The following is a 72,089-nucleotide window of genomic DNA, read 5'->3' as shown; positions in this document are numbered from 1 at the left end:
TAAGAAGAAGTTTAATTTCCACGAAAACCTGATGAGTGCGCATATAAAGGCATCATCACTAACTTTAAAGCTAAAAAATAAAACTCACTGACAATTTAGACAGCTTTAAGTAAAAAACGTTATTTTGTATCGTTTATTTTTCATACCAGCAAAAAAAAAAACTTTACGATTAGTTTAAAACTGTTTTATGTATTTAACTTACATGTATTTTTTGTTGTTGGAGTTCAAGTGTTTAATTAATTGTTAGTATGTACCTACATATGATGAATTATTTTGTTTCAGCCTTTGCAAATATTATTCTTAGAAAATTTCACCATAGTTTACTGTTCACATTTAATTTTCGCAACATTTTCAAGTTTATTCCTAAAAAATCTCTTGTCGGATAGTCTAATTGGAACTCGAATAGTTTAAATTGAAAAATGTTCGTAGAAAGCAGTGTTTATGTAAAAAGTAAATCTGTCCCCAGAGAAATGTACCGAGTTTATAACAACTAAAAGGAAAGACCAATATAAAATATGTAGAATAGTTTATACTTGAAACCAAAGAATAGAAAATATAATAGACAATAGTATAGTAGAGACTATAGAATAGACTACATATACCTAGTCTAGACTATGAAATAGACTATAGTTGAGAGAGATTATTGAGAATATATAACATACTATAGTCGAGACTATAAAATATACTATAGAAAAAACTCTTCGAGGCCATAGTCAAGACTATAGTCGAGACTATGGATTATACTATATAAATCTATCTATAGAATAGAGTATAGTCAATAATTTAGAGTATACTGTAGTCGGATTCTATACTTGAGGTTATAGAATCAAATTAAAACTTTATAATTGACTTTAATCGAAACCTTAGAATAGACTATAATCTAGACTTTAGAATTGACTATGACGAGGCCATAAAATAGACTATAATCGAGACTATAAAATAGATTATAGTTGAGACTATAATCGAGACTATGGAATATATTATAGTCGAAACTAAAGTATAGACTAGATTCGAGGCTAAAGAAAATACTATAAGTATAAAATGGGCTATAGTCGAGTCTTCAGAATAGTCTTATAGAATAGACTATAAAATATTCCATATAATGGACCTTAGTTAAGACTACAGTATAGGCTTATAATATACAATACAGCGAAATCTAATTAACAATTTCTCATGAATTTAAGGCGAAACTTATTCTCTTCAACGTAAAATGGACAAAATTTTTACTGTTATGCAAAACAATTTAATTAGGTTCAAACTTTAAATCATTTAAATTTCTTAGAAAAACAATATATTTTATTGTAGTTTACAGAAAAAGTTTTTTCGTTATAGTAAAATAGAAATATTTTTTTGTCCACTACAGCCTGTCATCGGCATGCTTTTGTTTTTAACATTTATTATTAAAAATATATTTAATTATAATTTCTTTACATACTTTTTTGTTTAAATGCTTATTATAAAACTATAAAAATGTTTATGTATTAAAAAAAGGTTCTGATTTTTAATCAAACCGCTAATGGTCCTGTTAATTATGTACTTCTTTTAAACGGTACATATTTTTTAATTAATTAAGCTAAAACAACAATTACGTACAAGTTATTGAAATAAAACAGTTTTTTTTAGTTAAATTCATTGCATGTTAAATGGAAATAATAACAACTTAACATACTTTATTGTTATAGTCAGTCTTAGAAAAAAAAAATAATTGTATTCATACATTTATTACTTTGATTTTTATTATAGTGTGTATATACTTATATGTATAGTGACTAAAAAAGTGTAAATACCCTATATTGATTTGCAACACAATAAAATTAAAGAAACAGGCTTTTAATTTTACTTCAAACAAACTTACTAAAATAAAGAATCTGTTTTTGCTCATCACTGTACAAATAGTATAAAAAATCGTTTCCCTATTACTAAATACATATTTCCTTTAACGTTATAAATTAGCATAAAAAATCATCTAAATATTAACTACAGATTTTAAACTACACCATTATCTACTCAATATAAAATTTTGAATAAATTTTTCTTATAAACCCCCTTTCATTTAAGTTCTACTTCCTCATTTCACTGTATGTATTTGCAACAAACTAACAATGTTTTCGTAACGTAGAAAAAAGTACATAATAAGAAATTAAGAAAAAAAAGTCACCTTATTAACTATGAAGCATGAAGCAAGACAAAACTAAAACCATCATATTATAATGTTGCATTATGAATTAATATTTATGCATTTAAACACACGTAACTGTAGCGGCAGTAGAATGTTTGAAACATCTATAAAATAATTGAAAAATGTTAAAGTAAAATAAGTTTTTGTACAAATTTATTTTTCTTCTGAATACCTTCTTTGGTTTGCCCTACAAGTTAATCCCCAGGCTGACTCAAAAAAGGTTTTTTATGTGTATTTTTCCTTAGAATAGCAGATTTTATTTTTGTTTTAAATAAATATTTTTTCAGAATTTGTCTGAGTATACATATAATTCTTATAAGTGTATCTTAAGATTTAGATTTTAAAGAGAAACAATCTTTTGTTTATTTCCAAAGCGAGACAAATATTGAAATAATTAATAATTATTACATAACGAACAAATTCATGATTTAGGATCCACAAGTCACTTTTGGACGATAAATTAAAACATCGATGAATAATTGAAATAAATAATTTTGGTTCTGTTCTAGTTCAGTTCTAGTTGAGTTCTAATTAGTTCAGTTCTAGTTCAGTTCTAGTTCAGTTCTAGTTCAGTTCAGTTCTAGTTCAGTTCTAGTTCAGTTCTAGTTCAGTTCTAGTTCAGTTCTAGTTGAGTTCTAGTTCATTTCTAGTTGAGTTCTAGTTCAGTTCTAGTTCATTTCTAGTTCAGTTCTAGTTCAGTTCTAGTTCAGTTCTAGTTCAGTTCTAGTTCAGTTCTAGTTCAGTTCTAGTTCAGTTCTAGTTCAGTTCTAGTTCAGTTCTAGTTCAGTTCTAGTTCAGTTCTAGTTCAGTTCTAGTTCAGTTCTAGTTCAGTTCTAGTTCAGTTCTAGTTCAGTTCTAGTTCAGTTCTAGTTCAGTTCTAGTTCAGTTCTAGTTCAGTTCTAGTTCAGTTCTAGTTCAGTTCTAGTTCAGTTCTAGTTCAGTTCTAGTTCAGTTCTAGTTCAGTTCTAGTTCAGTTCTAGTTCAGTTCTAGTTCAGTTCTAGTTCAGTTCTAGTTCAGTTCTAGTTCTAGTTCAGTTCTAGTTCAGTTCTAGTTCAGTTCTAGTTCAGTTCTAGTTCAGTTCTAGTTCAGTTCTAGTTCATTTCTAGTTCATTTCTAGTTCAGTTCTAGTTCAGTTCTAGTTCAGTTCTAGTTCAGTTCTAGTTCAGTTCTAGTTTAGTTCTAGTTCAGTTCTAGTTCAGTTCTAGTTCAGTTCTAGTTCAGTTCTAGTTCAGTTCTAGTTCAGTTCTAGTTCAGTTCTAGTTCAGTTCTAGTTCAGTTCTAGTTCAGTTCTAGTTCAGTTCTAGTTCAGTTCTAGTTCAGTTCTAGTTCAGTTCTAGTTCAGTTCTAGTTCAGTTCTAGTTCAGTTCTAGTTCAGTTCTAGTTCAGTTCTAGTTCAGTTCTAGTTCAGTTCTAGTTCAGTTCTAGTTCAGTTCTAGTTCAGTTCAGTTCAGTTCTAGTTCAGTTCTAGTTCAGTTCTAGTTCAGTTCTAGTTCAGTTCTAGTTCAGTTCTAGTTCAGTTCTAGTTCAGTTCTAGTTCAGTTCTAGTTCAGTTCTAGTTAGTTCTAGTTCAGTTCTAGTTCAGTTCTAGTTCAGTTCTAGGTTAGTTCTAGTTCAGTTCTATTTCAGTTCTAGTTTAGTTCTAGTTCAGTTCTAGTGCAGTTCTAGTTCAGTTCTAGTTCAGTTCAGTTCTAGTTGAATTCTAGTTGAGTTCTAGTTCAGTTCTAGTTCAGTTCTAGTTCAGTTCTAGTTCAGTTCTAGTTGAATTCTAGTTGAGTTCTAGTTCACTTCTAGTTCAGTTCTGTTGTAGTACGGTTCTAGTTAAGTTCATTGATGTTATATAATCTTAAAGATTTCCGCACCAAAAAAATGCTAACTTAAACTGACCTAAATAAAAATTATTTTCTTCTTTTACAGGAAATTCGCGAAAAATGTGAACGTGAAGCAAATGAAAAACATTTCGGGACAATTGAATCAGAAAAACCACAAAATCGTTGCCTGAACAGATACCGAGATGTTAACCCATACGATCATTCAAGAATTATTATACACAGAGGCGGTGTCGATTACATTAATGCCAACTTAGTAAAGGTAAAAAGAAAACCAAAACATTATTAAAAAAATTTCATTTCATATAAACTTTTATTAGCTTGAACGAGCTGAACGTAAATATATTCTAACACAAGGACCACTCGGTGATACGGTTGGGCATTTTTGGTTAATGGTTTGGGAACAAAAAACAAAAGCAATACTGATGTTAAATAAACTGATGGAAAAGAAACAAGTTAAATGTCATTTGTATTGGCCAGAACGTAAAGGTCTAGAAAATGCTCTCAAATTGAATGAAGTTAAATTGACCATCGAATTTTTACGTTGTGAAGAGTACAAAAACTTTTGTGTGCGATGGTTTAAGTAGGTGTCAATATATTTTTTATTGGTCTTGAAACTGTTTTATTGAGAATTTTTATAATTTTAGATTAACAGATATTGAATCGAATCAAAGTCGCGAAATTATACAATTCCATTATACCACCTGGCCCGACTTTGGCATTCCCAGTTCACCAGTGGCTTTTTTGCAATTCCTTAAACAAGTACGCGATTCAGGTGCTTTAGAGCCAGATGTTGGTCCTGCCGTTGTGCACTGTAGTGCTGGTATAGGTCGTTCGGGTACATTCTGTTTAGTGGATTGTTGTTTAGTTTTGGTAAGCTAAAATGATTGTTGATTTTATGTAGTTATTGACAATTTATTCTTTCTTTTTTTTTTTTTAGGTTGACAAGGAAGGTGTTCAAAATGTATCTGTACAAGATGTTTTATATGAATTGCGTAGATATCGTATGGGTCTTATACAAACCGCCGATCAATTGTATTTTTCATATCAAGCTATTATTGAAGGCATTAAATTACTTAAAGATCCGGTAAGTATTGAGTGTTTTTTATTTGGGTTTTTATCACTTGTTTGTCGTGCTTTCAAAGTTATAGATTTGTGATTTGTTTTAGATGTTTTTTTATTATTTAATTTTGATATAGATTCTTAAACTTTTGAATAATTGTTTGATGCTTGATGATTTTTTAAAAACATATTTTAAATTAACATTTAGCACTTAAACCAGATATTGTGAGGGGTTAAAAGATATTTACAAACTATGTTTTATGGTTTTTCCCAATAAATTCAAATTTCTAATTTTTGTCACCCAAAAAACAATCAGTTCACAAAACAAACCACAAACAATAAAAATAATTCAAATACAAATTTCATCGTAATTTTATGGTAATAATTGTGATTCTCTCTCTCTCCTTTCGATTCAATAGAAATTCATTGATTACAATGAAGCGCCTATTGTTACCAGTGATGATAGTCAACATCATGAGCAATATATTATAGATGAAACACCACCGCCCTTACCACCGCGCACCCATTCCCTCTTACCTTTGGCTGGTAGTGGAGCTGATGGCATTTTAAGGCTGAATTTGGCTGGTTCACAAGGTAAACCACTGCCCAAAATACCGGCCAGTGTTAGTTTTAACGATGACCTTTACGCACCCGACAATGACAACACCAACAAAGATGCTCTAAATAATTTCATAAATAATGAGAGAAGTTCTGAAAGTAATACAAGCATGACAAATCGACCACTTCCACCACTGCCAACACAACAGAATAATTCATTGAATCGTGTACACGAATCGGATAGTGATGAAAACGAATACTTTGAAAATGATGATAGTGAAGAAGATGATATTGACGATAATGATGATGATGATGACGATGCCGATGATAACAATGACCACGAAGAAGATAAGGATAATGCCAACTATAGCAAATCAAGAAATAAAGATAAATTTAATCATCAATCGCATCAGCAGCAGCAACATAGTAATGCAACAACGAACGAACAAAGTGTAGAATATGATTCCATGAACTTAAATGGCATTGAGACTGCAAATACCAGTGGCTCTACAAGGTAGGCTTTAACTCTCGTTGTTTTATAATTTAATATGTTAAAACTTATGTCTTTCTCTTTCAGTCCTGAGTTACGACGTAGAAAACGTGCCGAACACCAGGCGAATATTGAACAAAAAGTTAATGAAATCAAACGAAAACAACGTGAAAACGAGGAGAACAAACAAGCGGCGAAAAAACGAAGGTCATTAATTACTTATATAACAGCAGGTGTTATTGTGGGTGTTATCTGTGTTTATGCCTATTCAAAATGGGCTTAAATATTTAATCCAATTTCAATTTTAAGCCAGCCACATACACCAACACTATTTTCTCTCTACTTTCGAAAAATTTCCATTTTGCAGATCACATTCTTTTAATTTTGTGTGTTCGTTTAGAGAAAAGAAAAAATGCAAACAAACGACAAAAGAACAAACTTAAAGTTATACTACTAAACACATATTAAACACAAAACACATGAAAAAATTGAGAACATATAGAAGAGTGAGAATACATATATGGTAACGAACAATCAAACGATAATGTTTTTGCCACAATTTATTATTTTTTTTTTTTATAATTTATATATTTCTAAATGATAACATCGACTAAATGAATTTTTTTCTAATAATAATGAAGTGAATAACATTTATATAAGTATATTAAACACAAAAAAACCAGAAGAAGTATAATAATAATTTAAAGAAAAAAGAAATAACAAGAAAAGAGTATATTTAACAAAAAAAAAAGTAAAATAATTTTTAGTTTTATTTGTGAAAACCTAGTTTTTACAAATAGAAATCTAATATCATATTAATTTTTAGTAAGAACGCACACAATACCAACAAAAACAACAACACTTATTATTAAAACATTTAAGAAATTATGGGCATAAACTACACAAACACACACACATACCAAACACAGGAGCTTTAAACAAAATTAAAATGATTTAATCATTTTCTTTATTTTTTTGGTTTTTGAAATAACGGATTTTAATTAACACGACAAACTGAACATGTTTCTTTTAAAGTGTGTTGAAGCTTAGATTTTTTTATAGACAAAATTTTGGATAAGGAATTTGAGTGTTTAATTGAACTTTAAACTGGCCTCAGATATGTAGTGAAAACTCTACTGACCAATAACTTGTGTGTTAAAAATTTTTCAAAATAAAAACTATATTTAGAAACAAAATTTCATTATTGTGATTTTTTGAATGTTTTAACAAGGTTTCAAATAAAATGTTTTCTAGCTAAAATTTCCAGGAATTATTCGAGATTTTGAAAGCTATAAAACAGTTTTGGTTTTAGTTTTATCTAAACGAGAAATGTTTTTCGAATACAATACATATTTGTAGAAAATTTTCGAATAAATTTTAAATTTAGAGGAAATTTTTGAATCAGTTTTTTTCACATAGAGTTCTCGTATTCAAATATTCACACAAATTTTCCATTTTTAGAAAATTTTAAAATAAATTTTCGTTATAAAAAAAATATTTCAATAAATTTTCGTTTTATAGAAAATGTTTGAATAAATTTTCGTTTTATAGAAAATGTTTGAATAAAATTTCGATATAATGAATATGTTGGTATAAATTTTCGATATAAAGAAAATGTTCGAAAAAATTTTCGTTATATGAAAAATATTCGAAAATAATTTTCGTTATATAGAAAATATTTAAAAATAATTTTCGTTATATAGAACATATTCGAATAAATTTTTGATACAAAGAAAATATTCGAATAAATTTTCGATATAAAAAAATATTCGAATAAATTTTTGATACAAAAAAAAATATTCGAATAAATTTTCGATATATTACAAATGTTCGAATTTTTTTTTCGGTTTATAGAAAATATTCGAACAAATTTTCGATTTATAGAAAATATTCGAATAAAATTTCGATATGTGTAAAGAAAATATTCGAATAAATTTTTGATTTATAAAAAATATTCGAAGAAATTTTTGATTTATAGGAAATATTCGAATACATTTTCGATTTATAAGAAATATTCGAATACATTTTCGTTATATCGAAAATAGGAAATATTCGAATACATTTTCGTTATATCGAAAATAGGAAATAATCGAATACATTTTCGATTTAAAGAAAATATTCGAATACATTTTCAATTTATAAGAAATATTCGAATACATTTTCGTTATATCGAAAATAGGAAATATTCGAATACATTTGCGATTTAAAGAAAATATTCGAATACATTTTCGATTTATAAGAAATATTCGAATACATTTTCGTTATATCGAAAAAATTTAATAAAATAAATAATTTCTATATAAAGAATATATTCGAATAAATTTTCGTTTGTTAAAAATAATGGAATAAAATTTTGCTATCAAGAAAATATTCGAATAAATTTTAGTTATATATGGAAAATAAATATTCGATTAAATTTTTGAATAAATTTTCTATTTATAGAAAATAATCGAATAAAATACAAATTTAATTTATAAAAAATATCCGAATAAAATTTCTATATAAAGAATATATGCGTGAAAATTTTCGATTGATGAAAAATATTGGAATCAAATTTTGCTATAAAGAAAATATTCGAAAAATTTTACTTATATATCGAAAATAAAAAAAGAAAAAGTTCGAATAAATTTCTATTTTATTGAAATTTGTTTCAAATAATGATAAGTATTGAAACTACAAAAGCGTTCTGTTTGTCATGGAATAAATTTTAAAATATTAAAAAAAAACACAAGTACACTTCCTTTTATTGCCCAAAAAGAAACAAAAAAATTATAGTTGTAACACAAAATGTTTATATCAAGTAATACGAACAATATACATACATATTTATACACCCTACACTCTCCTAACAAACTCTCTTATATTTTTTCCACAAACACAAACAAACACAGGCTAAACAATTGTAAGAAGCACACTGTTGTTTTTTTTTATATTTTAAAATTTTAGTTTATTATTTTTTTTACTTCTAATTTAATGGTAAACAAATAATAATGATTGTTTCTTTTTCTCTACAAATAATATTTAAAAAAGTAATAATTCCACAAATAACCAGTTACAAAAAATGGATAACCATTCTATACTTCTCTAATTATAGCTAATTCTTTTTAGATTATATTGGGTTATGTTTTTTCTTTATTTTTCTTATATTGATCTGCAATAGACTGATATGAATATTGAATACAAATTTTTTAACATATTAATAAAAATAAAAACAAAATAATCTAAAAACTTAAGAAGAAAATTTGAAAAAAAAACAAAACATTTGTAATTGTATTTTATAGGGGAAAAAGCATATTGTAAACGAAATTATTAGTTTAAATAATATTCCAAAATAGACCAGCGATTTTTTTTTAATTTATCATTAAAAAATATTTTGTCTATTTTAACAATTGTTTATTTTTAATATAAAATCCTTAAGGCGTATTAATAATAAATGAATAATCAGTTTGTTTATCACAAAATATGCATATTTTTCATGTTGTTTTTTAGTTTTTCTTAACTTTCATCATAATATTTTAAATTTTCAAATTTTCAAATAAATTTTCGATATAAAGGGACCTTTACACAATCACACTTTACGTACATACGTAAAGTCTAATGAAATTTCATACGTATGACAAAAAAGAGAATAAAAGTTGTATGATTTATATTTTTTGTTTACACGATTGGTATAAAACAATAACAAAGTAAGATGTAAACAGCTGTTTCATTTTTTTTGCATGTGTTTACATAAAATTCACAACCCTGATCTAATGCCACTTGCTTTTTTTTGGAATCATTTCAAAACGTATCTTCTTTCAGTGTGTGATGGTTTCATTCGTACTCTTCTACACAAAATTTTGACAGATTATATTACTTGTGTGCTCGTGTAAAGGGGGCTTAAAGAATAATTTTTCGATGTAAACGAAGTATTCGAATAAATATTTTATTAAAATTTCGATTTATAGAATAAGTTCGAAACAAAATTCAACTTATAGAATACTAGGTGAACCTGGTCCCCATTTACGATCCTAATTTTAACCCATGTAAAGATCTAATAATCCTTACTAGCATATGGCGAAAACAAGGCTTTTTCCAATATTACGTTACGATATCTTGAAAACCAGATGTTATACGATATCTCGATTTTCATGACAGATTCGGCTACAACGCAGTATTCTTTAGCTCCATGGGTACGACTTTTGCAACTTAGTCGGATATGAATAAGGCTAATATTTATTGTTATCTGTTAATCTTACACAATTCTACTACTAAGACGTGTAAAATCCATATTATTTAATTTTAAAAGTTAATTTAACATAACATCAGCAGACAACTTTCACACTTACATACATACCTACTACTACATATAACCAATATATACCTATACATACTATATTCCCCCATTTTTGATAATAATTACAAATATATACAACAAATAATATTAAAAAAAATATATAAAAAAATGCAGATAATTTATTTTTATATTTGTATCCTTATAAAAACAAAACAAGAAAGAGAAAACAAAAATAATAAATAAAAAGAAAATCCAATCAAATTTAAAAAAAAAAAAAAAACATAAAAATATTGAAAAAATGCAATAAAAAAATAAGCCCATTATTCCTATTATGTGAGTTCATACTTATACATACAGCATATGAAAAAAAATTTTAGAAATGATTTTTTTTTTGGTAGAATTTAAATATAATAAAAAATGATATGTGTACTAAATATACAAAAAAAAAATATTTAAAATAAATAAAACAAATCAAACATAATTATGGTCAAAGTAAAATTTTCAATTTTTTTAACAAACTAATTATTGAAAAAAATATTCGGTAACTGTATTTTAGGTTTATTTTTGTTATAAACTTTTATAACATTCTTAGTCTTACTCTAAATATTTTATTATTTTATAAATTTCTTTAATTCTCTACAATAATGGTTTTTAAATTTATTATTTTTTACGTTTTCTTGCAGACATACCAAGAAATCAAAATAACTGTGAGCACTTACGAACTCTTCATACACAATTCAAATCATCTAATAACTCCATACTTAAAAGTCAAATTCAAACTAAGCCAATAGATTTGCTTAACTTCAAACCCATCCAATATAACTACTACTACCAACCACCACTACTACCTACTACTACTACTTCTGCTACCACTTTTACTACATAAGTTCTTACTGACAATTGTAAATCTCAAGCTAATAAATAATAATCGAATACATTTTGCAAGTCTTTAGCACTTTTTTTTTAGTTTAACCATTATTTATGTCGTTATAAATATCATTTAATATTAACATTTTTCTCCGTTTTATATACAATTTAATTTTATGTTTTATATTTGTATTAATTAATAATTTCATTTGACTTTGTACAAAAAAATATCAAGATATTTGAATAAAATTTCATAATTGCATAATTGGCATTTTATTTATTTTTTCACAAATTAAATAGATTTTCTTAAAATTATTCCTAAATAACACAAATTTATAAATTATGAATGCGTATTAGTTCATTTATATTTGCTGCACTTTTCTAATCAAATTAATATTCAAATATCTAATCAATCACTAATCACTAAAAAACTAACCTCAATATAAAGCTTAGAAAGCATGAACTATATTTAGAATTAACTTGAAATTTTTGAATACTCGATTCTTAAAAATCATTCGTTGGGTTTTAATTTAAAAGCGTAGTTAGTTAATTTGAAGCTACATCAGATCCGAAGAAATACATGTAGGCCTATATGGGGCCTGTTTTGCGTTCTTTTATCAGGACGAATCCACGATCTACGGACTGTCAGACTAGAAAACTACCACTAATCTATCAGAGGCACCACTTCCAAAAGCTTAACCCCCTAATTCATAAATACTTAATTAAGATCTTGATTGTAATAAACCTAAAATAAACGATTGATTAGGATTATTCTTTATATTTCCTGAAAGATTATTTTGGTTCATAAAAGAATGTATTTATCCTGAATTGCATCACTATTTGAATTTTTAAGCCAATGTGTAAACATTTGTGTAAATCGATTTGTTTTCAACTGGCATACAAATCGAAATGGCTGGATCGTTTAACTAATAAGGACCCAGAATAAAGGTCTGTCCAAGTACAATATTTTAAGAAACGGAATGGTCAAAATCGGGGTATAGATAGATAGATAGAATTATAGATATATATAATGGATATATAGATAGATAGATAGAAGATAGATAGATAGATAGATAGATAGATAGATAGATAGATAAGATAGATAGATAGATAGTGATAATAGATAGATAGCTAGATAGCTCGCTGCTCCTTCTAGCTAGCTCGCTGATGCTCGCTGCGTCGTCGTCGCTCGCTGCTTGCTCGCTCGCTCGCTAATCGTCTTGCTCGCTGCTCGATCGCTCGCTTCGCTAGCTCGCTCGCTGCTCTCTTCTCGCTCGCTCGCTCGCTCGCTGCTCGCTATCTTGTCGCTGCTCTCTCTCTCTGTGCTCCTCTCTGCTCGATAAGCTCGCTCGCTCGCTCGCTCGCCTCTCGCTCGCTCGCTCGCTCGCTCGCTCGCTCCTCCCTCTCGCTCGCTCGCTCGCTCGCTCGCTCGCTCGCTCGCTCGCTCGCTCCTCGCTCGCTCGCTCGCTCGCTCGCTCGCTCGCTCGCTCGGTCGCTCGCTCGCTCGCTCGCTCGCTCGCTCGCTCGCTCGCTCGCTCGCTCGCTCGCTCGCTCGCTCGCTCGCTCGCTCGCTCGCTCGCTCGCTCCCTGGCCCGGTCCCCTCCCTAGCCGTACATGTCTTGTTTTCCCTTTTTTTCCGTTTGATGTCCAGAAGGCTACCAATATCTTCAGAATCAAGATCATATGTAAATAATTCCATGGAACATGCTTTCCATAAATTTGTTATTAAAAATCATCAAGATTGTACACTAAATAACTGTGATTGCGAAAACCACCATGTTTTTTCCACAATTGTTTACATAGGAAATATGAGTATTAAAAGAAAGATATTTGAAAAATGTCTCAAATATTAAAATATGGAGGGCAAATAGCATAACGTAGCTTTATTCGTAGTGAAGGACCAAATCTTGGACAACTCTTTTTAGATAATTAAGATAAATTTAACAGAGTTGTAGTTTCTTTGAAAACCCACAATATGGCAACCTTAATTTTCAACAACTGTTTATCAAATTACTCATCGAAGAGAAGAAACGTCAAAAAAATTATTGCAGAAAAAAAATTATTGCTGAAGAAATTTATTCTAAAAAAAATCGAACAAACTATTATTAAAATTAATTAAAAATATACCAATTTTAAATATTTCACTACCATTAAGGATTAAAAAAAATATAAAATGGTGCCTGCATCAGAGGAAGCACAAATTGCTAAACTTCTATCAAAGGTAAGTTATTGCTAAACAAAAAAAATGTAAAATCCCACAACGAAGAAACCAAACAAAGAAGAATAATAATCACAGGGTATGGGCCATGGAATATATATATGTACAGTATAAGGAATGAATATGTACATATGTCGCAGTTGTTTATTGAATTAAAAAATGATTTATTGTTGTATTCTAATGCTCTAATAACATTTGCAGTATAAACATGTTAATGCCACCAAAAAGGAAGTGGTCGATGTTATAACAAGCTATCGCAGTTTATCATATAATTTACAAAAATTTGGTATGCGTGATTTATATTATGGAGTTCAATAGTGCTTATTTACTAAAATTTTATTGTTTAATATTTTTGCAGTTTTTAATGATGGCAGTACTAGGGATTTGTTTAATTTACAGGGCACCATTCCGGTGGTTTATAAAAGTAAGTTCATTTGATTAATTTATGAGTCTTACTTTAGTACGCTTTTGATTTTACAATTACAGACAATACATATTACATTCCCATTTGTATTTGGCTAATGGACACACATCCTATGAATGCTCCTATGTGTTTTGTAAAACCTACACCAAATATGCTGATTAAAGTATCAATGTATGTGGATCATAATGGCAGAATCTATTTACCCTATTTGCATGACTGGCAACCTGTAAGTGTTATTGCTATAGAATTTTTGAAGTGGTCTGATTGAATGTTTACTTTTCTATTATAGAATTCAAGTGATTTGTTATCTTTGATTCAAGTAATGATTGTTACATTTGGAGATCATCCACCAGTGTATTCGGTGCGTAAAGATCAAACGTCGTCTACGCCATATCCAACAGGATGTAAGTATTTTTTGTTGGTTTTCGTAGAGCATAGTTTTAAACAATTTTCAGCCAAATGGTTCTTCGATGTGGTAGTTAAGCTTATACTATTTGCCATGAAACTGCCTTTACATCGTTCTATTGGCTAAAGACGTATTCCGTTTTTTATTAAAGCAATTTTCAGAATTCAGTTTTGTGTATATTTTGTTAGAAATCTCTCTTTTACTTAAACAGATCTTGTGTTAATACTATTTCTAATTAGATCATAGCACCTTGCAGTTCATTAAATATTAGTACCAAATAAAAAACTTTCCTAATTCATTCTTTATTTTAGCCTTTATGCCGCAGCCGGGTGGAGCAGCAAATCCTAATACCGCAGCGGCATCCGGTGGTTCATATTTGCCATATCCATCTGGTGGAGGAGCTTTTCCACCCTATCCACCAAGTAATAGTTTTGGTGGTTATCCACCATATCCAACATCATCGGGTAATGCTATGCCAGCAGCCACTTCAGGTGGTGGCGCAGGTTATCCACCCTATATGAATTTCCCACCAGTTCCAGGTTACAATTCAGGCTATGTAAGTTGTTTTACGAAACCCCCTTTACAACAGTTAAAACTAATCTAGTACTTAAAATAGAATCCTTCAAATCCCAGTTCAACCGGTACCATAACTGAGGAACATATAAAAGCTTCTTTGGTTAGTGCTGTAGAGGATAAATTACGTCGCCGTCTGCAGGAAAAAGTAAATCAATATCAAGCCGAAATCGATACTCTAAATCGTACCAAACAAGAATTGGTAGAAGGTAGTACTAAAATTGATTCAATCATAGCCCGTTTAAAGAGAGAGGAGGTAAGAGCAAAAAGTTTTATTTAAACGTATTTAAATTTAATCTAATTTTTAGGTTGATTTACAAAAAAATATAAATATTTTACGTGATAAAGAACAAGAGCTGGAAAAAAGTCTAGAGACTTTAGAAAATTCTGAAGGCATTGATCCAGATGAAGCTGTTACCACCACAGCTCCTCTATACAGACAGTAAGTTGAAATCTAATAATTAAGCAATAAACAAGTTTATTCCACAATTCCTTCATTTTTCAGACTACTTAATGCTTATGCTGAAGAAGCCGCCACCGAAGATGCCATTTACTATTTAGGTGAAGCCTTACGCAGTGGTGTCATTGATTTGGAAACATTTTTAAAACACGTACGCCAGTTATCACGCAAACAATTTATGCTGCGTGCCATTATGCAAAAGTGCAGACAAAAGGCTGGTCTAGCTGGTTAATTAAAGTTACAAAAATGAAATGATTGAAAAAGAAATTGAAAGTAAAAATTCTCTAAGGATTTTTATGTTCATGTCATTGCCGTTAAATAGCGTATAAAAAAAATGTATTAAAATTTTATAAAAGTTATTATAAAAAGAGGATATCTAATTGATCACAAAGAGAAGAGAAAAAGCGATAAAATGATATTTAATTATAGTTATATTAATAATCAAATATATTTATATATAAAACACAAACAAACAATATATTCAAATATCATCATATAAACAAAAATCTCAAAATTAAAAGTTAAATAAATTTTTAAAGAGTTTGTTCATCACTGCATACACAAACAGTAATGGTTTATAGTTCATCTGCATATTTGTTGTCCATAGTTTTATTTAAAAACAAATCATGTAGTTTTGTTAAGTTGCTTTTTTATGTTATTTTATGTTCAATTCAAATTATTGAGGAAAACTGTTTTTAGATCTACAATTTTTTTAATTTTCCGAAAATTTTAATTAAACGAAAAAGTATTTTGTTTAGAGATTTCTTAATTTAATAAAATTACTGTTAGAAATAAAATTTTATCAAAAATGAAAAACGACTTTGTTGATTAGAATTAGGGCTATGCATTCGATCGACTTGTTCTAAATTTTCAACAAAATTGTGCGATGACCCTTGATGATAATAAAGCTGCGACTTTTTAAAAACAATTCACTAAGAAATTTTGATATTTATTTTCTTTTATTTAATAAAAATTGGAATTGCAAAATTTTGGTTGCTTTTGAATGTTTTGCGCATACTTATAAATGTACGTTTAGCATTATTAATATTAATGTAGGTTTTCAATAAGCTTCAAACCAATCCTAGTGAATAAAGAGGGCCGTAGGTGTGTTTTCATTTATACCATTCTGAGTCCATTTAAATGTAAATACCCACTGCCAACATTAGAAACATTATACCGAAACCCAAAAATACTGAAGCACATAAACTAATAGCCAATTCTTTAAACAGAGTCTTCTCTTTGGTATTCTTAGGTCTGGATACAACATAGATAAAGAACCAAGCGGTAAAGAATGTACCAATAATGAGCAATACTGTGGCTAAGTGAGGAAAAACAGCCGGATTAATGGGCGATACATAACGTTGCATTGTGGATTCCATGCTGCAAGTAAAAAATGCTAAGTAAATTTTTACATTTTTCTATAGATTTTACTTACGTTTTTTTTGTAAATTATTAATTGTTTATATATATTTTTATAATTTTAACACAAATCTTGCAAATTCTACGTGGCCCGGCTTGTTCAAGAAAAAAACACAATAGAAATTGATTGAAAAACTGTCAAACTGTGCTAGAAATAGTATTGCCACTTTAAGCTTATAAAATTCTAGCGATTTTCGACACCATATAAGCGAGAGCATGGCATATTAAGAAAGGTGACTGCGACAAGGCTCCCTACAAGAACAGTGACAGTCATTTGATAGGTCATTTGACTGGCACTACTGATGTATTATTTCTATCACAGCGTAAAGCAAAGTTTCTATCAGTTTCTTAAGGCAAATGGACAAAAGTGATGGAAACATTTGTGTACATGTGATTTTTTTTCTCCCTTGCACTTATGTATTCTATCGACTTTAAAACATATATTTGAGCTCCTCACTCTTTTGTTGTTTACTAACCAAGGATGACATAAATATTAGTCAGGATTGACTGATCATGCTTGATGGATATATCCATCACAGTTAACAAATTAAAAATTATGTATTTATCGGTCATTGTTGACTAATCATATGTGATGAATATATCCGTCAAATGTGACGGCTATACCAATTTATAATAAAACACAATTTATTATTATTATAAGATATATATTTGTTAATTTTATTAATATAATAAGCATGTACATAAATTAACAATCATTTCACCATTTTACATACCTCGCAGGATCTTAAATCCGCTGATGCTCCTTTTAATTTGTGGAAATAAGTTGTCTGTAAGAAATACATATAAATATCGAAATATAAAAATTAAAAGTAAGTAATCATGTTACCATAGATTGATTAAATTCCGAAGTGTTTATCTTCAGCTCCACTTCCTGCACTATTTTTAAATTCTGTTTATAATAATTCTCTTTATTTTCAATAATTTATAGACTTTGTAAATTTTGAAATTTTTCGCTTCTTGATCTTTGGCTTTTACAGAAATAATTAATTTATAACGTCGAAATATATAACTCTAAAACACAGTACAGTCAAATGTAGTTGTTTCACTCTTTCATATGCAAATGAAACCCTTTACCACACATTGGGTACATTAACAGTCATTTTACCGGTCATTTGACTGTCATTATTGATGGAATTATCCATTAACTATTTTTTTTAGCAATTTTATAAAAAAAATGTTGCAAGAGTGTTAGTGAAATCATTTTGTATGTGTTAGTTTCGGTCATACATTTCTTGTAGGGCTGTTTATTTATGTTTACTAGGGTGATCGATTATTCGACATTTTTCAAAACCCGGTTTTCGAATAGTTCGAATAGTTGACATTTAAAAAAAACCGGTTGATATTTTTCAAATTCAGAAAAAACCGGTTAACCGGTTTTTTATTATAAATAAAAAAAATATATTTTAATTTGAAAAACCTAATGTTTATGTTTAAATTTGATTAATAAAACATGGCCCGAAATGATTTTTAACAGTTTAAAAGATTATAACTTTAGATCTAGTCGTCTGATTTACATTATTTCTTTAATATACAAAATTAGGAAAAAAGTGTGACACTTCTGTTAAACATAAGGGCTTATTTTAAAAGCCCTGTTTAGGAAATTTGCATAGGCATTCCAACACTTCCATAAAATTTCAGCCGTAAATTAATTATTGTAATTGGAATATAATCTTAAGATTGATAAAATTTTATCAAACAGTTATCCATTTTACAAAAAAGTTTAACCAAAGGAGCTGTAGAAAAATATACGCTAGTTCCTCGACTCGAATATTTTTAAAATTTAGACGGGCTGTATTATTTACTTAAAAATTTCATTTAAATAATCTTTGAATACAAAGCAAATAAAAGTATTAGAAACCGGTTTTTAAAAAGTGAAAAAACCGGGTTATTCGATATTCGAAAAATCAACATTAAGAAAAAACCGACACTGGTAAAGCAGAAAAACCCGGTTTTAAAACCGGTTGAAAAATCGAGTCGATCACCCTAATGTTTACATGTTATAAATGTTATTTGCAGGATGCACTAAGTAAGGTGAAATCGTTAAGGCAGCTGATTTTTATTTATTTATTAAAAAAGTGCTTGGTTTGTGTCAAAATAATTTAATTTATTTTTTATTCTAAAAAAAATTATAGTTGTGTTTTCAAAGCAAAAAAAAATTAAATTTATGAATTAAAATGTTCATAAAAAGTTTTCAAATAAGAAAACTCTTATGAAGAAGCATTAAAACATTGTCCTGCTGCAGATACAAGCTAAATGTAACGACGGTTTTATAGGTAATATTGTGAAATACACAGAAAATATTTCTTTCCAATGTTTGTTATTTTTCAATTTTAGAAATTTCAGTTTGACAAAACCCAACTCTTGGCAACAAAAAAATATTGTGTTTGTTGTGTTTGTTGCCGAAACGCTTCTTTATTACATCATGGTTATTTGTTTACATTTATATTTATGCTGTTTTTATATTGTTGTAACGATGCAGTTACCTCTCTAATTACGCCATGAGCGAGAGTTTCAGAGTTCACTATCATACGAAATATATAATGTTTGACGATCTGATATTATCCCGAATCATCATGTACCTAATTAACAAATTAGCTAATTTGATGAGAGTTTTGTTGTAAGGTTTTTTAACTTAGACTATCTTCTTCTACACAATATTTCGTGTGCTATAGTAAACTGGGCTTAAATACGACTAATGACAGCTTAATATACAATTGGAAATTTTCATATTTACAATCCTTTAACAGATGTTACTTCTAGTTGAAAATCCTAGAACAGCTGAAAATTAATGACATTTTATACAGGCATCATAAACAGGTAGACTTCGGTCTACCATTTAATTAATTACTTAAAACAACAACTGTCTTAGTTGTATCATTTGTTTTTTATTACTCGTTTATTTACCTGATATTTGCTTATTTGAATTCGCGTTCTAAAAGCATCAAAATTTCCCTGGATGCAAAGTACCGAGTAGTGCACAATAATTTCTCTCAGTATACTATTGACTGTCCAGTCTGGCAGTACTCGCTGTAAAAACCACATGAGAGAGAGAAGAAAAAAATTAGAATTTTTGATTTCAATTTCTTTGTGAAATTTTTTGTAATAAAAGACGACGACATAATTCTTTATTTCATTTAAATTTCATTAAATTTACATTTTTATTTCATTAAATCTTTCCTTATCAATATGGACGAAGTAAGTACAAATATGGAAGCAAAAGAAATGCTCTTTTAGATAATGAAGAAAACAAATATAAACAAAAAACCAAAATATTACAGGTCGATATTGAGAATGTGGAAGATCTTAATGAATTGGAGGCACGTTTGTACGCACAAATACACCATGAGGCAACTGAGGTATCCAATAGGGAAAATGTGGTAGATACAAATGCCAACAATGGTGAAGTAGCTGGAAATAATAATACGGATGCAAATTATGAAACATCTTCGAATACAAATCGTATTTTAGCCAGACGTTATTGGGCAAGTGGCGAGCAACAGCAGCAGTCTGCTAAACAGCAGCAAGTACAAGAAACGCAGCAACATCAACAAAATTCTAAGCAGCGTTTTATACGTAATCCATTTAAAACGCCAAATCAACAAAGTGCTGCATCCATGTCTTTCCAAAATAAATCTCAACAGCAAAACAAACAAATTGAAAACCAAACATCTAATTTGGATGCGAATACAACAAAAACATCGGATAATTCTAAAACAACACAAAATCAAAATAAATCACAAACAGGTAAGTTTTAGAATAGAATTTTTAAAAGTGGTCACATGGTTTTAACGCAATAGAGGTAATTTTTCATAAAATTATGGTGGTTTAATTGGAATGTTCTGTGTTTAGTAAAGTTTAGACTATAGGTAAACTATAATCACCGGGGAAAATATGTGGTAAAACAAGATGTTTTGAGATGATGAACATGCTTCAGCTTTTAAAGAGATTTACGTAGTTATAGATATCTAGAGTCTTCAGAGAATTGTTTTTGACAGACGATTTAATCCTCAATGTTTTTTTAACTTAAATACCTTTTTCTTTTTATTTAGAAAAAACCACAACACCTTCTGCTAACAAAAGTACAACCACATCGTCGTCTTTAGCTGCAGAAAATACATCCAAAGAATCAATTAATCCATCAACCCCCACAAATGAAAACAAGAAAAATAAAACTAACAAAACAACAGATCAACACAACAGTGCAAAACAAAAAACACCAACAACAGAAAAATCCAATTTAAAATTAAATCCTGTGGTCGATTGGATGGAAAGAAATAAACAATTAAATAATAAAAAAGCAAACAATAACAACAATAATGTTAACACTAAAAATCAGAAAATCCCTGCTAACAATAATGGCAAACAGGGACCATTCGTTAAACAGCAACAAAAATTACAAAAAGCCAAACGTTTGGAAAGTAAAAAACAAAAATCGAAAAAGGCAAAAAATAATGCTGCAGCCTTGGCTAGTAAACTAAAACCCACAGAAATAATTGATTTGGATTCAGACAATGAATCGGATAGTAGTGATGTTGTTATGATACCAATACCACCACCACCCACTTACACCGTTGATGATAGTGGCGATGATGATGATGAAGATAAAGAAAAGGTGGCCGTAATATTGCAACATGAAGAAAATGCTTTGGATTCTACGGATGTACAAATGTCTTCAACTTCGGCCAGTTTTATAAAACCACAATCGTTAGCAGCTACGGAAAGTGCTGAAAAACGTTTGGAAAATTCTTCTCGCTGCACTTCACCCTGTTCCATACAATCTTCAGATGATTTTATAGGACAAAACGATCGTAGTCGTTTGTTGGCTGGTACCAGCGGTATGGCTGATGATGAAGATCTTTTGTTGCTAACTAGCGATATAAATAGTTTACTAGAAGCTCCCGAAACTGTCAAACCAGTTGTGGATAATGATGTTAACAGGGAAGAAGCAGAAAATCCCTTAGATTCCAGTGTAGAACAAATAACAGAAGAAAATGTGGAAACTAATGACTCTTTAGAGTTTGCTACGCCCAAAACCTCTAAACAGCAAACACGCGCCAAAGACTATCGTGTGGATCAGGGACAATTTAGAGCTTTGGATGTCTATGAAAGTGAATCGGATATAACGGATAGTGTGTATTCCAAGGGCACCAGCAAAGCCACTGTTATCAGGCAAATCGATAGCAGTTCCGATGAAGTAGAAGATATAGGCATCTCTAGAACTAAACGTTTACGTAAACGAAGAGCTTCTAGCAGTAATAAAGAGTCAGATCCTAATAATGAAAATTCCTTGTCTAGCTCTGATAATGAAGACAATGAGGTAGCAAAGCAAGATGACAATGAAGTATTGCGTACCCCGATACCTTTTATATCCAGAGGTTTAGCCGTGGAACGTTATAAACCACGTAAACGCAGCCGTACTTTATCTACTTCGTCCCCCATAATACACAAAAGAAAAGCCGCTAAAACTCCAGTCGCTACAGGACACATGTCTGATAATGAATTCATAAACACTTTAAATAATCTGGTGCAGGGTCAAGAGGGCGGCGAGCAAGACTTAGAGGAAGAGGATGATAGCGAAACTGAAAATATTCCCACGGCCCGGGATATAGCTGAAAAGATATTGGCACAGCATGAGCAAAAAGAAAAATCTAAAAACTCTACGGAAACGGCTGTACCTGAAGATGTTCTAAATGAATTGGATAAAGTTTTCGAAACAATTGATCAGCTAGATAAACGTGAGACACAAGCTGCCAATCCTGATGATACCGTTAATATCTCTGATTCTTCAGAAAGTGATCGTGAAAAACATATTAAATATAAATCTTTACCCAATGAAGATGCCCAAATTATACAATATTCTAACAAAGCAACTAAAGCGGTTACCACCACACCAGCAAAAACACAAGATGAAAATGGTTCACCCATTTACAATGTCATCTATAGTCGTGGTCATAGAAAGCCGGGCGGCATTGGTTGGAATGATGAAATGCGCAGATTTTATAATGATTCCTGGAATGGAGAACATTTTATCATGAGTAAAGTTTTACAGAAAATGAATCGTAAGTATTTTGTTATAAAAATTCTTAGATTTGAATACTTAATTGTTTATTTGATTTACAGCTGATAAAAATTTATGGAGAATTTATACCGAGGATCGTTTTAATATCAAATCGAATAAACGTCATAACAATATGAAATGCACCAATTGCTGTGAATTTGGTCATATGCGTTCCAGATGTAAGAGACCTAGAAAACCCCTTATTTGTTATATGTGCGGTGATAGTGGCCATCAGGAACCAAGATGTCCCAATACCATTTGCTTAAGAGTAAGTATTTTTTCTTTATATTTGTGTTTTTTAAAAAAACTTTTTCTGAATTGATTGCTTTAACTTTATTTTATAGTGTGGCAATAAAACCCAGGTGTTTACCAGAAGTTGTAATGCCTGCACCTATCAAAATCGTCTTATATGCCCCATTTGCAAAATACGTGGCCATTCTTTGGACTATTGTCCTGATAAATGGCGTCGTTATCATTCAACCGTAAGTTGTTTAAATTAAACTTTTTTTACTTTTAACTAAATTTTTCTACTTCTCCCTTTCTTCTTTCCAGACCGAGCCAAATACTTATCCCAATAGTAGTATTACTTATAATACCCGCAAATTTTGTTGCATTTGTGGTGGTCGCGGTCATTTATCCGATAATTGTCGCAGTGCTGTACGTTTCCTGGAATATCCGGCTAATGTTAGTACCATTAAATCTCATCAGAAAGCCTATGGCGATGTTGCAGTTAAGACACCTCACAATGGCATCGCTTTGAATTTGATGTATGATCCTTGTCAGGAATATAAATTTGATTTGGTAGATGGTACAACGCTTGATAAATATTATGGTCGATTCTTAAAAGCTGTCAATTTGGATTATTTGATAAAACGTAAACGTCATGTTAATGAGGATAATGAGAAAGAAGAAACTGGCGATACGGCTGCCAAAAAGACTAAACGTTTGTCTAAGAAATATGAGGCAAATCCTTATTCCAAAGTTGGTGTAGCTAATCAAAAGAATGTTGAAACAAATGAATTAGCTCCAAATCAGGTAAAGTTAGGTCTAGCTTAAAATCTAACACATACAGAGAGAAATGTTTTCAAATCACTTCCTCTAAAGCTCAAAATTTAATATAAATCCTTTGTCTTATCCCCATTCCACAGGTTCAAGAAATAAGCGAAAGCGGCAATACCGATGAAGTGGAAGAAGAACAAAATCCTGAGCCAGATGTCATAGATATAGACGACGACAACAGTAATGCATCAGTAGAAAGTGACAATGAAGTTGAAGTAGTAGGCAGCACCGTGGAAGAGTGTGATATACAAATAAATACCATAAACAAAAGACCAGACGCTTCAACTAATGAAAACTTTAAGTCACCTAAAAATGTAACATCAACTACTGCCACGCCAGCGAAAAAACAAACAGAACCACCGCTTATATTAGATTCCGATTCGAATTATAGTTTTTCGGAACATTTCGATGAACCCACAACATTAAACGAAACAGCTGAAGTTACAGCGTTAAAGGAAAAAGAGAATACAGTACAAGTGGCCGCTGATTCAAGGCCAAAACCTCGAGAAATGGAGGCTTTACCAGATTTTATACCACTAATAGATTCCACCGAGGATCCTAAGGAACAAAGTGATAATGAAAATGATAATACTACAGTTGGAATTTCTAGAAGATTCGTAGCAGCCGAAACAGATGATGAAATGGACGAGGTGGAGGAACAGCGGCGACGAACTTTAAGTCCATTGCCTGAATTACCCTGTGAGGCTAAAATCTATTTGACTCACATGCATAGCAAATATTTGCTATCGCCTATAGGTAATGGATTTCTAGTTAAAACTTCTAGGGCACACAAACTAAAGGCACGCCTCGATTTCACCTCTGTGGGCCACGTTCTGGTTATTTTTGGTTTGCCCAGTAATCAAGATAAATTTCAAAGAGAACTTCTTATGAAATATCGCGAATTAGAAGATGAGAATAATCAAAAACAAGTGCAAAGTAATATTAATGTACCCAAGCGCACCGATGTCTTAATAAGATTTTTGCGTGATAATATTACTCAGCTGTTAACGAATTTAGGCAATGTCAATCAACTTCTCAAACGTCTACAATTCCTAGAAAGACAACAATCCAAATCGGGCTATAAATTGGCTGAAAAGGTGCGTAGATCATTGAATATGATCTTGGTAGGACAGGCGGGTTTACAGGATGGCACTATGCATTTAGATAAACTTTTAGTCAGCCTGAAAACTCTAATGAATGACTTCAATAGTGAAGATGTGACACCGCCTCAATTACGTTCTGAAATAACCGATCATTGGAAGATGATATTTTCACCTTATCGTCATGACAACTATCAGCAATTGGTAAATGCCTATAATAAACTAATATCGAAAAATCGTATACCTAGACTGGTTATTGATCCTTTGCTCTTGGGACAGAAAGTCTTGGATACCAGTCTCAGTGAAGAACAAAAACAAAAGTTGGAACAGCCCAAAACAATAGCGGCGGCAAATAACGCTGACACTAATAGCGAAACGGCCAAACAAGTTGTACCTAATCCTTTGAATCAAAAAAATTCAAAATCTTTAAAACGTAAACAAAATACGGGAGCTAACACACCTTCCTCCACTACTACCACTCCTACAACAAATAAAACAAAAGCCACAAACTCGCGTCCCGTTTCTCCGCAGCAAGTGGATAGCAATAAAGCAACACCAGCGGCTAAAACAAAATCTCCAGCACCTGCTAAAGCCAATAAAACACAAAGCAATCCCTCAACACCTGCTAAAACAAAACCCTCCACTTCCACCACTTCAACTACAGCGAACAAATCTAAACAACCTACAAATACCCCCACAACCTCTAAAGCAACTGAAGCCCCTAAAAAGCAAACACAAAAAATAATACCTCCACCACCATTTACTAATCCCGAAAAACGTTCAACCGTTAGTACAACCATTAAAGAGGTGTCCGACAAATGGAAAAGTACCTGTGATACTTTACTAACCGAAATAAGTTCGGACAAACCTAAGGACACTAGTGGCGGTAGAATGCGCGACTCTAAGCTGCCCTCTGCATTTTGGTCACGCGAATCTATACGTTATTTGGATGATTGTGTTCGTTTAGTCGCAGACCGGCCGCAAATCGTGGAAAAACTGCAACGTGTACAAAATAAATCGAAAAACGGACAACTGTCCTACAATGACTACCTCGCTGTTATTAAACTACACACGACCCTAAATGGAAAATGAACACATAATCATCTCCAGTTTGTAAATAGTGAATATTTATGATTTTGATTTATGATAGATCTGTTAATCAAGAAGATATATTTGTTTTTGGTATATCGAACTAACAAATCTTATATTTTATTGTAAACGTACAAATCCTAGTTTTTGTACTGCTGAATACAAAATGGCAAACTCTTGCATATTTCTTTAAAAGAAATATGGATAAAAAATAAATAATTATAATTTTGACAAAAAAAAAATATTTCAAAAAGGTGTTTAAATTTCTATATTTAAAAGATCGACCTTGGACAAAAGCACTAAAACTACTTTTCTTGGTACAGTAGCTCTTAATCATCCGCTCAAACACTTTTCTATATTCAGAGGAAAGTGCTTTATGACCTTTAAGTATCGCCAGAAAATTTACCTTTAAAATTTCACTTAAAAATTCAAATTTTGGTACAAAATATAAGTGATCACAGATTTTCATTCTTTTTATCGTAGCGCCTTTAGTTTGGCCAGAAAATGGATTTCAAGTTTTTCACCCAAAAATTCGAATTTTGTTGGGAAATTAAAGTGATCACAGATTTTCATTCTTTTTGTCGTAGCGCCTTTAGTTTCGCCAGAAAATGGATTTCAAGTTTTTCACCCAAAAATTCGAATTTTGTTGGGAAATTAATTTTCATTATTTTTGTCGTAGAGCCTTTAGTTTGGCCAGAAAATGGCAAAAAATTCGAATTTTGTTGGAAAATTAAAGTGATCACAGATTTTTACTCCTTTTGTCGAAGAGCCCATAGTTTGGCCAGAAAACTGATTTTAAGTTTTTCACTCAAAAATTCGAATTTTGTTGGGAAATAAAAGTGATCACAGATTTTCACTCTTTTTGTCGTATCGCAAAGTGATCACAGATTTTCACTCTTTTTGTCGTAGCGCCTTTAGTTTGGCTAGAAAATGGATTTTAAGTTTTTCACTCAAAAATTCGAATTTTGTTGGTAAATTCAAGTGATCACAGATTTTCACTCTTTTTGTCGTATCGCAAAGTGATCACAGATTTTTACTCCTTTTGTCGAAGAGCCTTTAGTTTGGCCAGAAAACTGATTTTAAGTTTTTCACTCAAAAATTCGAATTTTGTTGGGAAATAGTGATCACAGATTTTCATTCTTTTTGTCGTATCGCAAAGTGATCACAGATTTTCACTCTTTTTGTCGTAGCTCGTTTAGTTTGGCCAGAAAATGGATTTTAAGTTTTTCACTAAAAAATTCGAATTTTGTTGGGAAATTAAAGTGATCACAGATTTTCATTCTTTCTGACGTAGCGCCTTTAGTTTGGCCAGAAAATGAATTTTAAGTTTTTCACTCAAAAATTCGAACTTTGTTGGGAAATTAAAGTGATCACAGATTTTTATTCTTTTTGTCATAGCACCTTTAGTTTGGCCAGAAAATGGATTTTAAGTTTTTCACTAAAAAATTCGAATTTTGTTGGGAAATTAAAGTGATCACAGATTTTCATTCTTTCTGACGTAGCGCCCTTAGTTTGGCCAGACAATGGATTTTAAGTTTTTCACTCAAAAATTCGAATTTTGTTGGGAAATTAAAGTGATCACAAATTTCCATTCTTTTCGTCGTAGCGCCTTTAGTTTGGCCAGAAAATGGATTTTAAGTTTTTCACTAAAAAATTCGAATTTTGTTGGGAAATCTAAGTGATCACAGATTTTCATTCTTTTTGTCGTAGCGCCTTTAGTTTGACCAGAAAATGGATTTTAAGTTTTTCACTCAAAAATTCGAATTTTGTTGGGAAATTAAAGTGATCACAGATTTTCATTCTTTTTGTCGTAGTGCCTTTAGTTTGGCCAGAAAATGGATTTTAAGTTTTTCACTAAAAAATTCGAATTTTGTTGGGAAATCTAAGTGATCACAGATTTTCATTCTTTTTGTCGTAGCGCCTTTAGTTTGACCAGAAAATGGATTTTAAGTTTTTCACTCAAAAATTCGAATTTTGTTGGGAAATTAAAGTGATCACAGATTTTCATTCTTTTTGTCGTAGTGCCTTTAGTTTGGCCAGAAAATGGATTTTAAGTTTTTCACTCAAAAATTCGAATTTTGTTGGGAAATTAAAGTGATCACAGATTTTCATTCTTTTTGTCGTAGTGCCTTTAGTTTGGCCAGAAAATGGATTTTAAGTTTTTCACTCAAAAATTCGAATTCTGTTGGGAAATTAAAGTGATCACAGATTTTCATTCTTTTTGTCGTAGCGCCTTTAGTTTGGCCAGAAAATGGATTTTAAGTTTTTCACTCAAAAATTCGAATTTTGTTGGGAAATCTAAGTGATCACAGATTTTCACTCTTTTTGTCGTGGCGCCTTTAGTTTGGCCAGAAAATGGATTTTATGTTTTTCACTCAAAAATTCGAATTCTGTTGGGAAATTAAAGTGATCACGGATATTCATTCTTTTTGTCGTAGCGCCTTTAGTTGGGCCAGTAAATGGATTTTAAGTTTTTCACTCAAAAATTCGAATTTTGTTGGGAAATTAAAGTGATCACAGATTTTCACTCTTTTTGTCGTAGCGCCTTTAGTTTCGCCAGAAAATGGATTTTAAGTTTTTCACTAAAAAAAATCGAATTTTGTTGGGAAATTAAAGTGATCACAGATATTCATTCACAGATTTTCATTCTTTTTGTTGTAGCGCCTTTAGTTTGGCTAGAAAATGGATTTTAAGTTTTTCACTAAAAAATTCGAATTTTGTTGGGAAATTAAAGTGATCACAGATTTTCACTCTTTTTGTCGTAGCGCCTTTGGTTTGGCCGGTAAATGGATTTTAAGTTTTTCACTCAAAAATTCCAATTTTGTTGGGAAATTAAAGTGATCACAGATTTTCATTCTTTTTGTCGTAGCGCCTTTAGTTTGGCCAGAAATTGGAGTTTTAAGTTTTTCACTCAAAAATTCGAATTTTGTTGGGAAATTAAAGTGATCACAGATTTCCATTCTTTTTGTCGTAGCCCCTTTGGTTTGGCCAGTTAATGGATTTTAAGTTTTTCACTCAAAAATTCGAATTTTGTTGGGAAATTAACGTGATCACAGATTTTCATTCTTTTTGTCGTAGCGCCTTTAGTTTGGCCAGAAAATGGATTTTAAGTTTTTCACTCAAAAATTCGAATTTTGTTGGGAAATTAACGTGATCACAGATTTTCATTCTTTTTGTTGTAGCGCCTTTAGTTTGGCTAGAAAATGGATTTTAAGTTTTTCACTAAAAAATTCGAATTTTGTTGGGAAATTAACGTGATCACAGATTTTCATTCTTTTTGTTGTAGCGCCTTTAGTTTGGCCAGAAAATGGATTTTGAGTTTTTCACTCAAAAATTCGAATTTTGTTGGGAAATTGACGTGATCACAGATTTTCATTCTTTTTGTCGTAGTGCCTTTAGTTTGGTCAGAAAATGGATTTTAAGTTTTTCACTCAAAAATTCGAATTTTGTTGGGAAATTAAAGTGATCACAGATTTTCATTCTTTTTGTCGTAGCGCCTTTAGTTTGACCAGAAAATGGATTTTAAGTTTTTCACTAAAAAATTCGAATTTTGTTGGGAAATTAAAGTGATCACAGATTTTCACTCTTTTTGTCGTAGCGCCTTTAGTTTAGCCAGAAAATGGATTTTAAGTTTTTCACTAAAAAATTCGAATTTTGTTGGGAAATTGAAGTGATCACAGATTTTCATTCTTTTTGTCGTAGCGCCTTTAGTTTGGCCAGAAAATGGAGTTTTAAGTTTTTCACTAAAAAATTCGAATTTTGTTGGGAAATTGAAGTGATCACAGATTTTCATTTTTTTTTTGTCGAAGCGCCTTTAGAGAATGGATTTTAATTTGTTGGGAAATGTGATCACAGTTTTGGCTTAACAGAATTTAAGACTGTTAGTACTAATTGTTTTAAAATTCAATGAAATGAAAAATTCTTTGATAAATTTTTGTTTGCAATAAATTCTATTTATTAACATAATCCATTTATGGATTTAAAATAAAAACAACTACAAAAAATAAATAAATATAAGTAGTATTATTAATACCACAAAATATACAATATTTTACTTGTACATAAATAAGTACATAATTTATTAAATATGACTTAAAACTGTCATATTTAAATATTTCCATTTAAACGTTAAGTCGAAAGCACGGTCCTTTAAACATTATAAAAAGAGGTCAATCCGCCACGTTGAAGCAAAATATAAAGCGTAAGCCAAGTCCGTAATAGGGTCATCATCAAAATCTTTAAAAATTATTAACTTTACAAACTATCTACATATATTAAATTTTATACATAATAAATACTAATAAGTATGTACTAACTTAAATTTTATCACATTGACCTTAAACTACAAAGTATTCAGAATTTCTTTAGGCTGCTGTTGATTGTTGTTGTCCCTGATCCGGTTGTTGTGCCGTGCTCGATGATGAAACCGTACTCGTAGACTCGGGTGCTTTTTCATTTATAGCTAACCAAGGTAAACGTTTTTGCAATTCCAAACGATATTTTGGATGACTTATGGCATAAACAAATGGATCAATGCAAGCAACCATTTTACAGGCACAAGCCGGTATCATTGTTACACCCGGTGTTAAAAGACTTTTATCGCCGAAGGCTCCTATCAAAGACATTACACCGTATGGCGTCCACGATACGAAGAATAGAAAACATATTGTTATGGCTGCTTTAGCTATACGAATCTCTGCAGTATCTTTACTTTTGTCAACGTTAGAGCGCAATGATTCCACATTCATTTTTTTCGCTTGCTCCCTCAAAGCCTTTTCGTGACTGAAGACATGCCCTACGATTTGACTATAATAGTAGATGATCATAACGGTGGGGCAAACAAAGCTAAAGAAGAAAATCGTACCAACAAAAAGGCGTGTATCGAAATTGTCCGTTAGATAATCGAAAGTGCAGGATGTTAAATAGCCTTCTGAAAATATAAAAACAGTTGTGGTATAGTAAGTTTTGAGTGTAAAGTTTTAATTAATTAAACAAAATTTTATATTCCAATTCAAAGATAATAAATCATTAGAATGTTAACTTCAAATTGTATTTATTTTTCCTTTCCCTCCTAAGTTAACAACAACTCATAAAATCATTCCTATTTTATGCAACCAAGTGAGTTTATGACTACTGAATACCTTTCAGGTATAAAACTATAATGAAACTCTAATTATTTAAAATTCATTCTTTCTATGCTCTGATTGTATATAATAATATAAATAAGATCAAATAATATTTAAATTATTAATAATTATACTCTGCCGGTGTTCTGTAACTTTTGAATTGACAAAAATGTCGAGAAATTTCTAATCGTCTTGTTTAAAACAGGGTGAACACAAGTAATTCAAAAATATATTGTTAAATTTTAATGTATTCAGTTTGAAAATTATTTGAATCACACTACTAAGAAGTGGAAGACTCATATATATTAATGTTTTTTATCGATTCGAAAAATACCGAACACAGGCACTGAATTTTCGAGAGAAATTATAAAATAAAACATATATTTCCAATTCCTCTTACAAAATACAACCCTGCTAACTACTACCCCTGATTATTGGTTACTAAAAACAAACGTTATTGAGTAATCAATAACCCCAAGTACTAAGTACTTTAACAGCACTAATATTTAGTAGTAATATAAAAAGTATCATTGCAACTACGACTATAAAATTTTTTGTAGATAAAATTTAAGGGAAAAAAACTAAAATTTCTTAGAGAAAACCCCATAATTAAATATAAATCATTTAAAATATTATAAAACAGTGTTTATGTCATATAGTAATAAATAAAAACTTAATTAAACATAGAAAGAATAGATATTTTAAAAGAAATTTGTTAAATGAAAACAGCCTGTAATCACAAATGTTAACACGATTAACTACGACAACCATTACAAAAATACGAGGAAAATAGAAATATAACAAAAATTATAAAAAAAGAAAACAGTTTTTTAGCAGCAAGAAAATTAAAGAAAATGTTTAAATTAATAATTTATTCTATGATTTATATAGCTGAATAATACATACAAAATAATAAATAGATTACAAAAGTAATTTATTAATTAAAATAAGAACATTTTGCTTTTATAAAAGAAAAAATTAAAACGCTGCTTTTGTTTTCAAAGCAGCGACGTAGACGTTTTATACAAAAAAAAGTGACAACAACATAATACCACCACCATAAATAAAGAAAAGAAGAAAAAAACAATACACAACACAATAACAATTTGGTCATATGAAACGTCAGCGTAGAACATATGATGCTGCTGCTTTAGTATAAAAAAAGAAGAAAATTGGTCTGTCATCTCTACGAACGTGTTTTAATAGTGAGTGTTTTTTTTTTTTTTGTATAAAAATAAATTAAATATTTTACTATTTAAAAAAAGTAATAACCAAAGTATAAACAAATAGCTAAAAAGATAAAGCAACAGAAAAAAAGTATAACAAAAAGTAAATGTCAAAATCCTTAATAATTGGAATTCATTATCAATTCTTGTAAAAGAAAATAAAAATAGTTGATTACACATGCACACACATGAATGCAGACAGACATGCATATATTAAAAGGTCAATCAACAACGTGTGTAATTTTTTTTTCATATGTAATATTTTTTTGTTTGTTTTTAATTTCCCCTACCGTTAGTTTGATGATACCACCATTATTTATATTTAAATGAAAACAGACGCAAACAGACATAGAGCGCTATACGAACGCAATTTGTGACTTATTACCGTTGTTTTTTCTCTACTCATTCATTTATTACTCAAACGTACAGTGTGAAGTAGACAGACATAAAAAATAAAAAAACAAAGATTAACCATTATATTGCTTTACTTGCTTATTGCAACCACCTGAATTCCTCGAAACTAGAGAGACAAACAATAACAACACACATTTTTGTATGTTTGTAACCAACCAACCAAAGAAACTTACAAACATACATATGTACATCCTTACAGACACTGCTGCTGCAGTATATAATTGTAGTTTTTTTAGTTAGTTGCTATAAAATAAATCAAAATTTAAAAAATCATTAACATTTTAACTTTTTGTATGCACATTACTTAGTTGCGAATGTCTTATCATATTTAGATATTATTTGTAACATCTCTAAGGAAAGGAAATAAACATAAAACAAGCTGAAACAGTTTCTTTAACATGGATGCAATGTACTTAAAGTGTTTAATAAAATTGGGATTCTTCAGAATTCTTATTGCTGGACTTAGGAACGTAGGCTCTTATTTTTTACAATTATTTAACAATAGACTAATCCATAGATTAGTGCATAAACTAGTCCATGGACTATTATGGATATAGTTTAGTCTTAATACTAGACCATATACTAGTTTATAGAATAGTCCGTAGATTAGTCAATAGGTTAGTCCACAGAATAGATAATGAACTAGTCTATTGAGAGGTCCACAGACCAGTATATTGATATTTTTCTTAATACATATTATTCTTGGATCTGTTACTGCTTTGTTACTGTACTGTCCATAATCTCTCTTATATAGTGTATTATGTAGTCGGTCAGTGGTCATTTTTTTCTTTAGTTGAATAAATGTACATATAATTTTTGTGTGACTAAATAATTATATGTATATGTACATTAGGGTGGCACCAAATGAATTTTACAAATCATTATAATATTTAAAGTTATTTTTAAAAGTTATGATTTAAACTAAACACCTTTCGATGATTTGAAATGTGACAATATTGAAAAACTTTTTCAAAAGAAAAATTTAACTTGTTTAGATGCCATACGATTTTTCAGTTTAAATTATAAATACATTAATCCTAGATATGGGTCTTAGTAAAAGGCTTCCTTTAAGATCAGAAGAAGTAATAAAGCAACTTCAACTTATCTTTTTCAGTCAACAAAATCATCATCATAGTAGTTTTCTTGTTGAATAGGTATAATCTACAAATTTTGTTAATTACTTTGAGAAACGTAGCCAAAGTATGCAACCACCCTAATATACTTACAATTCGACTATTGGAATACATACAATGTCTGAATATAGTGGTATTTAGTTTCTGCAGCTAAATTTTGTTTTTTAGTTTTATTTCGTCTGTCTGGTTTTCTGTTGCCATAAAATTTGCAAATTCATTAAGAAAACAAGAAAATTCAAGAAATTTATTTGTTTAAAATATAAAATAAAAAAAAAAGAGAAGCAACAGCAGCAACACTCGGGTGTTATGTATTTCGGTTACATGTTTATTTAAATTTTACTTAATAATAAAACTAATTGTGTTACGCTTGTGGCAAGTGTGCTCGGTACCGAAAAGTCATCTGTTTCAGAGTTAACTGTCTGAAATTATTATGATAATTTGATAATGGCACTATACAAAAACGTGAAATGCTATGGATGAGTTTTAAGTAAATAGATACTAGTTAAAATTACAAAATGTTTTAGGTGTTTTGAAAAAGACGGCTTTATTTAAAATAATTTATTTGGGTTTTTTTAGTTTGTTATAAATTATTTTTTCAGAGATTTTTTCAGTTACAAATTGTCTGCAACGGCAGTAGGATAGAGTGAAATATAACGTGCTTTTTATAGTTTTTATAATATACAAAAAGTGGTGCAAATAAACTGAGTTCTAAGTTTGTTACTCATAATAACTGTTAGTGAAATATTTATAAATAAAACTTTATTGGAAAACCCGATTATGGTAAATCCCGAAGAAAATGGAAAATTTTTCAGTTCTTAAAAAAAATTGTATGAAATGCATAGAAAATCGTCAGATAGATAGATAGATAGATAGATAGATAGATAGATAGATAGATAGATAGATAGATATATAGATAGATAGATAGATAGATAGATAGATAGATAGATAGATAGATAGATAGATAGATAGATAGATAGATAGATAGATAGATAGATAGATAGATAGATAGATAGATAGATAGATAGATAGATAGATAGATAGATAGATATATAGATAGATATATATATAGATAGATAGATAGATAGATAGATAGATAGATAGATAGATATATAGATAGATAGATAGATAGATAGATAGATAGATAGATAGATAGATAGATAGATAGATAGATAGATAGATAGATAGATAGATAGATAGATAGATAGATAGATAGATAGATAGATAGATAGATAGATAGATAGATAGATAGATAGATAGATAGATAGATAGATAGATAGATAGATAGATAGATAGATAGATAGATAGATAGATAGATAGATAGATAGATATATATATAGATAGATAGATAGATAGATAGATAGATAGATAGATAGATAGATAGATAGATAGATAGATAGATAGATAGATAGATAGATAGATAGATAGATAGATAGATAGATAGATAGATAGATAGATAGATAGATAGATAGATAGATAGATAGATAGATAGATAGATAGATAGATAGATAGATAGATAGATAGATAGATAGATAGATAGATAGATAGATAGACAGATAGATAGATAGATAGATAGGATCTGAACAAAGGTACTGAATAAAAGAACTAAATGTATTCAGAATTGGTCCAAAATTGATTCAGAATAGGTTCAAAATCGATTCAGGATAGTTAATCAGAAAGTATTCAGAATAATTCTTAACAGATTCAAAACAAAACAAATAATACTCAACAGTCTTAATCAATGCGTTTCAATTAAATACAAAGCCAAATCTAAAAGATTATTTGGATCCATAAGATATTAAAGATCTTCAGTAAACTACTTTTATATGACAAAATAAATGAATATTGAGTTTCCAACGGAAACATTCATATTCATTACTTAACTAAACTATTAAAAAGACATTGTTATGTGTGAAAACCCTAGAGAACACACCATTAGTAGTATAGACTTTCACTCATTAAATCACCATAAGGAATTAAATAATTACACCTTGTATATTACACACATAAATTGTTTAATCAATAAAATCTAATAACTTTTTTTATTTCTCTGTATTTTTTTTTCAGATAACAATACCATTTTCAATGTAAAAGCACAATAAGACTTTACAATTAGTTAACAAGAGTTTCGTTTCACATTTGGTTTTAATAATTTCTACGCCACCATCAACAACAACAACAACAATTAAAACAACAATAATTACAATAACGGTTTTAATAACTGCCAATAACTATTAGAGGAGTCCAGAATAGTAAGTTTTAATAAAAAATTATTAAAATTCTAAAATAATAATAAAAACACAGGGACAATTTTCTAAAACTACACAATACCAAAGTCCAATGTCTAATAAAATAAATCCTAAACGACGTGAAACACCAACTGGTACTGCTACAGGCAACTCTAGTACTAGCAATACATCAGCCAATACATCATCATCGTCTAGTTCGTCATTGTCGTCCGCCGGTGGCGGTGATGTCGGTATGTCGACCGATCTAACATCATTATTTGAATGCCCGGTGTGCTTTGACTATGTTCTGCCACCCATATTACAATGCTCCAGCGGTCACTTGGTCTGTGTCTCGTGCCGTTCCAAGCTCACCTGCTGTCCCACATGTCGTGGCCCACTCGCCAATATACGCAATTTGGCCATGGAGAAAGTGGCCTCGAATGTCAAATTTCCCTGCAAACATTCGGGCTATGGCTGTACCGCCTCATTGCTCTACACCGAGAAAACAGAACATGAAGAGACCTGCGAATGTCGACCCTATTTGTGCCCTTGTCCAGGTGCCTCCTGCAAATGGCAGGGACCTCTCGATCTAGTCATGCAACATTTAATGATGTCACACAAGAGTATAACAACACTACAGGGGGAGGATATAGTATTCTTAGCCACAGATATTAATTTACCCGGGGCCGTTGACTGGGTCATGATGCAGTCATGTTTTGGTCATCATTTCATGTTGGTGCTAGAGAAACAGGAGAAATATGATGGTCATCAGCAATTCTTTGCCATTGTGCAGTTAATAGGCTCCCGCAAAGAAGCCGAGAATTTTGTTTATCGTTTGGAATTGAATGGCAATCGCCGACGTTTAACCTGGGAAGCTATGCCACGTTCCATACATGAAGGTGTGGCCTCAGCCATACACAATTCCGACTGTCTGGTCTTTGACACCTCGATTGCCCAACTATTTGCCGATAATGGTAATTTAGGCATCAATGTTACCATTTCAATTGTATAATAACAACAACCACAACAATATTAAAAGTGATTAAGGAAGAATTTAATTTAATAAATCATCCAAAAATTGGAGAGAGATAAATGAGAAGTATATATATAAATATTAATATAAATTATAAAATAAAATTATAATAATTAAAAAAAGAAATATATAAATTTAATTAAATAACATGCTTGGCTCATGGTTTATATATGTATAAGAAGACACAATACATTATATACATATACATATACATAACTACTTGCCGTATATAACATACAAGATTATGTGAAAGCAAACAATCATCAATTTATTTGTTAAAATCTTTAATTTTCTTTCTAGAAATTCTATAATAATTTTATGTATAAATTAGAAAAGTTTTTAAAAAACTTTTCTTTCCTTTTTTTCATCTTTGTTTTGAAAAGTTTTATTAATATTTTTGAGTTTACTACTAATATACTTTAGAATTTTTCTTTTTAATTTTAATATTTAAATGGAATAGTTTACGTTTTGTATATTTTAAAAACAAATTGCTTAAATATCAATTACATCTTCAATTCTATAAAAAAAATAATTAATGCAAAACGATTTAGTGTTTTGTTACATTTTACTTTCTAAGAAATAAATATCTAACAGTTTTCTTATGATTCGACACTTTTTCGTTATTTAGTAAAAACTATTATATTTAAGTAAATAATATTTGGGAATTCTTTCTTAAATAACTAGTTCCAGAAGTAGTACCGCTTTAGATTATTAGACAGCTTCTTTGAAACTTAAATATTGTTGTAATTCTATAGAAATTCTAAAACGTTTTCTAGAAACTTATTTTTGGTAGTTAGTTCTAAGTCTAATACTACCCTAGTTTAATAGAACTAATCTAAAAACTATTCCTAAGAACGTGTACTTGTTCTCTAAAGCTCGTCCTGGATCTAGGTTCGATAATGACTATTTCAAACAAACAAAAATATTGCTTAAAGAACACTAGAATTGTTCTATAGAATCAATATTAAAGCTATATAAGTCTAATGATTTTGAAAATGTTGTTTTAGATTTTCTTTCGGCCTTTTGAAACAGGCAGTTTATATTGTATCAGGTTGGTAGGTTTGGCTACTGTTAGAAAGCGACAAATGGAAACAGAAAACAAAACCAGGAATAGAGAGTTGAAGGCGTAAGCTAATGAAGGATATTTATAAAGAAACGGTGTTGATGGAAGGGAGAGAAATAAACAAAGAGTCAACGACGCTTATGGACATCAAGCGGTTACCATTAGCCAACCAATTACACTGCCTTATGAAGTCCTACAACAACAGTTCTACAAGTAATGTTTGTTCAATCGACTCCTCCTTTTTGTCGTGACAACATCTATAGTAGTCGTTATTAGGAATTCTAAGTTTAAAACGAGTTTGTTTTAGGATATATGCTGTCCGTTGCCTATCCAATCTTGTGCATTTCCAATTCACTGCCCTTTTTATGACCGAAAGTTAAGTTGAGTGAAAGGTATCTGTAGTACTTTTCTTTTATTACACATATTGCCTATCTAAAGAACATACCGTCTGAGATATAACTGAAAATATGTAAAGGAAAAATTATGGAATTTTTTCGGAATTTTGTTCATATTAATGGATTGATTTTGATAATTTTAAAGAGCAAACCTGGTAGAATGTACCAAGATTTGGATACAAAAGAAGTCTAGGAATCCAAATTTATATTCTGCAAACAGACTGACATTCTGTCCGGTCAATTGGAACTTCGTTTCGAAAAGGGCCGTGTCATACTCGAACAAAGATTGCCAACTTAGCTGTATTAATCGAAAGTTTCCGCTAAGAAAGAACTATTGGACATAGTCTAACCGGTACAACATATACAGCCCTATAGCCAATCAACATTTTATGTGAAATATTTTCACTTTTTCTGTTCACTAACTTTTTAGATATGAAAAATTTTTCCGCTGTTGTGAAATTTTGTAAACACTAAACAGCTGTTGCTAGCAAAATCAACTATTGTGAATGAATTTTAGAATTTTCGCATCGAGGGGAATTAAAATTTCACTACAATTGGCGTTAGGGGTGATTAACATTCTGAAATCGATAGATACAGGATTCAGAATATAACTCTAACAAACTTCAGGAATATTAAAAGTGAATTGTGACTTTTTGCATTCGGCGATAGGGGTGATTGACATTCTGAAATCGATAGATTCAGGATTCAGAATATAACTCTAACAAACTTCAGGAATATTAAAAGTGAATTGTGACTTTTTGCAATCAAATAAAATTAAGCGGAAATTTAAAACATTTCGAAAGAAAGATGTGATAAATCTAGGATCGAATGATAGCATTCGATAGCGAATAATAAATCTAAAACATTTTAGCTTAATTTTAATAACGAATTGCGTTTTCGTTACTAAAGCTTATTCGATTAAGAGTATCTTAATGCGACTCCGGAATAATAGATATTCTGAAATTGAATTATTACGAATTAAAATTGGAAATTTCAGAAATATACTTCAAACATGCGGAAAATCAGCTGAAAATTTTCTAAAAATACTATTGGACAAGCTAATGAAATAATCGGAATCTGATGTTTGATCGGAATAGATGTTTCAGAAGTTGAAATGCGGATTTCAGAATTATAACTGGAATCTGGAAAATTCGATAGAAATTTTCATAGATACAATACGAAAACGATAACGAAGTCTTTTGTTAAAATTACTAAAAACAGTTATTTAATACTTTTATTTATAAATCTTTAACTAATGGTAACTATTAAATGTTTTCTTAAATTTTTTTATAAATTCTAACCCAACTTTTTCATACTAACTTACTTTTTAAACATTTTCGATGGCAGTTAGAAAGAAATTATTGTTATAAACCTAAAAATGAACTGATTTTGTTTAATAATTCTAATATTTACATAGTCTTCCTATGTAAATTCAAGCAAGCATAGCAAATTTTGATATTTTTAAAATAAATTAAGATGTTTAATTAAAAAAATCTTAATTTTAATTAATTTTTTTGTTTGTTTTATTTTAAATAAACTATCTTTTGGTTGTTTAACTAATTTTATGTTTATTTAACTTTATAAAATAATAGAATTTAATGTAAATTAAATAAGATTTGTTTAAATGTTTTAATTATTTTCACTATATCCTCGAATATACACAATATAGACATTTTACTTTTTTAATTAATAAAAAAAAAAATAATAATAATTTGTTTTTTTAATTAAAAAAATAATTAAAAATAACTATATTTTTAATTAATTTAATAACAAAAAAATTATGTTTATAAAACAAATTTTAAAATTTAAATTTATAAAAAAAAAATTAAATATAACATGAATGAATGTGACAAAATGGTGTTAAAAATTGAAAGATTTGTTCACAACTACTGGACAAACTTGATTCTTAATTTTAATATTCTACACTTACACAAAAAAGAGAGAGATATATTATAAAATTATATGAGAAAAATACATAGTTTTAATATTATATTGAAAACAGCAACAATTTATCTAGTATTTAAAATTATAAGCTAAAAAATGGCATACACACAAATAAAAAGATATAAAAAATATATATAAACATAAATATATATTTTACCCTAGGTTAGTTGATCTCTAAATAATAATACCATGATAATTAATAAATAAATTGTGTTTTATTTTTATCGAGTTAATTATTTGTTAAATGTAAGTTTTCTGAGAAATTCCTATAAATAACGGGTAATTTACTGTTTATAGTGAACTGCCCTAGCAAATGTAAAAAAAAAACACTTTTATAAATGAGTCCGACTATACAATAGACTATAGATAAAACTACTATGGTCTAGACTATAGTTCAGGCTATAGCCCTAGTCTAGTCTATAGTCTAGTCACTAGACTATAGACTAGACTATAAAATAAACTATAGACTAGATTATAGACTATACTATAGACTGGACTATAGACTAGACTATAGACTAGACTATAAACTAGACTATAGACTTGATTATAGACTAGACTATAGACTAGACTATAGACTTGACTATAGCTTAGACTATAGACTTGACTATAGCTTAGACTATAGACTAGACTATAGACTTGACTATAGACTAGACTATAGCTTAGACTTTAGACTAGGTTAGACTATAGACTAGACTAGACTGTGTACTAGACTATAGACTTGACTATAGATTAGACTATAGAATAGACTATAGACTAGACTATAGACTAGACTGTAGACTAGACTATAGACCAGGTTAGACTATAGACTAGACTATAGACTAGGTTAGACTAGACTATAGACTAGACTATAGACTGGACTATAGACTAGACTATAGACTATACTATAGAATTGACTATAGACTAGACTATAGACTAGGCTATAGACTAGACTATAGATTAGACTATAGACTAGACTATAGACTAGACTATAGACTTGACTATAGACTAGACTATAGCTTAGACTATAGACTAGACTATAGACTAGGTTAGACTATAGACTAGACTGTCTACTAGACTATAGACTTGACTATAGACTTGACTATAGACTAGACTATAGATTAGACTATATACTAGACTAGACTGTAGACTAGACTATAGACTAGGTTAGACTAGACTACAGACTAGGTTAGACTAGACTATAGACTAGGTTAGACTAGACTATAGACTAGACTATAGACTAGACTATAGACTAGACTATAGACTAGACTATAGACTAGACTATAGACTAGACTATAGACTAGGCTATAGACTAGACTATAGACTAGACTATAGACTGGACTATAGACTAGACTATAGACTAGACTATAGACTAGACTATAGACTAGACTATAGACTAGACCATAGATTATACTATAGACTAGACTAGACTATAGACTAGACTATAGACTAGACTATAGACTAGACTATAGACTAGACTATAGACTAGACTATAGACTAGACTATAGACTAGACTATAGACTAGACTATAGACTAGACTATAGACTAGGACTATAGACTAGACTATAGACTAGACTATAGACTAGACTATAGACTAGACTATAGACTAGACTATAGACTAGACTATAGACTAGACTATAGACTAGACTATAGACTAGACTATAGACTAGACTATAGACTAGACTATAGACTAGACTATAGACTAGACTATAGACTAGACTATAGACTAGACTATAGACTAGACTATAGACTAGACTATAGACTAGACTATAGACTAGACTATAGACTAGACTATAGAATAGACAACATAATAGACTATAGACTAGACTTTAAATTGGACTATATACTAGATTATAGTCCTGACTAAAGACTAGACTATAGTCCTGACTATAAAGTAGACTATAGTCCTGATTATAGACTACATAGACTATTGACTAGACTATACTCGTCACTATAGACTGGACTATAGTCTAGATTTTAGACTATAGTAACGACTATAATTCAGATTTTAGACTAGATTATAATCCATACAATATACTGGGCTATAGTCAGATTATAGACTATGGATTAGACTACAGTGCCGACTAGAGATTAGACTATGGTCGACACTGTAGACTAGACTGTGCATTGGTCTTATATATCACAAATAGTAATTTTTCTACAAATTGACTTCTAAAACTTTAATCTACTACTTTAATTAACATTTAAAAATAAAACATTTTCCACTTACCCGGTACAAAACGTCCCCAACTTTCGGTGGCACATGCCACCACAAACGGTGTTGCATACATATAAATGAAAATAATCATTATAATCGCTTTGCCGTGAGTCATTTTACCCTCCAGGGGGCGAGTAATGACATTATAACGGTCATAGGCAATAAAAGCATTCGTAGTCGATGCTCCTATGCCCGTATACGAGCCGACAATAGCAAATATCTGACAACCCATGTTGCCGAGAGCAAAACCACGTTTAAAACTGTTATAAATGAAAATTGGTGTTTTGGCCATCATAAAGAAATCGCAGAGTGCCAAATTTATCACTAATATATTGGAGGGGGTGCGCAAAGATTTGGCTCTGAAGGTTAAATTTAAAAAAAGTTGAAGTAAATATTTATTTTAAACTGCATAACACTTACGCTGTAAAAACCCATATGACTAGACCATTTCCAGTTATCGACAAGATGGTAAAGAATATGTATAACATGCCTAAAAGATAATGCATTGATTCAGGTGGCTCTTGAAATTGCAACCAGTGTTCGGGTATATGACGTATTTCATCCGGTGGCACATCCCAGCCCAATAAACGACCTTCGGCAGAAAGTCTAAAATTGTAAAGCTAAAATTAATGCAAAAATATTTGGAGGTCACAGAATACGACTGATTTTTTTATCTTTTCACAAGGAATTTTTCTTTTAAATCATTAGTCCCACATTTCTCGGTCGTTTTCGACACATTTTGCGATTGTAACACTATTATTTTTTAATCCTCTTCTAACACAATAACTTTTCACGTACCTTGGCTCTGGTCGCAATACCGTCGAGACATTTCGATAAGGATTCGCCGGGCTGTATGTTACATTTTCCATTATTTAACCACCAAACAAAAAATAACAAAACACTCCCGTTAAAACTTGTATTTCGTATTTTATTTTTTTCCGAAATTATTTAAGATTTTTTCTACTACTTTCTAATACCGGTCAAATACGACAAATTATTGGATACGAAAGTGAAAGGCTTTTATACTTGCAATTTGCAATGAGATTTTAAATTATTTTTAATGTAATTTATATGTACAAACATACACACATCCAGACATACGTATGTATCTAGTTTAATTATTTAGTAAAGAAATTAGATTAACCACCAAGTGCTTGATATTGGATTTTATAGAGGATTAAAAGAAATACTTGTACTTCAGCTTTGATTTTGGATATTTTTTTAGAATTTTCTGTTCTAAGTATGGTTATTTTTAGTTATTCTTTGGTTTCTGAGTGAAATGAACTTGTGCTAGTTTATAGAAATCAGGACCGTATCGGAAAGATAGATAGATCGATAGATAGATAGATAGATAGATAGATAGATAGATAGATAGATAGATAGATAGATAGATAGATAGATAGATAGATAGATAGATAGATAGGTAGATAGATAGATAGATAGATAGATAGATAGATAGATAGATAGATAGATAGATTGATAGATAGATAGATAGATAGATAGATAGATAGATAGATAGATAGATAGATAGATAGATAGATAGATAGATAGATAGATAGATAGATAGATAGATAGATAGATAGATAGATAGATAGATAGATAGATAGATAGATAGATAGATAGATAGATAGATAGATAGATAGATAGATAGATAGATAGATAGATAGATAGATAGATAGATAGATAGATAGATAGATAGATAGATAGATAGATAGATAGATAGATAGATAGATAGATAGATAGATAGATAGATAGATAGATAGATAGATAGATAGATAGATAGATAGATAGATAGATAGATAGATAGATAGATAGATAGATAGATAGATAGATAGATAGATAGATAGATAGATAGATAGATAGATAGATAGATAGATAGATAGATAGATAGATAGATAGATAGATAGATAGATAGATAGATAGATAGATAGATAGATAGATAGATAGATAGATAGATAGATAGTAGATAGATAGATAGATAGATAGATAGATAGATAGATAGATGATAGATAGATAGATGATAGATAGATAGATAGATAGATAGATAGATAGATAGATAGATAGATAGATAGATAGATAGATAGATAGTAGATAGATAGATAGATAGATAGATAGATAGATAGATAGATAGATAGATAGATAGATAGATAGATAGATAGATAGATAGATAGATAGATAGATAGATAGATAGATAGATAGATAGATAGATAGATAGATAGATAGATAGATAGATAGATAGATAGATAGATAGATAGATAGATAGATAGATAGATAGATAGATAGATAGATAGATAGATAGATAGATAGATAGATAGATAGATAGATAGATAGATAGATAGATAGATAGAATAGATAGATAGATAGATAGATATAGATAGATAGATAGATAGATAGATAGATAGATAGATCAAATCCCAGATGATGAGGTCAGATTCGGATTCAGCGGGGCTTGTGGTATTAATTTTTTCTCTACTTATCACTTGGATTTAAAAGCCCTTCCAATCATAGTACGTCCCTGTTTTTTTCAATCTTAATCATCTTAATCAGATTAGTAAAATAAAAGTCATGCCTAAATTCTAAACAGTTCTGTTAGAATAAAAATTCCTAGAGTATGCTTACTTAGATTTTATTTTCCTACTTTAATATGGAACATACATTTAGTTATTCATTTCCTGCGATTAAACACGTGACTTTTGATCAGTCTAAAAAGTCAACAAATATAGACTTAACAATTTCTTGGCAATGCAGGAGAATCTGAAACTAAACGCCAAATTTATAAATTGTAATGCGAATGATTTTCGATATTTAATAAAAGTAAAAATATTCGGAATTGAAAAACATTTCAATCCAATTTGTACACATTTTTGTAATGTTGGACTGACATAGACTTTAGATCTCATAACTATAAGTGGTAAATTTTGTGCCTTACTTTAATACAAAAATATCTACTAGAATAGTGTGATTTGTGAACTTGTGTATATTTTTTAGTCACTCTTTTATTTACCTTTAATTACGGTTTTCTGTAAGTACATACATAGTTTCAAAGGTATGCAGACATTATATACAAACATATTCATATACATACATATGTACATATACTATTATTTGCTTTACTTTTACAACTTTTTGGTAAACGTCAATGGGTATGCACTTGTACGTTCTGTTCTTACCAGATAACAACCTGTTGACTGTCATTGCTGCACTCGTTTATTGTTCATGGTAAATTCGTGCCATTCCTATTACTCGTAATCGTAATCCATGCATTGTCCCGTATACAAATGTTTGCCATACAAAAGAATCATTATCGCATGTGGAACAGATTCGTGTGCTGTCAAATTTTATTAACTGCAGGTGAGTTTGCTTTTAAAGTTTCCAACGGTGAATGTCTAAATTAATAAAATGGACAATGATTAGAAAATTCAATAATAAAATATGCAGGAATTGTTATGATATAAGCAAATAAAACGGTACTTTGGGTAAAGAACAATTTATTTTTTTTTTAATAATTCTAATAATGTAATATCAATAACAATCCCACTCAACAACACTTTCTTTCGTGTTTGGACGCTTACGAATGTCTCTGGAATCCAAGAAACAACGATCACCTTCTAATAATTGACTTAACAAAGTTGGCAAATTTTACATTTTTATAATATTTTCTTTTTTCTAAAACTTTTTTCGTACATATTTGTATATACCGATATAAATTAACATTTGTTTAATATTATACAACAAAAATATTTTATTATTAACAATTAATTAAGGTTTTAGCTTAATTTAAACAATATCATTAACCATAAACAATTGAACACTTTACAAATATTAAGAAAAAAGTAATGAAATGGAACAATAACATAAAACACTCATCACTATATTGCAGTTGTTGTTGTTCTTAGATATTTGCTCTTTAATTGGAGTACTAATAATAACAACAACAACAATGACAATTTCTACTACCATTTGTTGCATTAGTTATTTGTCTTCTTCTTTAGTTGCTAAAAATTTCTGAAGTGTTCGGTTGTTTTGTGTTAGTAGTCCTGTTTAAATTAATCTAAAGCTTTAATTAATTATTAATATTTAAATATTTTTGTTACAAATTGTTTATAAATACCATTAGGGAAAAATGTTTATAAAAAAGTGTTAAATTATTAGTTTAGAAAAGTGTTGTAAAATTTGCCAAAAATGCAATGCAATTTTGTTAGGCCGAGCGCCGATCTGTGGTTTTCTTTTGTCGGGCTATTCGTTTTTTTAAGTGATGAGAAAGCGTTAATGAAAAGGGGTAGTGGAAGAGTTTGAAAATAGAAAAAATTAGTTTAAAAAAAGAGGCTGAGGGGAAAGGGTGTGAAAAATAATGAAAAAAGTTAAAGAAAAAGAATTGGTGGATATGTACATATGTATGTAAATGTGTGTGTGTTGCAATGTGGAAATATTGTTTTTGTATGCAAGGAAATACCGACGGGAGTATATCGTTATTTAAAAAAGGTGAGTGATTTGAAATAACTAGTACAATTTGTTTTTGTTCCTTTATTAAATTTGGCTATAAAGAGTCTTAGTAGAACAGTCTATAGTCTTGACCCTTGGTCTTGACTATAAAACAGTCTATAGTATTCTATGTTCTAGTTTATAGTCAAGTGTAGTCTAAAGTCTAGTCTATAATCTAGTCTATAGGCTAGTCTATAATTCAGTCTGTAGTCTAGTCTATAGTATGGTCTACATTCTGACCTATAGTCTAGTGGAAAATTAATTTAGTACTTTAAAACCTAAATTGTACTATTTTTGTTATAAGTTAGTACTATTTCAAAATTTCAATTGTCCATGCCTGGTTTCAAAGAGATTTGTTTATTTCTAATTATGTTGCTGCATCATTTGTTTGGCAAACAAGCAGCCTTTAATGTATGGTAACTTTATTTGTTGTTGGTGACATAACATATGAAATTATTTTCAAAATCAAATACAAAAGAATTGAAACTAATAAATATTGAGATCATCACATTAACAGATACTAACAAACAAACAATGAAATACAAAATACCATCATACATAGTAGTTGTGGTATTGATGGTAAAACCATAAGTAAAATAGATTAAAATTCTTACCTGCTTAACAAACGACACAATCAGACAGTGAGTCAGGCACTCAGTCGGTCCGTTAACCCAACCATTGTAACCAGATAACAACAAAGTTAGCCAGTCAACCATCCAACCAACCATTTAACCAGTCAGCATCACCAAAAATTCAACTCAGTCTGCACACAACAGAATCAATACGCATGAATGGATGCAGTTTAAAAAGAAAAAAAAAGAGTTGATGATGATGAAATCAAATGCAATTTAATTGTTTGTTTTTGTGAGATTTGTGTTTCTTATTTTTAAGCCGGTCCATCAGGACATGACTTTAGCAATTAATGAGAAAATCTTAAGTTTGATGTGATGGATAGTTTTATTTGTTTTGTATTCAATTATTATTAAAAATAGTGATATAGTACTTTTTTAATTGTTTATTTTGGAGTTTTTCAGTTCTAATTTATTTGTTTGGTTGCGTGTTTTTTAAGAGCAGAATAGCACTCCTTATTTTACCACACTCTTTAAAAATTTTATAAAAAACAGTGATAAAGTTGGTATACAGCTCAGGGATGGAAAATTTAATACTATAGGTAGAACCTTTCTACCTTCAATAGTCTAATCTAACTAGACTATAGACTAATAGACTAGACTATAGACTAGACTATAGACTAGACTATAGACTAGACTATAGACTAGACTATAGACTAGACTATAGACTAGACTATAGACTAGACTATAGACTAGACTATAGACTAGACTATAGACTAGACTATAGACTAGACTATAGACTAGACTATAGACTAGACTATAGACTAGACTATAGACTAGACTATAGACTAGACTATAGACTAGACTATAGACTAGACTATAGACTAGACTATAGACTAGACTATAGACTAGACTATAGACTAGACTATAGACTAGACTATAGACTAGACTATAGACTAGACTATAGACTAGACTATAGACTAGACTATAGACTAGACTATAGATAGACTATAGACTAGACTATAGACTAACTATCTAGCTACTAGACTATAGACTAGACTATAGACTAGACTATAGACTAGACTATAGACTAGACTATAGACTAGACTATAGACTAGACTATAGACTAGACTATAGACTAGACTATAGACTAGACTATAGACTAGACTATAGACTAGACTATAGACTAGACTATAGACTAGACTATAGACTAGACTATAGACTAGACTATAGACTAGACTATAGACTAGACTATAGACTAGACTATAGACTAGACTATAGACTAGACTATAGACTAGACTATAGACTAGACTATAGACTAGACTATAGACTAGACTATAGACTAGACTATAGACTAGACTATAGACTAGACTATAGACTAGACTATAGACTAGACTATAGACTAGACTATAGACTAGACTATAGACTAGACTATAGACTAGACTATAGACTAGACTATAGACTAGACTATAGACTAGACTATAGACTAGACTATAGACTAGACTATAGACTAGACTATAGACTAGACTATAGACTAGACTATAGACTAGACTATAGACTAGACTATAGACTAGACTATAGACTAGACTATAGACTAGACTAGACTATAGACTAGACTATAGACTAGACTATAGACTAGACTATAGACTAGACTATAGACTAGACTATAGACTAGACTATAGACTAGACTATAGACTAGACTATAGACTAGACTATAGACTAGACTATAGACTAGACTATAGACTAGACTATAGACTAGACTATAGACTAGACTATAGACTAGACTATAGACTAGACTATAGACTAGACTATAGACTAGACTATAGACTAGACTATAGACTAGACTATAGACTAGACTAGACTAGACTATAGACTAGACTATAGACTAGACTATAGACTAGACTATAGACTAGACTATAGACTAGACTATAGACTAGACTATAGACTAGACTATAGACTAGACTATAGACTAGACTATAGACTAGACTATAGACTAGACTATAGACTAGACTATAGACTAGACTATAGACTAGACTATAGACTAGACTATAGACTAGACTATAGACTAGACTATAGACTAGACTATAGACTAGACTATAGACTAGACTATAGACTAGACTATAGACTAGACTATAGACTAGACTATAGACTAGACTATAGACTAGACTATAGACTAGACTATAGACTAGACTATAGACTAGACTATAGACTAGACTATAGACTAGACTATAGACTAGACTATAGACTAGACTATAGACTAGACTATAGACTAGACTATAGACTAGACTATAGACTAGACTATAGACTAGACTATAGACTAGACTATAGACTAGACTATAGACTATAGACTATAGACTAGACTATACTATAGACTAGACTATAGACTAGACTATAGACTAGACTATAGACTAGACTATAGACTAGACTATAGACTAGACTATAGACTAGACTATAGACTAGACTATAGACTAGACTATAGACTAGACTATAGACTAGACTATAGACTAGACTATAGACTAGACTATAGACTAGACTATAGACTAGACTATAGACTAGACTATAGACTAGACTATAGACTAGACTATAGACTAGACTAGACTAGACTATAGACTAGACTATAGACTAGACTATAGACTAGACTATAGACTAGACTATAGACTAGACTATAGACTAGACTATAGACTAGACTATAGACTAGACTATAGACTAGACTATAGCCTAGACTATAGCCTAGACTATAGACTAGACTATAGACTAATCTATAGACTATACTATATAGACTAGACTATAGACTAGACTATAGACTAGAATATAGACTAGACTATAGACTAAACTATAGACTAGACTATAGATTAGACTATAGACTAGAAGACTAGACTAGACTATGGACTACACTATAGACTAAACTATAGACTATAGTCTAGTCTATAGTCTAACTTAAGAATTTTAAGTTTTCCATGCCTGATATAAATACTCATACGCATCGTAGGTACGTTTGTATTGTTATTGAATTACCGGCTTTTTGTGTTTTTGTAAAGGAAATTGTGTTTGTTTAGAGAGGGCAAAGAAAATGTGCATTTTTAAGAGAGTTTTTTATACAATGAGTAATTTTTTAAGGTACCCTACAACTAATTTGAGGGTATGTTAGATAATTTATTTTGCATTTCCAGTGTTAAACGAGGTATTCAGGTATTATTTTAAGAATTACTGGTTGGTAATTATATCCTCTTTCAATAAAAATAATGATACATTGAATTAAAGCCCAGAGACATCGATAGACGATGACCGAATCACTACTTGCTATGAAAAGGAGATCCATATTGCGGAAATCCGAATCATAAGATATCGTGTATTAAGCGCAACCAGTTGAATCGACACAAAAGTCAAATATCTGTGGCGCTAATGTAATGGTGAGACCGAAAGTACAAAAACTGCTGAAATCAGGCCAGACCTTCACAGGAGATCTGTACCGAAAATTTCTTAGAATATGCAAACAGATATGAAAGCGTAAAAGAAAAAGACTTTGCCTAGTTCAACTACTATTTGCTTCGAATTCAAAATTGGATTCATTCATTCTAGGCCTCAAAAGAAGTGCTGTTCTTTTATTATAAAAAATTACTATTTTTAGTTCTAACATTATTATGCAACGTCGGTCGGTCTATGCGATGAGACGTTTAGTTTAATATGTAAAACCATTATCCGAAAAGTTACGGGGAATATTTGCATGAGGTCTAGGATAAATCATGAATTCTAGAAACAGTTGTTTAGGTACGATATGCCTAGATTTTCATTTGTATTTTCGAATATTTGTAGGGCATTTAAGAGTCGGATTCAGCTTAAGAAAGCTAAAACAAATATGTACTCTCATTTACGTACTGAACTCTCTTATCAATATGGCTTAAATAATTTACTCATTGCTCATTATTACGTTTAAAATGGGTTCTGTCCAAAAGCAGCATTGAAAATAAACAACAAAAACAAACAAACTAGAAAAAAAAACACCGGTTTCTATAAGAGGAGTGTAAACGGCAATGAAACGACAACAAAACAAGAACAACAAAAAAAAAAACAACAACAGCAAATAACTATTGAATATGGCCAAAATGAAGGCCTTAAAGTTTTTGTTGATGTTGGTTGTGTTTGCTGTTACTGCTGCTGCAGCTGATGTTGCCGACGACAGCGACGTCAATATTAACAACGAAGAGTTTGGTGATGATGACGTTTACGAAGTGTTATGCTTTTGTTGTTTCTTTCTGTTCGTTAAGTGTGTGCGAGTGTGTGTACGAGTTTGTGTTTGATTTTACGATTCCGTTTCTGTTTTATTTCTTTGCAAAGTCGACTTCAGTCATACGGAAGCAATACGACCGACCGGCAAACTAACGCTTAACTAGTGCTCAGCTATTTTTTTAGTTAAAACGACGACTCTTGTACCATTTTAGTTAAAGAAAATAATTAAAATTTACGCATAAATATAAACTAAATAAAACAAAATAAAAAGCGCGTTTCTTTAGTTTTGGATTTTTTGTTTTTCATTTTTCTTGTGTTTGTTTTGCAGGCGTGAGTGTGTGTTTTAACAATTTATTCTTTTCGTTTTGTTTTGCTTTTAATTGCATACAAAAGTGATTTTTTTCTCGATTTGTTTCTTTTTTTGTTGGTGTTTTTGTATTTAATTGTTTAGTGAAAATAAATAAATAATAATTATAAAGAAAGCTTTAATTGTTGTTTTTCTAGAGTGATAATTGAAAGTGTTACCAATTAAAATAGCCGAAGAAGAAGAAGACGAAGAAACAGAAAAAAGGAATAAAAGTTTAAAAGCTGAAAAAAAATCTAGGAAAAGAAGATTAAAATAAAATAAAAATTACAACAACAGCAAAATCAAATAACCTGTTTTTAGTGCCTATTAACGTTTTCTTAAAACAAAACAAAAAAATTAAAAAAAAAAAATCTAAAAAGTTTTAATTTCATTTTGCAATTCTATATCATTTGAAAGGCTTTTTTGAAGTGACAAAAACAACATTAAAAAAACAACTTAAAACAAATAAGTATCAACATTAATAAGCCCAGTTATTTACTGTTTTAAAGTGTAAGTGTTTTTTTTTTGTTTTTTAATTTTAGTTTAAAAATATTATTCCAAAATGGCCTTAAGATTTATGGGAATTTGTATCCCTCTTAAATCATTTTAATTCAAACACATTCATACTTTCATACTACATACACGTCATACCGACCGCAATGTCGTTTGACAACAAAAGCATCTTCATCATCATCATCATCTTGGGCTTCGTCGTCATCATACTTTTGGGATAATTTTAATGCAAGTGTGTTTGTTTGATTTGAGAGTAAATAAAATTTAAGTTAAGCATGCATATTTGCTTATGTGTGTGTGTGTGTTTGTACTAATTTAAAATATAAGATCAATCTTCGTCGTCTCTAGTGTCCTCGGTTTATTTCGTTTGTACTAGAAACAATCATTTAGGTTCATGGCAGTTTATGTTTAAGGAACTGTTTGTGAGATTTTTTTTACTGTATATCTAAAGCCTTGATATGAAACTTATTCTATCTTTTGGGTACAAAGTTGGGCTTCTCCAATTCCTTTAGAGCAATAAATCTACCCAGTTTTATACTCATCCTCATTGGCAGTTTCTAAATAAGTCATGATGCGAAAGATTGAGCAGTCGAATATACTGTAAAATACATTTGAAACTTTCGGAAATCTGATGTACATATATACTAATTAATAGGAATGAAAGCCTAATCTAATAGGTATACATATCTAAGATATAGAGCGATTACGTATGAAACTTTTCGTATTTGACAACACTTAATATCGGAGAAATGTATACGATATGTTCTAGGTATCTTAACACATAGTCATGGACTGTTGACTACTGTTGTAGAATTCGGAAATCTAAAGCCTAACCTCAAAAAGGATGCCTATTCGAATGTACACCTTGGCCTGATGCACTTATTAAATGGAATGAAGGCTTTTGACTACTTAGAAGTAGAATTCGGAAATCTAAAATATACCTTGGCCTGATGCACTTGTCATATGGAATAAAGGCCTAGTCAAATAGACATATATTTGCCAGAGTTTTGTTTTGGTTTTCTTAGATATTGAGAAGATTACATATGAAACTTGTTCTATCTGACATCATGTAAGATTGGAGAGTAGTGTTAAAAACTATATATTCTTGAAATCTTAACCAACTAGGCATGGACTGTTGAGTATTTGAAAGTAAAATTTGGAAATCTAAATCATAGGTTCAAAAAAGAAGGTCAATTCGAATAAATACTTGAACCTTGGTCTTGGAAATTCCATTGTAATATTTGGGATGGCAGAGTCCTCGAAGAAAGATGACATCAAAAACCAATCAACATATTTAATCGTTTAACGTTTGACTTCCCTAAAGATCAAGAACTTATAGTTATTCTAAACATTAGGTTTGTATCGAACCGAAACAATCGTTCAATGCTGAAGGATGAGTGTGAGTGTGAATGGATGAGTTATGCTCTTTCTTGTTATTAATTTCGAACAAAGTCGTTATAAGGAAGGCCGAGACATCTTGAATGTACGTATGTATTTATGTATTCATATCTGCATGGGCATTAAAGTATTTGTGCCAATCTCGATGGTTTCTCAAGAGAGTGGATAAATATATGAAGTCCGTTCTTTACGACTCATTAGAGCATCTATTCTAAGCCACTGTTTAGGTAAACTGTCAAGGTATTTAGTTTAAGAGAGAAGAGTGGGTCGTCCAGTCCCATATGTGACTTTTAGCCTGGAATATTTGGCTTTGAGAATTCCGTTAAATTGCGATTTATTTTGAAAGATACTTAGCGCCTACAGGAAACTGTAAAATGACTTTTCTATATATAATACTACAAAAGATGGGTTGTCTGCTAAACTAGTCCTTTAGGACAATGTGATCTTAGTCTTAAGAGCATATAACGCCGAAAATTAAATATCCACTCATCGTTATGTGCGCACACGGATAATCTTTTCAATACCTATCTCACCCACAGTCCTTGTAAGTATTTGGTGTTCTCTCTTAAAGCAAACGAGGCTCTGACTACTGATCTTAGGCGATATAACCTACCACATGCTTAATCCACAGCAAATAACAAAACTGATCAACCTATGCCGACTTGTGAAATGAAATTAGGGATTCGATTTGGAACCTAGAACATAAGAACACTTTTGGAACCATCCTGCCTCGCACAAGTTGACAAAAAACGTCGTGCATACAATATTAAAGTGCATGATTTGGGAGACTAGATGACAATATTCAGGCAAAGGAGCAAATCAATCTAGGAGTAACTGTGTGAGAATACTACGAATAGATGGAAAGGGCTTAGGCATACATTTATAGATGTGACATATTCCGAATAATGGGGGACTTCATTATACAATTTGGCTTCGATGACTGTCTGAACCAGAATATCCAAAATTTTCAGGTTCACTTCGCTTTCGTATACGTTAAGTGATCTTAGCTCCTTTAAGGAAGTGTCCTTAATGTACGGAAACAGAAGAACTAGTTGATTCTCACAAGGATCATTGTGTGAATATTGACGTTGATCTTGACCCGCCAATGCAAGATTATTTGCACTTCTCTCCAACAACATTTTACACTCTACCAATCTGGTTGATCAAGCAAGTGTCGAAAAATAAATAATATTACTTAATTATTTAAAGCTTCTGATGCAAAACTTCTCACAAAATTGCATATTAAATATGCCAATTCGCAAGTACATCATAAATCATAGTTATGGAAGCTTAACTCTGAGAAATTTATGTACCATAACTATATTCCAATACCCATAGAGTTCATCTAAGATCATGATCCATTTTCTTTCAATCAGATACAAATAAAGATGGAGGGACAATCATTGCTGCTCATTATCATTGATTTGTATTGTTATTGCTGCTGCTGCTGCTGCCGCTGTCGCCTTAATTCCCTGTTATTTAGATATTGATATGGAATGATACGCGATTGTGTTGTATTTTTTCTTAATATTTATTTCATGTTATTTATTGTTTTGTAGTATTATTTTAAAGATGAAGAAACTTGTTTTATAAATTGTATGCTGTTCTTTTGGTACGCGTTTAAATAACAAAAGGCCAGAATTTAAGTTAGATTACCTTTTGTATTAATAACGTGTTTTAGCAGCTGCATACTTTATACGTTTTGTTTTGTTACACTTGCGTACCTCAAAACAGTGATCCAATTAAAAACGGAATTCGAAGGTTTAAAATAAACTTGATTGGAAATTTCAGGACATGAATATGAAATTGAATGAATGTAAATATTTTGAGAAATTTGAGGTTTAAAATCTTATGATTTTGATGTACAGTTCAAGTGTCCAATCGTTCGGCTGAATTTGAAATATGGTTTGGGGCATTGGTCTGTGAGTTTTGAAAAACCCACGATCTAGATGTCTTTCGCAAAAGATTGGTTTAGTGAAAAAGAAAAACTTTAGAGGATTAAGTTTGCCCGATCTTGAAGTCGTCCACAAATGATGTAAAATAAATATTAGCTTCGACTTAGAACGATCACACGAATCTTCTTGGCAAAGATCTGCAGCTTTAGAAATCGGATTTTGGAGAAACCACATTTTGGAGGTTTCAAATCGAATTTGAGCGGTAGCCACTGTATTCATTTGGACACATAATTTAGTGACGTTAAAAATATCGTCAATTTGCATGATTTTGATGGCACGTATCCAAAAGTTAGGGGCAAGGGTCAACTTCAGAAAACTCTACAAGAAAATGTCGAACACTAAATCGAATGATCGTAATAGTTTCCGTGAATCACAGTTCGAATGTGACAAAAATCTGAAAGGTGCAATGTTCAATGACTCAGCAGCTTATATACGACAAAATATGAATTGGTCCCTCACACCTTGTTGGTAAAGATACGCGACAACCGAGAATAGAAAGGTCAAATCAAATGACATAGTTTCGGTGGCTATTCCTCATCAACTCCGTTAGACAAATATGTATATCGTTAAATTGAGAATAACTTACCGACTGAATTTGAGAATGGCGATGTTGGGAGCCTTAGTCGATTACTAATTGTTTGAAAAAACAACAACATATGAAAATCGTATGAATTTGAAGCCATATCTTCTAATCCGTAATGCATGACACCAGAGAACCAACCAACGGGTTTCAAGGATTGAAACATAAGTTGGACTATTTAAAGATTAACAGTTGATGCTAAAGTTCGATCAGTTGAACCACTTAAATGTCTAAGATTGAACCTATATATCGGCCTATAGATAATACTAGGATTCCAAACATTCCTATTGGCTTGAAAATAGCAGTATTATTCTTATATCCAAATCCTTGAGACAATCATATATTCAAATCGGTAATGCAGAATGGCGTTATGTAAACTATAACGGTTTACAAACTTTTTTTCATATTCGTGAATGAATTAGATCGTATGTTTTCCTGGGCCTTATATTATAACTTAATCCGAAACGCCAATTTTTTAAAAACTTAAAACAAACTTTGAAAACCTACGACAATTTTGCAGAATATCATTTGAACCTCCACCAGAGTGTTTAAGGTTAAACCTATTGGAAAACTCTATAGTTTTTCATAGTTATAACCGATATTTAGTTCTTCCATTCCATTAAGTTTATTTTAATTTTGAAAGCAAACTTTTTCTTTGACTTCTTTAAACTTAAATAAGATTCAATAAGATTAAATTTCCTAAAATTTTTAAGAGAAAACAAAAGCTGTTTTTTCAAAACTGGATTTTTTCTAAAATCAAATATTTGCTTAGAAATAAACAATAGAGAACTCGTTCCACTGCTTGCTAGCAGGAACACATTGTGTGTAGTGTGGATATATGGAATAGTCAATTGCCTTAACATCACCATAGTTCCTATTGTGTTAAACTTTTTCTTTGCATTATTTTTCATTTCTTTTTTTTTTCCGATGTATGTATAAAGTTCCAACCACTCATACGAGTAATACTCGTGCAACATTCTATGACACATTTCAACATTTTTTCTTCTTCTCTACGTATCCCCGGCCCTTGTTGGTCAAGTCTTTCTAACTACAGTATGAATGCGGTTGATTATTTGGTTTTTAACTTTTACGCTTATGTTGTGGATATAGTGTATGCGAGTGTGTGTGTGTATACTGACCAACGCCAACAAAAACCGGCCGGCATTCCTGTTTAAGTTGTTTGTTTTATTTTAGTTGTTGTGTTTGTTTGTTTTTTATTTTTCTACTTTCAGCCTTATCATGTGTAGAAAGCAGGCATGCAGCACAGCATGCAACTTGCTTTGTCATCTCTTCAAATGTTTGTGGTTTCTATCACAAAAACTGTGTATTTTACATTTTTTTCTACTTCTTTTGCTGGTTTTATGCTCTTGGAGTGAATAGATGGTTACAGGTAACACTCGATTAAATTGTTCGTGTGTGGTTGGTTGGACGAATTAATAAAGATGATTTTGGATTATTCAATTTAATATAATTAGGAAATGCAGATGAATGCTGGACAAATACAAATATAATCAAAGTTACCTAAGGACTGACGATTGAAGATAAAGCTAGATTACTCAAACACTTCGACTGAAGCTAAAATTGGTCTACATTAAGACCACTATTTACCACTAAAATTGGGCTACATGCTGCAAGCTAAAGTTGGATCACTTAAAGATATACGATCAAGGATAAAGTTGGATAGCTCAATGGTATACAATTTATGTTAAAGTTGGACTACTTAATAACCTATGATTTAAGCTACATTTGGGATATTCACGATTTAAGCTATATATTGATTACTTAAAGATATTCGATTTTAGCTGAAGTTAAACTACTAAAATTGGACTACTTGAAGAACTATGGTTGAAGCAAAAAATGGCCAACTTAAAGATCTACGATTGAAGATAAAGTTTGGCGGCTTCAAACTAAAGTTGTACTTCTTATTAATATACGATTGAGAATAAAGTTAAATAGATGTTTAAGTTGGACTACGTATGAAGTTAAGTTGGGATATTTAGAGACCTACAATTGAGTAAATGTTGGATTACCAAGAGACCATAATTGATGCTATAGATCAGCTATAGCTATAGACCTACAATTAAAGCAAACATTTGACTACTTAATAATCTAAGATTGAAGCTAATGTTGGGCTACTTAAACATACATGATTCAAGCAAAATTTGGAACACTTTAAGGTATAAGATTGAGGATAAATACGGACAGCTCAAAGATATATAATCGATGTTGAAGTTGGGCAACTTAATGACCTATGATTTAAGCTAAATTTGGGGTATTAAAAGACCTACAATTGAATACAATGTTGGGTTACCAAGAGATCATGATTGAAGCTATATATAGACAACATAAAGATATTCGATTAAAGCTGAAGTTGTTCTACTTAAAGACCCTAGATTTCTCTTAAAGTCAAACTACATAAAAGGGTACGATGGAAGCTTAAATTAGACCTCTTAAAGGTAATCACTGGATTACCAATAGACCAGAAGCTATACATATTCGATTGAATCTGAAGTTGATTTACTTAAAGAACTACGATTAAAGCTAAAGTTAAACAACTAAAAGAGTACGATTAGAGCCAAAGTTGGAGTAAGTACATACTAGAAGAAAAGGATTTTGCAATTTAAAATCCTTTGCCCGTCCTATTCTTCGAGAGTCACCTGTAATTAATTTACATTTTTCTTAACTTTTTGTTTATGACCGATGATCATAAGCACCGAGTTGTTGTATATATGTATTTGAGTTGGATTTTAGTACGTGGCAATAAAGCGCTTTACAAATCCTCCAACCATATGAATTTGAATGTTTTTAACTGTTACTACAGGTCAAGTAACTGCTTTCCATAGAAAGTTTAAATCAACAAATTTTCACAATTTCAAAATATAACTTTAAGGAGTAAACATACATAGCAACAACAAAGACCTGAACATACAAAATCAACTAAAATGGAGAAATTTGGAAAAATACAAAATTTATATAATGGCCATGAAAAAAAAAAATAATTGAATTTTCATTTATCTCCTAAGATTTTTTTTTAATAAAATTTAACATAAAAATCTTCAAATCATTTTTGTTTTAGTTTTTATTTAAAGAAAAAATATTTCTCACATTTCATTGAATTGTATTAGTCATACAATTATTTGCTTAATTTAGTAAATAAAGTATTATTCTTATCTGATAAATAAAAATTTATATAAAAATAACAATAATGTTGTGTAAACTCTACAAGTATTTGCAATATTTACTGCCACTGCCGTTACCAAAATACCTAAATATATATGTACATACATATAAGTACGGTCATGTATGAATTTATCTGATAGTGCCTGATGGTAATACGAGTAGGTACTACCATACCATTTTATGTGCTCTGAATTCTTTTGAATGTTCACAAATATTTGCTTGCCAGATTATTTTGTTGGTTTTATCTTGTAGTTTAGTTTTGGATACTGATTGTTTTATATTTTGTTTTAGTTGATATTTTTAAGGAATATGACTCATTATAATAAAGTTTTTGCGATCACTAAAAGTCTGTCAATGTTCAGTGCTTGTACTTTACAAATTCCCCATTAGATCCTTATCATTACTCGTTGAGAAGTTGTATCGATTAATATACAACTCTGTTCATACCAAACCTACTGTATAGGTACGAAGTCTTGGTATATTGATAGAGATCGTACTTAAGTCTTCAAAATACGTCTCTAGCTTTGACCTACAAAGTAGAAGCTAAAGTATAGCACTCCGGGAATCTAACTCACTCGTTATGGTGAACATTTTTGATGTTCGAAAATTTTGTTGACGGAACAATGTTAGTCGTATCGTGGGTATCGAAGTGATTTACGCAAACACCTGCCGTGTTGCCTTATTTCACGGTGATACTTTTTCAACCGCAAGGTAAGCTTACTAGGCGACTTACTACCGTCCTATTGTGCTTCCTACACGTTGCTGGCAATTTTCGTACATGACTCTGCCAGTCCATGTACAAGTACTTGGCTCAAGTACTCCTTGACCATTGCTGCCCCATTGCTTAACTTCCGAGATGCTAAAACAAACATCAGTTTCGTTTACAACCACAGAGATGGGAGGTCCTCTGTTGAGTTGGCAACAGCATCTAGAGACATGGATCCATCCATGTGGTAAATCTGGTATGAATAGAGTAAATCCTGAACATACCTGGAAAAGGAAGTGAAATTCAATGGTATCACTTGTATAAGATACATTTCATCCATCACCATTCAACCCAGCACTCTTCTCATTCATTCGACACATTCGTAAAGAACAACATCCGATACAGTCTCCAAAATACGTCTCTAGGTATATAGGCGGGTAAGTTCCGTATATCCCTACATTCATCCTGTATCATGTACAGCTAACACCAACCCATTTCTAATGCTTACTCTGACAGTCACTCCTCTTTGGGGTAGCACCGAACTTATCGCAGGTTATAGACTTTAACGTGTATCAGTCTTTTAACCGACATTCTCTTTTTGCGAATTTCGGTTTAAACCACAGCCACCACGTGCACCCAATATCCGGGAAAAGACAAAGTCCGAAACTCTGCCCTGCGGGCTACTGGTTCCCATGGTAACAGATTATGTATATGGTTCTCTGGTTCGACCCCATGTCAAATCATTCCAAGGAAAGGCCGAGGATACTTTTTATCATCCCCAAATTATAGTCCCGGCAGACTAGAAGTACTGGTAGCACCTCTTTTCTCCGGGTTTCCAATAACACAAAGTTGGGGTCTTTCATCAAGGTTACATGTCGTCGGGGAGCTGTAACATGCAGATCATTCTGAATCATTTAGCTTAAAACTCTCAATGATCTTTGTAAAGATTTTGAACCTTTAAGTCCATTTGGTGATAAGATTACTTTTTGGTTGAGTTATCAGACTGACAGATGGCCCCAATGTCAGACTTATTTAGGCGAATTTTAAAGGTTAAATAGCCTTTATAATATAAAAACTCTTAATAAAGCTTTCGTAAAATATTACATTCTAGACAAAGTACAAACAATCCAGAAAATCTATTGTATCATGGATCCATAATTTAAAAAAATGTGGCATCACTATATTATACCGGTATAATTATTTTTTGTTACTTTTTTTTCTTGAAATGCTGTTGCTATTGATACTGCAAGAATAGTTTCATTTAATTTTGTTGTTTTATTTTTTGAACGAGTGAACTAGCAGCGTGCTAGTGTTTATATTTCGCTATATTGTATGAAAGATTAAAATAGTGTCTGTCTACGCTGCGGGCCAAATGGTGATTAAATTTCTAAAAATAATAAAAATAAAACCCAAAGGTTTTCTCGTTTTGTTCTGTTAGCGCGGTCTTAACTCGTTTTGTTTTGTTTATAAACTTTACTCTACTCTCTGCTTTTGTTTCTCAGTTTAGGTGGTTTTTTTAAGGTTCTAAACAAAAACAACAATTATAATTTTTAACAACAATAACAACACTAAATAGTAATATTCGTAATAGTTTAGTAAGAGTATCACAAATAACAGTTGATGTTTTGATTAACTGTGTTTTTCATTCGCATTATTGTTGTTGCTTTTTATTATTGCCACTTTTGTTATCATTCACTAACATACCTACACTCAAACACACACACACACGCACTCTTTTGTGTCTGTGTCATGTCGAAATATAGAATTTGTAATAGAAAACTACAACAATAGCTACACTATGTAACTAAATAGAATAGCAACAACAACAAGAACACAATATTAAGTAATAGTTGTAGAATTGAGAAAAATGTGACATATTTCGCAGAGTACGTAATAATTGTAAACATTTGATAGATAATAAAATGGTATCAAATAGTTATTCTCGCCACCTCCTCGTACTTTTTCTTCATATATATATAGATATGAGGGAGATCTATTCCAGACGAGTACAATAGAATAAAAACATTTCTGTCACCACTGATATCACAGCCACCGCTACCTTCTCCACCCACATTTAAGTGTCGTTTTAATTAACATTCATTCATATAATGTTGGGGTGTGTACACTGAAAAAAAAATTTAATTATATATCATCTTTGGATTTGCAGAATACATTATTAGATACGATCTGATTGATATATGATGAAGATAAAGATGATATACATATAATAAAGATAAAGATTCGAATAACATTTTTTTGGATTTTGCCGAGCGTTGTCATGATGGAATATTACGCTTTTGCCTATCTAATCGTTATTCGGAGCGCTTTCAGGAAATGCTCGCTTCAAACGAATCATTTGCATACGGTACAGGTTCCCTATGAAGCTCCTAATAGACAGGACACTTTAGGTTTCATCAAATACAGAGCCATACATATTTGGCTTAGGTGTCCATTCGGCCGGTTGACCAACTTTCACATACGATCTTTTAAGTATACTTTCTTTCAAAGAAATTCCCGTTTCGAACGATTCATTTCTATACGGTACAGGTTCCAAGTGAAGGTCTGCCCATATTTCAACAGTTCATATTATATAGGAGACTTTTGTTTCCACCAAATATAGAAACATGAATATTTGGTGTCAATTCGGCTAGTTGGTTGACCTTTACATATGATCTCGGCATTTGGATGGACTCTGGTGCTCGAAAACGTTTTGAAATTATTGCTAAGTTGCTCCCATTTATTTTCAAACTCCTGTTGAGTTTAACAATAACAATCATCATGAAGTAGTATCATTTCTGAACGGCACAAACCTTCTCGCTTGTTGAAACTGATGGATCACATTGACCCACATATAGACTTCCCAACGAATATATATTTTATAAAGTTAAGTCTTGAAGGCCTCGAAATTAATAATTCTAAGTGTGTATGTATATCCTAAAAGGAGGAATCAAGGTGTCGATGTGCTTTATGTGAACACCTGTCTTGAAAGCCTATTTTCATGGTGGTCTTTTTCATCCACGGGTTGAGCTTTTTTAACGACTCACCAACGCCCATCCATTGTGTATATTACAAACACTTTGCTCAAGTACTCAAGCTATCTAATCTCTGACCATTGCTGGCCCGTTGTTCAATTTCTGAAATACAACCATGGATTGTTGGGTCGGAAACAGCAGATAAATTTAATCCTTTGTGGGGTATCTGTCTCGGCAACAGCATCAAACTTATCCCGAACTATACCGTGTATCAGTCTTTTAACCAACATTTTCTTGCTGCGAATTTGGATTCAAACCCCAGCCACCATGTTCATCTCGAATGGACCTCTCCAATAACCGAAACTCTTCTCCATAGGCTACCGGTTACCGTGGTACCAGATTATGTTGTTCTCTGGTTCGACCCCATGTCAAATCATTCCAATGAAAGGCCAGAGGTACTGGTAGCACTTCTTTTTCTTGGGATTGCAATAACACTAAGATGGGAAAGATTCATCAAGATAACAGGAATCCGGGAGATGAAGGCGGAGTAATTTTGGATCTACTACTTGAAAATAGTTTTGGATTGTAAAAGGTCTCTCTCTATGTGGATTAACAGTATTGAGTAAAATTAAAAAGTTCGCTGACAAACTTGAATAATATGGATCGATATTAGGAGGTGGAAATTTGAAAAACGATCGGGGCTCTATTGCTACCAATTGATCTTGGAAAATCGGAATAAACTTAAAACATGACAGGAAGATCAATAAAGTCCTTGTCCTTGAAGGGTATCCGTAGATATCAAAGAAATTGCTGTTTGCTGTACTGATTCTTCTATCTCTTAATCAAGCGCCAAGAAAGTCACGGTTATTATCCGTGGAAGATCAGAATATTTTGGGTATTCTGTAAGTGGTAATAGTAGATCCACACGTTGATCGTGTTCTATCCGGTTTAACGAAACAGGTTGAACACGATTTAATTTCCCCAAACATAAATCTAACTTGATTGCTTTTCAAATTAAACATCTTTTAAAGGCTGATCGAAGTTAAAATAGATTAACAGAACTCTAGTGAAAGGTATGGATTTGTTTACATAGTAGTTCGGATCTGAAGAGGAGTACAGTATCCAAGATTTAATATTATAGTAGCTTATACCTGGCCTCCGCATTATGATATGTAGTAGGGCCTGCTAGAAAGAAAAGTCGTTCATATCGTTCAATACAGGAGGAATAACACTTTCTAAAGTATAATTTTTTGTGGGCATATTTTCAGATGGTGAAGCTCGCGTGTTTCAAATTCATTTATCAATAACTTACATTTTTCTGAGTGTACATTTGCATCTTTTAACCGACAGTTTTTTATTATTGTTTTACATATTTTTATAAAACAATAAAAAACGTATGCTGCTAATTATTTTACTTATGTTTATGCATATATTTAGCTTTTTAAAAAATTTAATTTATGTCAAGTGCTGATAAAATAATTAAACTTTTTTTATACTCTTTTTCTATTTACAGGTCTTTCGTAAAAAAAATCAATTTACTCCTAAGGAAAACAAAGTCTGCTGCCAACATTTTATTTTTTCCATTCCTAAATTGAAATCCAAAAAAAAAAAGCATTTATTTGTTTAACATTATCATAGCGTAATTAGTGTTTTTTTGTTAAAATAATTTTGAATGAACAATATGTCACCTACCAAGGACAATATGAATCATCTTAATAATCATACCACTCTATCGAGGCGTTCACGTGATGAATTTTCGGAAACGGTAAGTTCGAAATTTCATTTACAAATTTTTATTATAAGTTTTCTTAATCTAATGATTCATAAATTGCAATATATACATAAAGTTTATATTTTGTGTGGACTTACAAAATGCAATTAAATAATTGCTAATTGTTTAATATTTTTATTTCGCTCAATCAACCATTAACTACTCACAAATAAATTGTCTATCACTTAAGACAATAGTTAATTACTGACAGATTTCATTTAAATAGTCGTTCGTCTGTTAATAAAAATGTTAATTTATTTTGATTTTTTTCTTTAAATTAAATTTAATTTTATATTCATCACTTGTCGCTTCAACAGCAATTTAATAATAAAGTTGTCACTGTGTCTGTTTTATTTATTTTTTTTTGCTGTGTTGTGGGTCGATTTATTTTTATTTGTTTTAAATTATTACTTTTTTTTTCAAATACTCTACACTTAATGGGAGATATTTTAAAATAATTCAATAATTTGGTAATCCATGAACTGCCATGTAATGGAAATATCATGGGAGTCTCCAACTGTGTCGGAGGTTTAAATGTTTTATTCAGTTTGGGATCAGTTCTAGTTCAGTTTTAGTTAAGTTCTAGTTCAGTTCTAGTTCAGTACTAGTTCAGTACTAGTTCAGTTCTAGTTCAGTTCTAGTTCAGTTCTAGTTCAGTTCTAGTTCAGTTCTAGTTCAGTTCTAGTTCAGTTCTAGTTCAGTTCTAGTTCAGTTCTAGTTCAGTTCTAGTTCAGTTCTAGTTCAGTTCTAGTTCTAGTTCAGTTCTAGTTCAGTTCTAGGTCAGTTCTAGTTCAGCTCTAGTTCAGCTCTAGTTCAGTTCTAGTTCAGTTCTAGTTCAGTTCTAGTTCAGTTCTAGTTCAGTTCTAGTTCAGTTCTAGTTCAGTTCTAGTTCAGTTCTAGTTCAGTTCTAGTTCAGTTCTAGTTCAGTTCTAGTTCAGTTCTAGTTCAGTTCTAGTTCAGTTCTAGTTCAGTTCTAGTTCAGTTCTAGTTCTAGTTCAGTTCTAGTTCAGTTCTAGTACAGTTCTAGTTCAGTTCTAGTTCAGTTCTAGTTCAGTTCTAGTTCAGTTCTAGTTCAGCTCTAGTTCAGTTCTAGTTCAGTTCTAGTTCAGTTCTAGTTCAGTTCTAGTTCAGTTCTAGTTCAGTTCTAGTTCGGTTCTAGTTCAGTTCTTGTTCGGTTCTAGTTCGGTTCTAGTTCAGTTCTAGTTCAGTTCTAGTTCAGTTCTAGTTCAGTTCTAGTTCAGTTCTAGTTCAGTTCTAGTTCAGTTCTAGTTCAGTTCTAGTTCAGTTCTAGTTCAGTTCTAGTTCAGTTCTAGTTCAGTTCTAGTTCAGTTCTAGTTCAGTTCTAGTTCAGTTCTAGTTCAGTTCTAGTTCAGTTCTAGTTCAGTTCTAGTTCAGTTCTAGTTCAGTTCTAGTTCAGTTCTAGTTCAGTTCTAGTTCAGTTCTAGTTCAGTTCTAGTTCAGTTCTAGTTCAGTTCTAGTTCAGTTCTAGTTCAGTTCTAGTTCAGTTCTAGTTCAGTTCTAGTTCAGTTCTAGTTCAGTTCTAGTTCAGTTCTAGTTCAGTTCTAGTTCAGTTCTAGTTCAGTTCTAGTTCAGTTCTAGTTCAGTTCTAGTTCAGTTCTAGTTCAGTTCTAGTTCAGTTCTAGTTCAGTTCTAGTTCAGTTCTAGTTCAGTTCTCTTTCAGTTCTAGTTCAGTTCTAGTTCAGTTCTAGTTCAGTTCTAGTTCAGTTTTAGTTCAGTTCTAGTTCAGTTCTAGTTCAGTTCTAGTTCAGTTCTAGTTCAGTTCTAGTTCAGTTCTCTTTCAGTTCTAGTTCAGTTCTAGTTCAGTTCTAGTTCAGTTCTAGTTCAGTTTTAGTTCAGTTCTAGTTCAGTTCTAGTTCAGTTCTAGTTCAGTTCTAGTTCAGTTCTAGTTCAGTTCTACTTCAGTTCTACTTCAGTTCTAGTTCAGTTCTAGTTCAGTTCTAGTTCGGTTCTAGTTCAGTTCTTGTTCGGTTCTAGTTCGGTTCTAGTTCAGTTCTAGTTCAGTTCTAGTTCAGTTCTAGTTCAGTTCTAGTTCAGTTCTAGTTCAGTTCTCTAGTTCAGTTCTAGTTCAGTTCTAGTTCAGTTCTAGTTCAGTTCTAGTTCAGTTCTAGTTCAGTTCTAGTTCAGTTCAGTTCTAGTTCAGTTCTAGTTCAGTTCTAGTTCAGTTCTAGTTCAGTTCTAGTTCAGTTCTAGTTCAGTTCTAGTTCAGTTTCTAGTTCAGTTCTAGTTCAGTTCTAGTTCAGTTCTAGTTCAGTTCTAGTTCAGTTCTAGTTCAGTTCTAGTTCAGTTCTAGTTCAGTTCTAGTTCAGTTCTAGTTCAGTTCTAGTTCAGTTTCTAGTTCAGTTCTAGTTCAGTTCTAGTTCAGTTCTAGTTCAGTTCTAGTTCAGTTCTAGTTCAGTTCTAGTTCAGTTCTAGTTTCAGTTTCTAGTTCAGTTCTAGTTCAGTTCTAGTTCAGTTCTAGTTCAGTTCTAGTTCAGTTCTAGTTCAGTTCTAGTTCAGTTCTAGTTCAGTTCTAGTTCAGTTCTAGTTCAGTTCTAGTTCAGTTCTAGTTCAGTTCTAGTTCAGTTCTAGTTCAGTTCTAGTTCAGTTCTAGTTCAGTTCTAGTTCAGTTCTAGTTCAGTTCTAGTTTCAGTTCTAGTTCAGTTCTAGTTCAGTTCTAGTTCAGTTCTAGTTCAGTTCTAGTTCAGTTCTAGTTCAGTTCTAGTTCAGTTCTAGTTCAGTTCTAGTTCAGTTCTAGTTCAGTTCTAGTTCAGTTCTAGTTCAGTTCTAGTTCAGTTCTAGTTCAGTTCTAGTTCAGTTCTAGTTCAGTTCTAGTTCAGTTCTCTTTCAGTTCTAGTTCAGTTCTAGTTCAGTTCTAGTTCAGTTCTAGTTCAGTTTTAGTTCAGTTCTAGTTCAGTTCTAGTTCAGTTCTAGTTCAGTTCTAGTTCAGTTCTAGTTCAGTTCTACTTCAGTTCTACTTCAGTTCTAGTTCAGTTCTAGTTCACATAGCGATCAGATTAATATGTTATTCTCCACCAACAATTATAACATATTTTTTATTTAAAGTTACAAATAAGTCCAAATAATAAAACTATTTATATCTGTTGACTGCTTGATTTTTGCAATGTCAATTGCTTATGCGACGTTGGTTTTATTATTTTCGTAATTCCTTTTTTTGCATTAAACATGACGTAATTCAGACGCCTCTAAAATGAAAACAAAAATATGCACCTTTTTTGTAAAATTTATGAAAATGTACGAATATTCCAACGACGACAAATATGAACATTATTTTAATATATTTTTTTCATACAATGAAATTTTATATATTTTTGGTTTGTCTTTGGTAAACATCTGAATGCATAAAGTATTATGAGCTGAAAACAAATGAATATAATCTTTTAAAATAAACAATTAGAGAAAAAATTTAAGATGTTCCAATAGAAATAATTTTAAAATTAAATTAACTAGATACATATTTAAGGCATTTTTATACACAGTAAAGGTTTGATTTTTTAAATCATTAACTATTTCTTTTGTCTTTGCTTTTTTTCTCATTAACTATTTCTTTTGTCTTTGCTTTTTTTCTCTCAGTGCAATATCACTTCATTCAAAAATGTGATCGTTATTTTTAGTTTTTCTTTCACACTTTTAATACAACAACAAAAATAAAACCAATTTGTTATTAATTGATAGAATGCGCTGCGAATATCACATACAAAATTTTATTTACTGCGAAAAATGCAATGATAAGAAGGGGTATTAATAATAAATTTATTGATAAAATTTATTTGAAAAATAAATTTACACAATATTTTTGTTTATATTTATAAAAGGTGAACTAATTCAATTTGCAAAAGATAAAGAAAATTTTACTTGTTTGCCAACGAAAGTTATTTGTTGTGGTTTACTGAAATTATGCGATAATAGAAGTTTAAAATTAACTGTTTAAAGTTCAGGGATTTTTTTGCTGTAAAATGGAATGAGGAAGAAATAAATTTGTTAAGTTCCAGTTCGGTTCGAGCTCTAGTTCAGTTCTAGGCTCAGTTCTAGTTCAGTGCTAGTACAGTTCTAGTTCAGTTCTAGTTCAGTTCTAGTTCAGTTCTAGTTCTAGTTTCTAGTTCAGTTCTAGTTCAGTTCTAGTTCAGTTCTAGTTCAGTTCTAGTTCAGTTCTAGTTCAGTTCTAGTTCAGTTCTAGTTCAGTTCTAGTTCAGTTCTAGTTCAGTTCTAGTTCAGTTCTAGTTCAGTTCTAGTTCAGTTCTAGTTCAGTTCTAGTTCAGTTCTAGTTCAGTTCTAGTTCAGTTCTAGTTCAGTTCTAGTTCAGTTCTAGTTCAGTTCTAGTTCAGTTCTAGTTCAGTTCTAGTTCAGTTCTAGTTCAGTTCTAGTTCAGTTCTAGTTCAGTTCTAGTTCAGTTCTAGTTCAGTTCTAGTTCAGTTCTAGTTCAGTTCTAGTTCAGTTCTAGTTCAGTTCTAGTTCAGTTCTAGTTCAGTTCTAGTTCAGTTCTAGTTCATTCTAGTCAGTTCTAGTTCAGTTCTAGTTCAGTTCTAGTTCAATTCTTAATCAGTTCTATTTCAGTTTTACTTCAGTTCTAGTTCAGTTCTGGTTCAGTTCCAGTTCAGTTCTAGTTAGTTCTAGTTTAGTTCTAGTTTAGTTCTAGTTAGTTCTAGTTCTAGTTCAGTTCTAGTTCAGTTCTAGTTCAGTTCTAGTTCAGTTCTAGTTCAGTTCTAGTTCAGTTCTAGTTCAGTTCTAGTTCAGTTCTAGTTCAGTTCTAGTTCAGTTCTAGTTCAGTTCTAGTTCAGTTCTAGTTCAGTTCTAGTTCAGTTCTAGTTCAGTTCTAGTTCAGTTCTAGTTCAGTTCTAGTTCAGTTCTAGTTCAGTTCTAGTTCAGTTCTAGTTCAGTTCTAGTTCAGTTCTAGTTCAGTTCTAGTTCAGTTCTAGTTCAGTTCTAGTTCTAGTTCAGTTCTAGTTCAGTTCTAGTTCAGTTCTAGTTCAGTTCTAGTTCTAGTTCAGTTCTAGTTCAGTTCTAGTTCAGTTCTAGTTCAGTTCTAGTTCAGTTCTAGTTCAGTTTCTAGTTCAGTTCTAGTTCAGTTCTAGTTCAGTTTCTAGTTCAGTTCTAGTTCAGTTCTAGTTCAGTTCTAGTTCAGTTCTAGTTCAGTTCTAGTTCAGTTCTAGTTCAGTTCTAGTTCAGTTCTAGTTCAGTTCTAGTTCAGTTCTAGTTCAGTTCTAGTTCAATTCTAGTTCAGTTCTAGTTCAATTCTAGTTCAGTTCTAGTTTAGTTCTAGTTCAGTTCTAGTTCAGTTCTAGTTCAGTTCTAGTTCAGTTCTAGTTCAGTTCTAGTTCAGTTCTAGTTCAGTTCTAGTTCAGTTCTAGTTCAGTTCTAGTTCAGTTCTAGTTCAGTTCTAGTTCAGTTCTAGTTCAGTTCTAGTTCAGTTCTAGTTCAGTTCTAGTTCAGTTCTAGTTCAGTTCTAGTTCAGTTCTAGTTCAGTTCTAGTTCAGTTCTAGTTCAGTTCTAGTTCAGTTCTAGTTCAGTTCTAGTTCAGTTCTAGTTCAGTTCTAGTTCAGTTCTAGTTCAGTTCTAGTTCAGTTCTAGTTCAGTTCTAGTTCAGTTCTAGTTCAGTTCTAGTTCAGTTCTAGTTCAGTTCTAGTTCAGTTCTAGTTCAGTTCTAGTTCAGTTCTAGTTCAGTTCTAGTTCAGTTCTAGTTCAGTTCTAGTTCAGTTCAGTTCTAGTTCAGTTCTAGTTCAGTTCTAGTTCAGTTCTAGTTCAGTTCTAGTTCAGTTCTAGTTCATTCTAGTTCAGTTCTAGTTCAGTTCTAATTCAATTCTAGTTCAGTTCTATTCCCTTTTCGAAAGTTAGAAAAGCCCCAACAAAAATAAGTGATATTCGCACAGAAAACATTAAAGAGCGGCCTTTTAATATTTATAAAAACTTTTATTTAATAGAACTCAAACAACAGGAAGGTTAAATGCTTCGCATTCCCATTTACCACAACGCAAATGAAAACGAACAAAATTAACAACTCAAAATTCACATTAAAAAGTGTATAAAAAATAATAACGAAAAAATATTTCTTGATCATGGATCAATCAATTTGCCACACGCGTCATTGTTTATTTTATGCCGCATGCACAACGAACAACCACAATATCAACAACCCGGCAACAAAAACTTAAGAAAAAAAAACATTTTTTTTAATATTATTGTTAAATGTCTTTAATAATCCAAACGAACACAAAATAATCATATCGAAAAACTTTTTTTCGAAAGACTCGAAGACAAAAAAGAAGTTAAACCCCAAAATGAAACAAAAATGTTTATAAACAACCAATAAATGACAAATAAAAAGCATGACGTTTGCAAATTTTAATTTTATTAAAAGGTTGCAAATAAAATGAAAAAAAAAAACATCAAAATCATAAAAAAATTAAGTTAAGAAGCAATAAGGAACAAAACGTAAAGTTAGGTACATACAATGTATGCTGACTACTGAGATACGCTACAATTTCATTGATAAAACATTAATTCAAAATTTTAAACATTTTAAATCTATTCCTGTT

At 30.9% G+C, this 72,089-nt stretch overlaps 6 protein-coding genes and 1 long non-coding RNA gene across 10 annotated transcripts in view; 5 read left to right on the top strand and 2 right to left on the bottom strand.

The window, feature by feature from the left end:
* The window catches only part of LOC119604755 (tyrosine-protein phosphatase non-receptor type 61F), a 13,249-nt gene extending 1,808 nt beyond the window's left edge, over positions 1-11,441 (top strand). The window contains exons 2-8 of one of the 3 annotated variants that reach the window (XR_005231541.1): positions 4,095-4,268; positions 4,327-4,589; positions 4,654-4,879; positions 4,947-5,093; positions 5,488-6,140; positions 6,204-6,639; positions 11,076-11,441. Coding sequence is in view for 2 of the 3 variants with exons in the window: in XM_037957568.1 (XP_037813496.1) it covers positions 4,095-4,268; positions 4,327-4,589; positions 4,654-4,879; positions 4,947-5,093; positions 5,488-6,140; positions 6,204-6,399 (1,659 nt within the window). In the remaining variant the exon portion in view is untranslated. Of the gene's footprint in view, positions 1-4,094; positions 4,269-4,326; positions 4,590-4,653; positions 4,880-4,946; positions 5,094-5,487; positions 6,141-6,203; positions 7,689-11,075 lie in introns of those variants that run through there. The other 2 variants (XM_037957569.1, XM_037957568.1) reach the window with 2 other exon arrangements.
* A 1,839-nt stretch (positions 11,442-13,280) lies between these two features.
* Positions 13,281-15,813, top strand: LOC119604764 (tumor susceptibility gene 101 protein). The gene is made up of 9 exons (XM_037957593.1): positions 13,281-13,480; positions 13,679-13,763; positions 13,836-13,901; positions 13,964-14,127; positions 14,191-14,305; positions 14,619-14,863; positions 14,924-15,136; positions 15,189-15,322; positions 15,386-15,813. The coding sequence occupies exons 1-9, from the start codon at positions 13,433-13,435 to the stop codon at positions 15,570-15,572; spliced, it is 1,257 nt and encodes a 418-aa protein (XP_037813521.1). The 5' UTR covers positions 13,281-13,432; the 3' UTR covers positions 15,573-15,813.
* A 467-nt stretch (positions 15,814-16,280) lies between these two features.
* On the bottom strand, positions 16,281-16,921 carry LOC119604766 (transmembrane protein 258). Its single transcript, XM_037957594.1, has 2 exons — positions 16,776-16,921; positions 16,281-16,720 (listed from the first exon to the last, which is right to left on the bottom strand). The coding sequence occupies exon 2, from the start codon at positions 16,717-16,719 to the stop codon at positions 16,477-16,479; it is 243 nt and encodes an 80-aa protein (XP_037813522.1). The 5' UTR covers position 16,720; positions 16,776-16,921; the 3' UTR covers positions 16,281-16,476.
* Positions 16,922-19,772: 2,851 nt separating this feature from the next.
* LOC119604757 lies at positions 19,773-26,320 on the top strand. The gene is made up of 7 exons (XM_037957570.1): positions 19,773-19,975; positions 20,059-20,524; positions 20,830-22,839; positions 22,901-23,106; positions 23,183-23,320; positions 23,391-23,873; positions 23,987-26,320. Exons 1-7 carry the CDS (start codon positions 19,967-19,969, stop codon positions 26,087-26,089), a joined length of 5,415 nt encoding a protein of 1,804 aa, XP_037813498.1. The 5' UTR covers positions 19,773-19,966; the 3' UTR covers positions 26,090-26,320.
* A 3,702-nt stretch (positions 26,321-30,022) lies between these two features.
* On the bottom strand, positions 30,023-43,830 carry LOC119604758 (opsin Rh3). The gene is made up of 4 exons (XM_037957571.1): positions 43,638-43,830; positions 43,260-43,445; positions 42,852-43,198; positions 30,023-31,016 (listed from the first exon to the last, which is right to left on the bottom strand). The coding sequence occupies exons 1-4, from the start codon at positions 43,706-43,708 to the stop codon at positions 30,451-30,453; spliced, it is 1,170 nt and encodes a 389-aa protein (XP_037813499.1). The 5' UTR covers positions 43,709-43,830; the 3' UTR covers positions 30,023-30,450.
* Positions 31,727-40,849, top strand: LOC119604759 (E3 ubiquitin-protein ligase sina). 2 transcript variants are annotated; one of them, XM_037957574.1, is made up of 3 exons: positions 31,727-32,417; positions 36,050-36,234; positions 36,319-40,849. In XM_037957574.1, exon 3 carries the CDS (start codon positions 36,323-36,325, stop codon positions 37,220-37,222), a length of 900 nt encoding a protein of 299 aa, XP_037813502.1. In that variant the 5' UTR covers positions 31,727-32,417; positions 36,050-36,234; positions 36,319-36,322; the 3' UTR covers positions 37,223-40,849. The 2 variants fall into 2 exon arrangements, with proteins under 2 accessions (XP_037813502.1, XP_037813500.1); XM_037957572.1 differs by having other exon boundaries at positions 36,287-40,849.
* An 8,400-nt stretch (positions 43,831-52,230) lies between the features above and the next one.
* LOC119604760 lies at positions 52,231-65,538 on the top strand. Its single transcript, XR_005231542.1, has 4 exons — positions 52,231-52,317; positions 52,446-52,447; positions 52,622-52,973; positions 65,281-65,538. It is a non-coding gene; the product is annotated as an uncharacterized LOC119604760 (long non-coding RNA).
* The last annotated feature ends 6,551 nt before the right edge of the window (positions 65,539-72,089 follow it).

The sequence above is a fragment of the Lucilia sericata genome, unplaced genomic scaffold (assembly GCF_015586225.1).
Source record: "Lucilia sericata isolate MDLA Ls3-8-SP2 unplaced genomic scaffold, ASM1558622v1 Contig000426F_arrow, whole genome shotgun sequence".
In the NCBI taxonomy this organism is placed as follows: domain Eukaryota; kingdom Metazoa; phylum Arthropoda; class Insecta; order Diptera; family Calliphoridae; genus Lucilia; species Lucilia sericata.
Note: the sequence above shows the minus strand (reverse complement) of the source record. Positions and strands in the feature narration are given on the sequence as shown.

Excerpts from the sequence above, each read along its gene's own strand:
- LOC119604764 (XM_037957593.1), top strand. The coding sequence starts at position 13,433 with ATGGTGCCTGCATCAGAGGAAGCACAAATTGCTAAACTTCTATCAAAG. Across the intron at positions 13,481-13,678 it reads TTGCTAAACTTCTATCAAAG|TATAAACATGTTAATGCCAC; the intron begins GTAAGTTATTGC and ends TAACATTTGCAG. Across the intron at positions 15,323-15,385 it reads ACAGCTCCTCTATACAGACA|ACTACTTAATGCTTATGCTG; the intron begins GTAAGTTGAAAT and ends TTCATTTTTCAG.
- LOC119604766 (XM_037957594.1), bottom strand. The coding sequence starts at position 16,719 with ATGGAATCCACAATGCAACGTTATGTATCGCCCATTAATCCGGCTGTT.
- LOC119604757 (XM_037957570.1), top strand. Across the intron at positions 22,840-22,900 it reads AGTTTTACAGAAAATGAATC|CTGATAAAAATTTATGGAGA; the intron begins GTAAGTATTTTG and ends TTTGATTTACAG. Across the intron at positions 23,874-23,986 it reads ATGAATTAGCTCCAAATCAG|GTTCAAGAAATAAGCGAAAG; the intron begins GTAAAGTTAGGT and ends CCCATTCCACAG.
- LOC119604759 (XM_037957574.1), top strand. The coding sequence starts at position 36,323 with ATGTCTAATAAAATAAATCCTAAACGACGTGAAACACCAACTGGTACT.
- LOC119604758 (XM_037957571.1), bottom strand. The coding sequence starts at position 43,708 with ATGGAAAATGTAACATACAGCCCGGCGAATCCTTATCGAAATGTCTCG. Across the intron at positions 43,446-43,637 it reads GTATTGCGACCAGAGCCAAG|ACTTTCTGCCGAAGGTCGTT; the intron begins GTACGTGAAAAG and ends TTACAATTTTAG. Across the intron at positions 31,017-42,851 it reads TTGGGGACGTTTTGTACCGG|AAGGCTATTTAACATCCTGC; the intron begins GTAAGTGGAAAA and ends TTATATTTTCAG.